The sequence below is a fragment of the Nelumbo lutea genome, chromosome 8 (genome assembly GCF_056320005.1).
Source record: "Nelumbo lutea isolate HS-2025 chromosome 8, American lotus-T2T, whole genome shotgun sequence".
In the NCBI taxonomy this organism is placed as follows: Eukaryota; Viridiplantae; Streptophyta; class Magnoliopsida; order Proteales; family Nelumbonaceae; genus Nelumbo; species Nelumbo lutea.
Window position 1 is genome coordinate 35,560,811 of NC_142691.1, and position 72,089 is coordinate 35,632,899.

Consider the following 72,089-nt stretch of genomic DNA (forward strand, 5'->3'; position numbering starts at 1 on the left):
TTTCTATTCTCATTCATCTTCGGCGAGCGTAGCATTGATCTTATTCCATTTTATATTTCTCATCGCCATTTTCCTATTCATTATCATCTTTGAACTCCCCACCATTGACAATCTCCCTCGTCTTGGGTATCTTTCGCCGGTGGAACTGAGTTCACAATAGCAACAGCAGCTCACAACACTGAAATTGATTGAAGTTCTCTGTTCCATTGATCGAATGCAGGCTGAAACCCACCCAGGTCTCGGGAACACCTATTTGGTTTGCTCAGACAAAGGACTGATGTTCTCTGTGTTTCGTTTAGCTATGACCTTTCATTTGAAGATATTGCTGATAGTGTAGCTTTGAATTCATCGAATAATCATTTTCTCGATCATTGAAAACTGAATCATGTTTGAATATTAAAGTTGGTAAGTCATGTATGCTATTGTCCATCTCCCTTTCAATTATTTCGTTCCAATAGCTTGATGTGTTTGCTTCATTCGAAGGTCAATCTGAAGATGAAATTTTCTATGCATTGTTACTCGGTGTTTAGTTTAAGTGTTTGATTTTGTTATATTTCGATCTCCAGTTGAATGAATGTATTGAAATTGAATTGCCGGCTTGAGTTAGCTTTTCGATACTATGATTTTCTAGTTATCTTTGTCACCCGAATTCTCGTAACAAAAAATAAGAAATCAAAATAGAAAGAAAAGAGCAAAATAAAAAGCGAGGAGTGGGAAAGCCAATAAAGAATCATAACAAAGACACGTTGGGAAGTAGAGATGAAATGAGATGGCCAGTTCAGTAGACCCGATCATGTTTAACTGATAAAAAAGTGATAATAAAAAGGGGAAGAGCAGAATAACGAAGTAAAAAAAAAAAAAAGAGAGAGATATAGCTAATAAGAGAAAGGTAAAAAATGAAAAACAATAAGAAAATTTTTAAAAAAAAAAAAAAAAAGATATAGAAATTAAGAATAAACTAAACAATAGGAAATAAATAAGTGAATAATAGCAATGATGGGAGGAGGTAAGAATATATATAAACATAATAAAAATGAATAAATAAATATCAATTCCAATAAAATTTATAATTGATGGTGTTCCATAAGGCAATGCCAATAAATAGGTGATAAAATCAATCCAAAAATAATAATAATAAAACAATAAAAATAGATGAGTAAAAATAAAAATAGACCTAACTTGTTTTTTATTTGTGTTGCTTATGAACATGTTCATAGTCAATTGAAGAATGTCGTTGTTTGATGCTTATCATTGTTTGGACCCCATGTGGGTCCCATCGATTGGACCCAAGAGAGGGGTGCCTAACCCCTTCCCTCTCCCATCTGAGTCTTACCTAGAATGGGTCAGTCAATGTCTCGGGCTTTGGAGTCACTATTAAAACAAAAATATCTTTGAAAACCATTATCGAAGGTCCCATCACCTCCATTTCCATAACTGATGGGTGGTGACTCCAAATCCAGCCCAAGTGATCAGTTTTCCGATGCTCACAGTGGCAGATCTGCTACCGTTGAAGTTTGTGACTTCCATAGGTAGGCCCTTGATTGTGTCCTCCTTCACATTCATCATCATGGATTATGGACTGATATTAGGTTTACGGAGCTACCCTAATCGATTAGCAATCGTCTCATCTTGTATCTTCCCATCTTGGCCGTTACGTACAATGGTCGATTATGGTATGGGTTGGTGGCGAACATATCCTCCATTGTGAATTTGACATTTAGTTTGTCTATGCGACTTGGTTATAGCGGCATTCTTAACACTTCTACCAATGCTCACATGGTGATCCATCAAAATATGCTACTAGTCCCTTGCTTGCTAAAGAATTGTTGTTGATCATCACTTTGCTTGAAGCGCTGAGCAACATGTCTATACTAGTACCATTGCAAGTTGTCATGCCTACCACATTGGTGCCTCCTCCTTGTGGATCAGTCAAGAGGGTATTCGTGTCGAACTGGGCGGGCTTCCTTCTGATGTTGTCATCCAATTTGACATTTTAGGATAACAGGCTCGCTGAGTAAAATAGTCCATTAGATTGTGGTGCAGGCATTGGTGGTAGTTGCACCATCTCGGCCCGTGTTTGTCCTATTTGGGGTTGACCCCAATAGCTATCGGCAGCAGGCTGATGACATGGTCTTCTACTAGCTTATTCATGATCATAATAGTGTCACTCTTACTACATGTGAACACTGGTAGGGTGGTGGTAATGAGGTGTCATTTTGCCGACCCTAGTTGCCACCACGATAATTTGGTCCCTGGTCAGATCCCCTCGTGTTGTGAGGTCTGCATTCGACAGCATACGCTTCTGGCCTAGCATATGTTAGCCCTAGTGTAGTAGTAAATTATGTCTTAGGGGCAATGATAGTTCATGCCATTCTCTCGATACACTTCCAGAGTTGGCTAAAAGTCTCAACTTTGACATTCTCGATGATGATCCTATAGGCTGGATGCATCCCATGTATACATTGCTCCACAAAGCTCTTCTCTATCACATGTTCTTTGAAGACTGGGTGGATAAGCTTTTGGAAGCACATGACATAGGCCAGGAGGGTGAACCATTTGGACAGGAATTTCTTGGTGAGTTCTCCCCAAGAGTCCAAGCTTCCGGTCATTAGGTTAACAAACCAGGAGTAGGTTGGGCTGGTGAATGACTTCGAGTATTCCCAAACTTTCAGATCACCATCCAGGGTGAACATGCCTAAGGAATCCTCAAACTTGTTGGCATGCTCTTCCAGACTTCCTTTCTAACAGTCATACAAGGGCCATTGTTGCAGTGATGTGTAGTCGACGAGGTATGGTCAGTACAAGATGCAGTTGGAATAAGGTTTTTGGAGCATGTGTTGACTGGGCTTTGTTCTACCTTTCTTCTATGAGGCCTTGTATGTATTCCCTAATTTCCATTCGGCTAATGGGTGCTTCAGCTATTGTGTTGCTTTGCTCCCTCGGGTGAGTTTGTTTTGATGTGACAAAGCATTAGGTTCTCTGAGCGGTGTTGGGCACAAGCATGTGGTCGAATCCTAGCGGGTATTACTTAGTTACCCTGATAATCGAGGCCCGGGTGGTTAGTCAGTGCTGGTACGGAAGGGCCTATAGGAGTAAATGGAGAGTTCTCGGGTGCGGCAGTAATTTGTAGGAGTAACTAAAGAGTGCCCCCCATCTCAGCCTTCATCAGTTCTAGTCATTTGAAGTAGGTTTCAAAGCCATAAACCTTGTGAGACAAGATTTTGATGTCAACTTGATTGTTGGTTTCTTAGGAAACATGGTCTTCGAGTTCCACGTTGGTCTTCTCAGGGTTGTTGTTCTATTCTTTGGGAATGGGTGATAGGTTAATCCTACAAGTAGGCATCTCTCGTGGTGAGGTAGTACAGGGTGGTCTTCTTGAAAGGCAAACATGGAGTGAGGTTGTTATTGGGGTTGTAGGTCGAGGTAGTGGGTATCCTTGGTTATTCGAGAGTCTTAGGAATGTCGGGTGACAATGAGGATGATAGTCATGTTGGAAGGGTTAGAATCCATTTCATGGATGGCTGAACCGTGCCGGATGGCTATGTGAAATTTTAAAATTTTTCTAACCCTTTTGGGAACCAATTTCCCATTTTCATGCTAAAGACAAAAGGCCTTTAGAGATACCATCTTATGATATTCCCTATCTCATAGCACTTATATTGTTCATGAGGGAACAAGCATACAATCCATAGGTCAATTTTTGGTCTTACCTAGTGACTCCCACTGATTTTCATAAAGTCATATTCAATGGGCACTAAATGGGATATCAATCAATGGTCTATGAACATCATGGCAATGATTTGTATTCAGCCATGATGGGCGTGCAGAGCCAAATAAGTCTTTTCATGAGCCAAGCACTTACGGCCCATGTACGAGTCACATTCACATAGCACATCAAATACATAATTAATCAAAAGTAAATTAAATCTTGTAAAACCCAAATCCGTTTAGATTAACACATGATCAGCCCATTAATGGATGAAGATATCTAATAATATGTATCTTGGTATATGAACCCAATTGCAAAAAGTAGTTTGGCCCATATAGTTGTTGTCCACATTAAAAGGGGCTAATCATGCTTTAATTTAATTCTAATTAGATTTTACAAGCATGGGCCAAATTGGTGCATGCAATGGCCCATCAAATCCCTGGCCTAGATCCAAATTATCACTTAATCAATGATCTAAGAGGTTGTTATCAGTCCCCGACCAACCATAGGCTTGGCCCATGTAAGTTGGACCAAAACTCAGTCTAATCATCCTAGGGTTTGGTGCCTAAAACATGCATCAATCCACATGGATTATGATATGAAAATTCTTAGTTATGGTTCACAATCAAATCAGCAAATAAATGGCAATATAATCAAATTAAATAACTAGGGTTGATAGTGTGATGGTCTAAATTTAATTCGAACAAAAGCCAAAAGCCATCAAACTACTATCTCCACACCCATCTCCTTCTCCATCTTTCTCCATGATCTCCGAAGAGTTCTCTAATGTAAATAAACTAGAAAAACCCTAATTTCTAATGCTTACATCGGAAAAAAAAACTAATACATTCTTTCTATAAAAATAAAAAGAATTAATAACAGACCAAATAATCAAATAATCGCATGGGGCACATAAATCTTGCCACCATTAGAGAATTCAATCTCCATCACACTTTCAGCCCAAGAATTCAAGAATTCTGCATAGAACAATTATAAATAATATCAAGAAAAATAAATATTATATTTTCAAATAATAGGCTCCAAATCTGAGAACTGAATTCTTAGTTTTTCATCTTGACTAGGCCAAATCGGCTAGACTAGTTCTTTCCACTTTGATCTTTCTTTCAAATCTGATTCGGTTCAGTTCAAGAACTGAACCTAGTGTAAGTACATGTAGTTTACCATCACCGAGATGACGACAAGGACATCAAAGGAAAATCACATGGACAAATCTCAACCGGGACACCTCTATAATGGCACGGAGAAACTTTATCAAAATGATTGAAGGATCACATAATTGCAATAAGCACAAAGAACCATCTAGGACTTGCAATGGGCATGAAATGTCTTCTAACACCTACAATGAGCACAGAAGACCACCCAAAAACTGTGATGAGCATTGAACATCACTTAAGACTTGTGATGGGCATAAAGTGATATCGTTAGTCTGAGACAAACACTCACTTCTAGCACCTTGTGATGGACATGAAATTGCAGCCCATGCTATAACGAACGGATGATAGACCTCAAGTCTGGGGACACCCGCCTACAGGAGATTAGTATTCCTTCTAGTCATAGCCAACTGTGACAAGGTGCCTTGAAGGCGATTAAGAAAACACCCAAGCATGCTAGTTAGATCTAGGTCTTTCCCTTGACACATGCCCACAAGGAAACTCATAAGGGGACGTAGCCTACACACGCTACGCAAGAATCCTTAGGAGAAAAGAAACTTTGTCCTTAAAGAATCTCGCTAGGCATGTGGTGAAATCCCAATGATGCTCCCTTAATAGCTGACATAAAGATAAAGATCCCCTTTCCTAATCGGAAAGGTTTCCTTTTATATCCTTCTCCTTATAGCCTTGGGGTCCTATTTATAAAAAGGAGAATAACTCTTCCCTACATAAGACACGACCATATAATCCTAATCCTAGAGTTTCTTAGTGCCTCTTTCTGTCTCTCTCGCTCTCTCTCTCTCTCTCTCTCCCTTCTCTGCTATTCCCCCACCGTCCTCCACAACCACCATTCTCTCCATTCTTCTCTCTTCATAGGCATCTTCTCCGAACCTTTGGATCTTTGACCAACCTCCAACCAATGTCCATGGTACCTATAATAGAATTTCTGTTCAAATCTCCAATTGCTGGTAGAGATGGCATTTTTTTTTAAGGGGGTGGGGGAGGAAGCAACATTTAGCAGTGCCCGTGGAAACCTCCACATCTCTAGCTGTAGGTCACTCCGATTACCATGTATTGAATCAAGATCAATCATGAAATTGGGGATTCTATAGCGCGAGCTTACAAAATAGAGGCAGTAGGAGATGTTCAATAAGACGTTGGCCGTCACCAATTCTCTCTAAGCCAGAGCTATCACAGAATCACTAAACTCTCGTTGTTTCACATCAAATCATCGCCAGATCATGCAAATTTGCCTAATTACTTCATCTTGTGATTTCTCTGGTCATATTAATTCAATGATGGTTTGTTGTCTTGCACTCCCAATTCAGTATCATTATAAATTTACTTTTTGGAAACCTAGGTGAGTCTTTTTATTTCCTTCTCTACTCAGCACGATCTATTGTTACCTAGCCATTGGCCCACTTTATCATGTAGACTGGTCAATAATCTTCCATTGATCATAGCACTACCTTTGATATGTAGTACAAGGGAATACAAAGAGAAAAATGATAAGTTTTGGATAATCAATCATTATCTTATATTGTAATTATCATCTTGGAACCCGCTAAAACAATATACCAAAAATAATATATGGCGTATAACTAACATTTGTATAAACAATTGTACACTTTCAATTTTATTTTAACGTTACATAAAATTTTCTTCACACCTTACTGGAAAGATGTGATATTGGGTATCTTGATCAAGTTCTATGTAATTAGAAGTCTCATCATGTAATAGATGGGCTATCTATGGTGCTTCAAGTTACAAGCGAACAACCATTTGATTTCAGCTTTAGCATCCTTACCATCTCATTTTCCATTCTACTTCAGTGATCGTATTTTTTTTTCTTTTCTAAATTTTTTATTCAATGCATATGCTTTGAGCACAATGTCCTCATCTTTGTTTATTTTATCAATGAAATTATTATTTGGATTAATATTCATTATTTTCTTTTAATAAGTCTTGAATCATGTTTCACGGTGCCCAAAAAAATGTTTCTGAAATCATTTTCAGAAAATGCTATTTCAGCATAGCTTTCCCATTCAAGTAATTATTTTCAAAAACATACTTTCAATATTGTCTTCTAAAATATGTTATTGTCTAGTTTCAAAATTGTGTTTCTCAAAAACATGATTCCAAACATGGTTTTCTTTTGCAATGAAGATATGACTTTATGTAGATTTTATGAACTTTAAAATGAGTTTTAAGCAAATGTTTACACATACATCACATACCTTGCAAATTGCTAACATTTTTCTTGCAAATCACATAGAAATCTTGAGCAACAAGTGCTAACCACCAATGCATCCTATACATTACAGGTCTACTCTACTAGACACAGGCATCGCCTCTAGGCTCAACACCCGATTGTAATAAGTCTTGGCAACCCTAGATGCTCATCGCAATTCCCTAGTAACCCCTTAAGGCCCTAACAACCCCAAGCGCTTAATCACCCGCTTACAGGAGATTAGTATTCCTTCTAGTCATAGCCAACTGTGACAAGGTGCCTTGAAGGTGATTAAGCAAACACCCAAGCATGCTAGTTAGATCTAGGTCTTTCCCTTGACATATGCCCACAAGGAAACTCATAAGGGGACGTAGCCTACACATGTAACGCAAGAATCCTTAGGAGAAAGGAAACTTTGTCCTTAAAGAATCTCGCTAGGCATGTGGTGAAATCCCAATGATGCTCCCTTAATAGCTGACATAAAGATAAAGATCCCCTTTCCTAATCGGAAAGGTTTCCTTTTATATCCTTCTCCTTATAGCCTTGAGGTCCTCTTTATTAAAAGGGGAACAACTCTTCCCTACGGAAGACACGACCATATAATCCTAATCCTAGGGTTTCTTAGTGGCTCTTTCTGTCTCTCTCTCGCTCTCTCTCTCTCTCTCTCTCTCTCTCTCTCTCTCTCTCTCTCTCTCTCTCTCTCTCTCTCTCCCCCTTCTCTGCTATTCCCCCACCGTCCTCCACAACCACCCTTCTCTCCATTCTTCTCTCTTCACAGGCATCCTCTCCGAACCTTTAGATCTTTGACCAACCTCCAACCAAATGTCCATGGTACCTACAATAGAATTTTTGTTCAAATCTCCGATTGCTGGTAGAGATGGCATTTTTTTTGTGGGGGAGGAAGAAACATTTAGCAGTGCCCGTGGAAACCTCCACATCTCTAGCTGTAGGTCACTCCGATTACCAAGTATTGAATCAAGATCAATCATGAAATTGGGGATTCTATAGCGCGAGCTTACAAAATAGAGGCAGTAGGAGATGTTCAATAAGACGTTGGCCGTCACCAATTCTCTCTAAGCCAGAGCTATCACAGAATCACTAAACTCTCGTTGTTTCACATCAAATCATCGCCAGATCATGCAAATTTGCCTAATTACTTCATCTTGTGATTTCTCTGGTCATATTAATTCAATGATGGTTTGTTGCCTTGCACTCCCAATTCAATATCATTATAAATTTACTTCTTGGAAACCTAGGTGAGTCCTTTTATTTCCTTCTCTGCTCAGCATGATCTATTGTTACCTAGCCATTGGCCCACTTTATCATGTAGATTGGTCAATAATCTTCCATTGATCATAGCACTACCTTTGATATGTAGTACAAGGGTACACAAAGAGAAAAATGATAAGTTTTGGATAATCAATCATTATCTTATATTGTAATTATCATCTTGGAACCCGCTAAAACAGTATACCAAAAATAATATATGGTGTATAACTAACATTTGTATGAATAATTGTACACTTTCGATTTTATTTTAACGTTACAGAAAATTTGCTTCACACCTTACTGGAAAGATGTGATATTGGGTATCTTGATCGAGTTCTTTGTAATTAGAAGTCTCATCACGTAATAGATGGGCTATCTATGGTGCTTCAAGTTACAAGCGAACAACCATTTGATTTCAGCTTTAGCATCCTCACCATCCCATTTTCCATTTTACTTCAGTGATCATATTTTTTTTCTAAACTTTTTATTCGATGCATATACTTTGAGCACAATGTCCTCATCTTTGTTTATTTTAACAATGAAATTATTATTTGGATTAATATTCATTATTTTCTTTTAATAAGTCTTGAATCATGTTTCACGGTGTCCAAAAAAAATGTTTTTTAAATCATTTTCAGAAAATGCTATTTCAGCATAGCTTTCCCATTCAAATAGTTATTTTCAGAAACATACTTTCATTATTGTCTTCTAAAATATGTTATTGTCTAGTTTCAAAATTGTGTTTCTCAAAAACATGATTCCAAACATGGTTTTCTTTTGCAATGAAGATATGACTTTATGTAGATTTTATGAACTTTAAAATGAGTTTTAAGCAAATGTTTACACATTCATCACATACCTTGCAAAATGCTAACATGTTTCTTGCAACATCACATAGAAATCTTGAGCAACAAGTGCTAACCGCCAATGCATCCTATTCATTACAGGTCTAGTCTACTAGACACAGGCATCACCTCTGGGCTCAACAACCCGATTGTAATAAGTCTTGGCAACCCCAGATGCTCTTCGCAATTCCCTAGTAACCCCTTGAGGCCCTAGCAACCCCAAGCACTTAATCACAAGCCCCTAGAAACCTCATTCACTCAATGACAATTCCATTACAACCTTAGGAGGCCCTAGCAACCCCAAGAGCTCATCGCAAATTCCTGGTAACCTCAAGAGGCCTTAACTACCCTAAATGCTCAAATCACAATTCCCTAGAAACCCTAGGAGGCCCTAACAACCCCAAGAGCTCATCACAATTCCCCGACAACCCCAAGAGGCCCTAGCAACCCCAAGCGCTCAACCACAAGTCCTTGGTGACCGAAGAGGCCCTAGCAACCCCAAGCGCTCAATGACAATTCCTTGGCAACCCAAGGAGGCCTTGACAACCCCATGAGCTCATTGCAATTCCCCGACAACCCCAAGAGGCCTTGGCAGCTCCAAGAGCTCAATCACAATTCTCTGGCAACCCCAATAGTTCATCGCAATTCCTCGGAAACCCTTGGAGTCCCTGGCAACCCTAGGAGCTCATTGCAATTCCCCAGCAACCCCAAGCGCTCAATCACAAGTCCTTGGCAACCCCAAGCGCTCAGTGACAATTCCTTGGCAACCTAGATAGGCCCTGGCAATCCAAGGCACTCAATCACAAGTCCCTAGTAACCCTAGGTGCTCAATGACAATTCCCTAGCAACCCAGGAGCTCATCACAATTCCTCGGCAACCCTGAGAGGCCCTAGCAATCATAGGCACTCAATTATAGCTCCCTAGAAACCCTAGAAGGCCCTAGCAATAGGAATGGCAATGGGTATGGTACCTATGCAAATTGCCCTACCCATTCCCGAACCCGCTTATGTATCCCCGATTCCAAACCTATCCCAAACCCATCTAACTTTTCCTCTCAATTTCCCAAACCCGTTAAACCCCTTGACCAAACATTTTCTACTAAAAAAAGGTTTCTTAATGATTATAGTGTGACTTGAACCCAAATCAATTAATGATAGTGCCAAATCCCTTAGCACTACTTTAAGCCACTAAGCCATCTTGCATTTTGTGTTATTTAATGAAATAAAATAGATTTTATTAATTTTTGTGTTCATCAAAACAATCAATACATATATATGGTTAACAATTCCAACTAAAAATTAAAAGAAATAATATTTAAAATTATTATTTTATAACTAAATGAAATAAACAATCTATTAAATCCAAATTTACATCAAATGATGATTTTAATCCCAATAAATTTATACAAATAAAATATTAATAATATAATCATTATCTAAATACTTAAAATTTATAAATCCGTGAATGATATATAATATAATAGGTTCATATATATGCATCCCAGGTATCGGGTATTAAATACCCAAAAGTCAAAACCCAAACCCCATAGGATTTAAATCTAAAATCCCAAACCCTATAGGGTTTTGATAAATAGGTCCTATTAGGGTCGAGATGGGTCGGATACCCAAAATTCTCGCAAAATTGCCATCCCTACCTGGCAACCCTAGGAGCTCATCATAAAATCCTAGCAACCCCAGGAGGCCCTATAAATTCCAGGTGCTCAATGACAATTCCTCAGAAATCCAGGAGGCCCTAGCAACCCTAGGCACTCAATGACAATTTCTTAGCAACCCCAGGAGCTCATCGTAGTTCCCTATCAACCCCGAGAGATCCTAGTAATCCCAGGCGCTCAATCCCAATTCCCTGGAAACCCTAGGAGATCGTCATAAAACCTAGAAACCCCAGGAGGCCCTGTCAAGCCCAGACACTTAATGACAACTCACCGACTACCCCAAGGGCTCATCGCAATTTCCCAGCAACCTTGGGAGGCCTTGGCAACGCCAGGTACTCAATGACAATTCCCTAGCAACCCCAAGAGCTCATCGCAATTCTTCGACAACCCTGGGAGGCCCTAGCAACTCTAAGTGCTCAATTGTAATTCCCTAGCAACCCTAGAAGGCCTTGGCAAACCCAGGAGCTAATCATAAGACCCTAGCAACCCCAAACGCTCATATCATAAAACCCTAGGAAGCCTTAGAAACCCTAGGCGTTCATATCATAAAACCCTTACAACCCCATGAGGCTCTACCAACCTGAGGCACTCAAATCACAGAACCCTGGCAACCCCAAGCATTCACATCATAAGACCCTGGCATCCCCAGGCCGTCATCTTGTAGAACTTAGCAATCCATGTGGGTATCTTACAGATGATCCTTGGCAGCCCTAGGCAACAATCTCAAAGAGCCCTAGCAACCTAAGCAAGTACCTCACCGAGCCTTGGCAACCCTAGGTGACTAACCTCCACAAATCCCATTGAACCCAAGAAGACATCACAAAAACCCTAGCAGCATTGCACATTACTAGTGAAGCCCTAGGTAACCAATAGAACAAGCCAATAATTTGCTTTATCTTTGTCTATATCGGAAACATATACAAATAGAAAGTTTACTATAATCAAATAGTTGCGCAATAACTCGACACTAGTGAGCTCCAACACCATCCATCTCACGCCAAGACTAGTAGAGAAAGCACTCTTTCAATTGATTGTTAATCTTTTAGCACACTGACCAAACTAGATGACTACATATCCCACGCTCGGTTCATGCTTAAATCACAAGAATAACGTGTTCCTTCCAAAAATTTTACACACCAAGTGGGGGCTTCCTATCACCTTTGTACCATATTTTTCCCCTACCTAATACTTCACTCACAAAAATGCAAAGTCCTAATACTTTAAAGCTATCTTCAGAACTTTTCCAATTTTAGAAAGCCACCAACAACACATGAATCACATTAACCACACAACATATGCTTATTGATAGCATTGTGCAACCACTCAGGTGTTCCAGAAACTTTAAGCACATATCCATGCGCTCGAGGCTCTATATACACCTCTTGGAAAAACATGCTAAACCCAACCCCAGAAGTGGGGGCTACAAACTAGATTCGACCTCCCCTCTCTCAAATGTTTCTTAATAAAATACCTTCTATAAAAAAAAAAAGAAGTGGCCAAAATTTCAACCTAGCCTCTTACCTCTCTCGATTGTTTCTTAACAAAATGCCTTCCATCAAGAAACAAGGGGGTTGAAATTTCAATCTAATCTCCTACTCTCTTGAATATTTCTTGATAGAATTTCATCTATCAAGAAGCATGGGAGCTAAGCACTAAGAACAACAAATTGCTCTTAGTCCATTCATTAAGAACTAAAAGTAGAAAATCACAGAATCACCAAATCCATCCATCACAGCTCAAAGTGCACTTAGAAGAAAAGATAACCAATGCTTAAACTTGTGGGAGTGTTTCTCGATAGAAGACATTCTATCAAGACACGGAGGGGCTGAAAATTAAACCTACCACATGCACCACTTGTTTCTTGATACAATGCTTTCTATCAAGAAATAGGGGGTTAATACAATAAAGGAAACATTGAATTGCACCAACCTCGTTTGATACACCATTAAGCAAAGGCACTGGTGGCAATATTCTTTCCTCAGAGCCACTATCCACAATCCTTCATTTCCCAAGCTCCATGAAATAGATCAGCCCCCAACACCAACCTCGAAGCCCAAAAGCTAATGCAACGAACTCAGTGCCCAAGCCAACGGGTCATAAAATGAACTCGCTACCCAACCAATCGCTTTGATCCATGCTCTCATTGCCACACAATATCCAATTCTGATCAATAGACATCAACCACTCCATCACCTTGATGAGATGCGGTAATCAGCAACCCCCCTCCCTCTTCCTACCACAACTCTAAAAATCGATGGAAACTAACTTCCCCATCTCCAAAGTACCCAATTACAAAGACACATGTCCATGCAAGCAAAAGGCAAACCACGAAGAATGCTTATTGACAAGAATACTCTCGTTAATAAGCAGGGGGGCTAATTGAAAATACATGTAGTTTACTATCATCAGGACGAAAACGATGACGTTAAAGGAAAACCACACAGAGAAATATCAACCGAGACACCTCTGTAATGGCACAAAGACACTTTATCAAAATGATGGAAGGCTCACACACTTGCAATGAGCATAGAGAGCCATCCAAAATTTATGATGGGCATGAAATGTCTTTTGAGACCTACGATAAGCACAAAAGACCACCCAAAAGTGGCATTGCCAGTCTGAGACATACCCAATACACTACTAGCACCTTGTGGTGAACACGAAATGGCAGCCCATGTTGTAATGAATGGAGGATAGACCTCGAGGCCGACGACACCCGCCTACGGGAGATTGGGATTCCTTCTGGTCATAGCCAGGTGTGATAAGGTGCCTCAAAGGCAATTGAGCAAACACCTGAGCACGTTAGTCAGATCTAGGTCTTGCCCTTGACACGTGTCCATAAGAAAACCCGTAAGGGGACGTAGCCTACACGTGCCACACAAGAATCTTTAGGATAAAAAAAACTTTATCCTTAAAGGATCTCGCTGAACACGTGGCAAAATCCTAATGGTGTCCCTTAATAGTCGACATAAATATTAAGATCCCCTTTCCTAATAGAAAAGGGGACCAACTCTTCCCCATGGGAAACACTACTATATAATCCTAACCCTAGGCTTTCTTAGAGGCTTTATCTATCTCTCACTCTCTCTCTCTTTCTCTCTTCTCTACTCTTCTCTCATCGTCCTCCACAACCATCATCCTCTCCCTTCTTCTCTCATGGCCATCCTCTCCAGACCTTTAGTTGCTTAGCCAGCCTCCGACCAATTTCCACCATACCTACACCTAGAGCTCTGATACCACTATTGGAAGTGTTATAATCCATCTCATGGATGGCCAAACCATGCTGAATGGCTGGGCGAAATTTCAAAATTTTTCTAATCCTTCTATGAACCGATTTCTTGATGAATTTGAAAATTGAATTTCTAGATCGATCTTGCACTGAACCAAACCAGATTTGAAACCAAATTGAAAGGAGATTATACCTAATATGGAGACCACAAATCGTAACTCCCAAGATGAAATTTCATGCCCAATATTAGTTCCAAAATCGGCCTCCAACTAAAGATGTCACAGTGTACATGAGAAATTGATTCAGCAACTCTGATTTCAACGAATCTACTATCAAACTGGCTTGGGTCGAGTGGGATGAATGAGCCTGAATTTCTTCAATGTTTTTTCTTGCAAAAACATAGAAGAAAAGTAATATAAATCAGTTCTTAAAAAGCCCAAGTCATGATGGGTTTCTTGAGAGATAAGAGAGAAGAAGAGAGTGCAAGAATTTGGAGAAAGAAGTCCAAGACTGGTTTGCCCACTTCTCTATTTATCTCTATATGGAGAAAACTCCTAATCTGATTAGGAGATGATCCAAATCTGATTTGGATCAAAACTTTTCTTTTCTTAATTGATATAAACATAATCCTCTTAAGAGGATAAGTGCTCCATACCTAGTTTTGACCCAAATCAAGTTGTCATGTGACAACTTAACCAATCATATTATTAATGAGCCTTAGGCCCATTTATCTTATAGGCTCACACCCCTAAGTGTTGCATGGACACTTTGAGCTTGATGTTGTATGGTGTAGGACCGCACAAAAGTCTCATACAAGTCCATGAGGGTTCAGCCCTACTTTTGGAAGAGATTGGGCCGAATTCACTACTTAAGGCAATGAACCCCTAAACCAATCAGCATGGACTTGGTTTGGGCCCAACATTTACACTTAAAAGATCCTTGGATTCTGCCACCCTATGAAGACCCAAGGAGAATGGACTTATGTGAGATAAAACCTATCAGGTAATCAACTTTGTAATGGTCTCTTACACTTAACATCTTGGCCCATAATGATCAAAACACTATCCTACAGGGAATGACCTCACCCTTGGCTACAAGGTGTAGTGTCACACTCTCTACTCAGATGGATCCCGGGATTAAAACCTTAAAACCTTTTGCAAACCTTTTTCATAAAATAGTATAATATAATATATAAATACATTTTACAAAACTAGATTTTAAACACAAATGAAGTCCATTATCGGTAGTTTAGGTTTCCATCAGAGAGAGTGTAAACCCTAATATTCACTCTGTCTAGCAAAGGGGCTGAAACTATCATTATGATCACCCACTCAGGTGAATTCTTAGATTACCCCAACATACCTAGGTATTTGAGACCCTTGATGGATCTCCTTGGTTGGCATATCAAAGATAGCCCAGTCCAATACCTAGTGCCATACCATAATTAAGTTAAGGGCTATGTGTAACTTTCCAGTTTTGCCCATCTAACTTCAAGGTCCAAGGCATAACTGGAAATCATTATGGGTTCAGTGCTTCTGATAAACACCCACTGGTTGTTCTTGGGGTCTAACCCTAGCAGCTAAGACAAATTGTTCCAACTGCTTGGCAATACACCAATGTCAGCCTTGTCAGGATAAACTCCCCAAGTCTATACAATGGTTGAGAACATTGTAAACTAACACGAGTCTCTTAAGTGTCCAATTTAAGGGGTAATACATAGAAAACACACCAATATGAACATGAAACAACAATGTACTATATTCATTTACAATCAAATGTTTATGTATATCAATCTGATTGGAGCTAAGGGCATACTCTGTCTAACAAGTTATGCCCCAGGGTTGTACCTCCCCTTCCTTTCTATAGGGGGGATCCCAAGGCTATTAAGAAAAGGATCCATAAGGGAGACTTTTCCTATTAGGAAAGGGAATCTTTATCTTTATGCTGATGACCATAAGACTGCCATTGGGATTTTGCCACGTGTCCAGCAAGATCCTATATAATAAAGTTCCCCTCCTTTTGAGGATTCTCATATGACACATTCCCTTAGGGGTTTTCTTGCGGCCATGTGTCAGAAACAGGATCTTGGTTTAGTTAGCTTGTTCGAGTTTGTTACAGACACGCGATGTCATCCTTCATTCGTTACTACTCTATATTATTTTTCGTCGCTCATCACAGGTTTCTAATGTTTTCTCTATGCTTATTGCAGATCCCAAAAAGGTGTTTTATGTCCATCACATGCCTCGGGTGACTTCTCTTTCTCATCGTAGGTATAAGTACATATAGTTCCTTAACAACCAATCATACTAGAGGTGTCAAAATAAGACTACATGTGCATACATAATGCCCTAGAAGCCATTTAAAAACCTGCGATAAGTCCAAAGAGAGCTCAAAGATCATCCCATACTTGCGACGAGTCCAAATGGCCATCTCAATCTTGTGATGAGCTCAACAAGCTATCTCAAGCCTGTAATGAGCCCAAAAGCCACCCTAAATCTAAGGCTCGAGGAAGTTGTGACGTAGCACCTCGAGGGTGATTGAGCACACAATCAAATACGCCAGTTAAACCCAAATCCCGCATTTACCACGTGGGCACAAGGAAACCCATGACAAGATGTAGCCTATATGTACTAGGCAAGAATACTCAAGGAAAAGGGAACTTTGTCTTTAGAGGATCTCATCGGACACGTGGCGAAACCCCAATGGCGTTCCCTTGATAACTGACATAAAGACAAGGATTCCCTTTCTTAATAGAAATCAAACCCTTTTTTGGGATCCTTTTCTTTAAAGTCTTGGGATCTCCCTTATAAAAAAAGGTTGCAAAGTACAACTAGGGGTGTTCTCTTCAATCACCCTCACTACCCAACTTTGCTAAGATTCACTAGGAGCATGAGCCTATCCATTATTTCCCTTATAGACTTAGGCCCTAATCCTTCTTCATCCTTCAAGGAGACCACCCTATCTAGCCTCACCTAACCTTACCACCACACTTACAGCAGGTGCTTGAGATTTTTGTTGTTTTTTTTTATTTTTTGGTGGACTGTTTTTGTGCCAATAGGGTGTCCCAGCCTAGATTTCTTCACATGGTTTTCCTTTGACGTCCTCACCGTAATCGCGATGATGATGACCACATGCACTTACAGTTAGTAATATATTTATAGAATTTATATTCATTTTCCTAGTGTATCTATGTATTTTCATGTTTTCGTCTATATCTAAGTGTTTCCAAAGTGTATCCATCCGTATATAATTTGTCCAATACCGATACTTTAATCCTTACTAGTAATATTTACCATGTGTTACATCAATCAAATAAGCAAGTCAAAAGAGAAACAAGCTTCACCAAGAAAGATGTGTGGCACATCTACTTCCTTTTTTTTTTTTTTTGAATACTTGCTTTTTCTATGGACACATTTTCATAATCCTCAACATAGATTTCTTATACAAAGTTTAATGCTATCAATGAAAGATTGATCTCTTTTTGTTAAAAACCACATTATAATCATTTTGTTTTTTTTTTAGTCAATAAACTAAATTAAATTTCATCATTTATTAACTTTTCACCTTTTTTATTAATTTTCAATCAAGCCAAAAGTTTCACTGACCCGTCATTTCATATTCAGGCTTTTCGAAAACAAGTCTCACTGACCCGTGTAGGTCGTCTTCTTCACCCGAACTATCAGACGGGTCATGTGCTGACCCGATTAGTTTTTTGAGTGTTTTTACGTTTTTTTTGTTAACACTTGTTTTTTCACAATAAAGAAGACGTTTGGCCTCCTACCCGCTGTTTGCAATGGTTTGGAAGAGCTGAAACGTCCATGACCTCTGAAATGTCTTTCTCTCTCTCCGTCTGTCTGACCTTACTTCATCTTTGTCTTCCAAACCCATTTAATTTGTTTTCTTGATCACCTTCTCTCTAGACTACTCTAGACAAGATGATGCGTCCCCCTGAGCAAGAGCTTGGAATCAGTACTAATGGGTCTAACAATAATGTCCCCATTGTGAACCGCAGCTCGAACAATATCATGGGCATGCCACGCTCTGTGCTGCCTGCTTTGTCCAGTAACATCAGCCTGTCTTTGGAGGATCAGATGCATGAGCAGCTGCAGGCAGCCATGGGCAGCCAGTGCTCACTACTACGTGGGTCATTGCGCCCTATCACACTTAAGATAATCAGATGAAGCTTATGCTCTTCATGCTCTCAAGTTAAATATGGATCATTGAATTTTAATTTCGTCGTACATGCATTTGTTCTTTGCAATTTGAAGATGTGAGTTAGCATAAAGCTGAAGAAGTCCGGTGGATGTTGGTTTCTGCACCGGAACCCAGGCCTGCTGAACGCACCATACTCAACGACGTTACTGGGGTTGTCCAACCGAGCGACCTCCTAGAAATGCTCAGCCCATCTGGCAACGGGAAAACGACGCTCTTGACGGCCCTGGCAAGCAGACTCCCAAGGAAGTTCTCTGGCAGCATCACCTACAATGGGTAGACCTTCCCCGGCTCCATAAAGCGCAAGATCGGGTTTGTGTCACAAGATGACGTACTATATCCCCACCTCACCGTGTTGGAGACGCTAACCTACGCCGGGGAAGTTCTCCAGCAGCATCACCTACAAGTGGGTCAGTATCAAGCAAGAGATGCTGGTGAACCCGAGTCTGTTGTTGCTAGATGAACCCACGTCGGGGCTCAACTCCACCACCACTCAGCGTATCGTGGCAACATTGCAGGGGCTCGCAAGAAGCGGAAGAACGGTGGTGATGATGATACATCAGCCATCAACCCGACTGTACCGGATGTTTGATAATCTAGTAGTGTTATTGGATAGGTGCCCGATATACAACGATAGCACGCCTCGGGCACTCGAATATTTCGGTACTATCGATTACATGCCAGGGGTTAATCTCGTCAATCCAGCTGATTTTCTGCTAGATCTACTCGGGGGTTAATTTCAGTCTGGGAAGGTGACGAAATTAACCCCCGTTTAACGTTAACGTTTTCCGTCTGGGAAGGTGACGAAAGGGAGGTTTTTGTCGAGTTTTTCAAAAATTCAGGGGAGGTATTTATTAAAATGAAACTAGAGGGGAGGTTTTTATGATTGTCAAAACTTTAGGGGAGGTTTTTATATTTTATCCTAATTTTTAACCATTGTTTAATTTTTAATGATTTTATTGTTATCTAATAATTTTGTTGATTTTTTAATTATATTTTTATCAAATATTAATTTTTACGCATTTATTAATTTAAAATCATTTTTTATTTTTTATGTTTTATTATTTTTTAATCATGTTATTGGTTTTTAATCATTTCATTAATACATCGTTTTGTTAATTTTTAATCACTTTTTAAAGATATACTTAGCAATTAAATTGTTTTATTATTTTTAATCAATTTATTAAAATTTTAATTAGTTTAATTCATTGTAAATAAAAATTATTAAATTTTTTATATTTATTAAAAATTATTAAATTCTTAATCATTTATTAATTGTTGATCATTTATTAAATAGTTAAACATTCTCCCCTCAAGGCCATATTTACTCAACTAAATGTTTCCTGAGTAACACTTGCCCCAATAAGTTCACTGGATCATGTTCTTTTCATTCCCAAATAATTAATATAATAACCTTTTACCTATAAAAGGCTAATGGTAAAATGGTCAGACTCGTACCCACCATCCCCTATCGGTGTATCGGGTGTCTCAATAATTGTTTTTTGAATTTTTTTTTTTTTTTCAAAACTGGTTCAAGGGAACTAGTTTAGGACCTCACCATCCCCTGGACCGATCAGACCCGATACACCCACTATAGGGACATATCGGAAGGGTCCCAAAACGATATGTATAGGTTGATACGGACCGATACGTAACAATACTTTGAACCTTGAGTTGATCAACGGGAAAAAAAATACCCATTGACCAACTTTCCCCTCTTATTCTCCGTTAAACGAATGTACCAAACGAATGGGGCCCAAGTGTAAAATAGTCAACTGTCATTTCATAGAACTGAATATTCAAATTTTTGAACATTTTCAGCAATCAAATGTCAAAAAATAGGCAGAAAGTAACAAATTCTCAGAGTAATTTATTAATACTGTTCTGCTTTTCAAATGCCATCAATGTCACCAAACAAGAGCTGTGTGAAGGTGGTAATCGATCACAAAGTCTCCACTACAACCAGCTCCAGACCTTACTACCTGAGAAATTCCTTCAAATTTATGGCTACGTACCAGAAAGCAAATTGTCACGTAACATCAAATATACGTTTTTACTTTTCTACTGTACTGATGGTAGTTATATCAGTAGAACCAAACACCACCCAACATTTTTTTATCTGCAGCACCCAGCAATATCATTAAACAAAGCATTAGTTAACCTCTACTTTAATTTGTAAATGAGACATAGCCTGCCACCATAGCATTTAGCATTGAATTACCAAGATGCATTATAATTGTTGTCTATCAAAAATAAGAAGATCCATTATAACTGCAAAATAAGCACTTTGAAAACCTGCTAGGAGTCGTCAAGCAATTTTAGTGTATATTATTTTACATAAAAGTTACAACAGATGGCATAATCTTAAAAAAGATAGAAGATTTTTTTAACCAAGATATATAAGTTTATTGTGCCCATTGCCATGCATGCCTTGCTTCATATTCTCATTAAAACGTGAATTACATTTAAGAACCATCAGAACACATCTGGTGGCTACATCTCTAATCTAGAAACTAGTCAAATACTTCATCATACAGAAATACATCCCAGTAAAGATGCGTGTTTGAACTACAAATCAGCCTCCTAACATTTGTTAAGGGTCCATAGGAAGCCCAGGACTTGAACCCAAAACCAAGAAAGCAAATTTTGGAGAGGGAGAGAGAAAGAAAGAGAGATGGATAGATAGATCATCTTAATGAATGAAACACAATTAATAAGGATCGTAGAGAAGAAACAAACTTACTGTACAGGCAAGAACTGTACAAGCAGAGATTCCCAGCTGCCCGATAACAATTCCATAGGAAGCCCAGGACTTGAACCCAAAACCAAGAAAGCAAATTTTGGAGAGAGGGAGAGAAAGAAAGAGAGATGGATAGATAGATCATCTTAATAAATGAAACACAATTAATAAGGATCGTAGAGAAGAAACAAACTTACTGTACAGGCAAGAACTGTACAAGCAGAGATTCCCACCTGCCCGATAACAATTCCAACTCAATCAGAGCCCCAGCAATGACAGAAAGACCCATCTACAACCTACCAAGCTTGGGTCAGAAAAGGGGTCCAATAGGAAGTCAGACTGTTGAGGCATAACATTTAAAGACCACAACAATCCCCACCAACATATCCACTAATCGTCCAACTCAACAAGTTGTGCTCGCCTCTCTGCTGCTTGCTTCCTGATAAAAATGCCCCACCTTAAAGCTGCTTTGAGTTTGAGCCATCCTACAACAGCCTTTCCCGATGGACGCGAACGATCCTCATCAAAACTAAAGTTTGGTGATGGGGATGGCATGTACGAGTATGAGTAGCCACCATCATCAGGTACACTTACAGCAGCATGGCCACCCATGCTAAAGATACGAAGTAGGTGCTGCATGTCTTCGTTCTCAAGCATCTCATGACTTCTCATGCGTATCTCTTCCTCTGAGAAGAAGCCTTCAACTCCCCCATTTTCTCGGTTATGGGACCAATCATCATAAGTTGCATTTGATGCCTGAATAGATGGACCTACATTCTCGAACCCTGTTGTTGAAGATTGAGGTGGCCCCAAGGCCAACCCGACAATGTTATCATTTCTTAGAATTTGTGCTTGATGTGAAGTGCTGATCATCTGGCTTTGAGTCGCAAACGAATTGCCATCAAACTGAATATGAGCACTGGAGTTTACTTGTGACTGGGTTGGATATCCAGTGACCAGATTATCATTATATCCTGAAACTCAAAACAGCATATGCAAGTCAAAGTAATGTGCAACTTACCACATCTTACAAGGTTATTCTTTTTTAAAGCTTTCTGGAAGGGGAGGGGAAGGGCTTCCCGCCCAATCAAAGAATTTAGACAGCATAGGGCCTGGGCCTTCAGGCTGAGATCAAATTTTAACAAATGCTCAACCAAGCCCATACCCTAATATTTTAACTAGGATTTTACAATATTTGATTGGAAAGTGGAAAAAAAGTTCCTTTTGTAGTAGAAAAATATTCAAAAAATACTATTATATATCTGTTGGTTGACAATAATCTATTTATGCTTTTATTTTATGTGAACCAATGTGTCGTGGCATGTTATGACTTATGAGGGCCCCACCCACCCACACAGAGAGTACGAACCATTCACGTTACAAAAATTGCTTACCACCAACATTCAGGCCTGAATCCATCGAAGACTGCTCTGAAGGAACAGGAAGGCGAGGTACAGAAACTTGTTGATCAAATGAATTAGCATAATCTGTTGGAGCCATTGGAAGCTCATTTCTAGAACTTGACCTCGTGTTCTGCTTATAGCTCAAAAGTGCCTTCCCATCATACTCTATGACTTGCCCCCAATTGTCATATGCCTTCTTCACCAAGGAATCAACAAAAACCTGAAATGATCCATCATGATCTATTCATCAAAAAAAATTATATTCAAAAAAAAAAAATGAGCCATCATGATCACAATTCTAATTCGACTCAGAATGAATTGCTCGTGTAGTAGTCCGGACAAAAGAGGAACAGAAATATTCTTTGCTTGAATTAGGTGGTTTAGACTTAGAGAAGCCTGAAATGTATAGCAGTCCAGCAGATTGCTCTCGGATTGAATTTAAAAGACCAAATCAACAACCTAGCATTTCATGAAACCCTGTCGCGTATGCAGAAATCGTACCCGGGAATATATGATACTAACCTTCTGACTTTCAGAAAGAGAATCAACTGAATAATATTGTCCACCTGCAATAAGGCCACTCAACTCATAGATATTGTTAAAAACAACACCAACATTCCTTGTGTCATCAGGATAGTAAACATAGAGCTTCCCACTCAAAACACAAGTCTTTGCATGCTCTACAAGAACCTCCCACATCTTATTTGACATGCCACTTCCAAGAATCTACAACCACAAAATAGAAAAATCAGAGAAAAAACTCAAAGATATGGATTAAATAATCCAACAATAGAGTGTGACATTCTTACATTTCGCAGTCCTTGTTGGTCTCTAACCACAAATCTAAGAAAATCTTCAACCGTGAATATACCAGCCTTATTCAACCTCTTGTGGAATGATCCATCCTTGCCAATCTTCTCCAGTCTCCACACTTCATCATTTAATGCAGGTGGATAGTGCTTCTTGTATACTGGAATGAAAAGAAAATGCATATTAGCATTACACGAAAGTGTTGTAACAAAGAAATTCAATGATAACAGAGAGTTTATCATACGTTCTCCTCTATGATCCTTAACAGTAAAAGCATCTGTTTTTGCTTCACGAATACGAATACCCTCACAGAAGCCTGATGCAACCTTTAATCCAAGCCTGAATTTCCTGCTCCTTATCCAACTTGAGTTGTCTGTAAATGTCATCTCTCCTAGAGTTCCTACACCTTCCTTCAGTGTTACTTGCAAATCTCCAGTAAGAAGAGGCCTCTTTCCTTCACGCTCTTTCACCACATGGCTTTCAAAGTCTTCCTGAGTCCAGCCGTCATCATCCTCATTGTTAAAGTCACCTTCAAGCACAACAACATCCAATTTTACTGAGGCCTCTGGCCCTGTTGTGACAACATGACCTGTGTTTGCATCTAGCAAGACAACATGGACTGCAGTGCCCTGCTCCCCCTCTACTTTACCCCCAGTAAAAAGGGGGAGAGACAGCCTTGACCTGAAGTGCAGCTGCAAGTTCCTCCCATCAGGTCCTTCTATTTGTTTTGGAGAAGACCTGCATTTTCTTAAATCATAAAGAGTTAGAAACAAAATATATCAAATAATGATCATCAACAGAAGAACATTTAACAGAGTGATAGCCATGACATAGAACAAAATGAGAATAATGTAACCATATAGCTAACTACAAGTAGAGATTAAATACATAAATTCTATGTTTTTCAAATCTCGTAACACAATACTCTTGAACCATAAAGAAAAATAACCAACAATTTGTTAACTGGCTAGTGTAGGATTAATACCAATAGTATTTGACCTTAAAGTCCTTAACAAAACCAGATAAAAATTCTGCTACTCAAATACACCATAAACAAGGAATTGAAGATGAGAATCTGAAACACAAAAATCATAAGGTAAAACACTTGACATGAAGCCAAGGGATCAACATGAAAAACATTGACTTTATGTCAGTATTACTTTACTCTTTTATATGCCCGCTCACTAATATTTGATGAACTCTAAAAGGATTTGAAATACTAGACAATTTAGGAATTAGGAGATTTAAATGCTGTTGAGGTTTATTTATCCCACATAAAGCATCCCTTGGATAAAAATGAAGTATCAGTTGGTGCAATTTCAGTCCAGAATACCATAAATTTGATGAGACATCAACTTCTCCCAGCTACAGAAATTATATTAATTTAGCCTTTCTTCAATAAACTAACTAATTCAATTACCAGTTTAGCACTTCATCTCCAACATGACCACCCATACGGTAGAGTCACCATCTAATAGAAATGAAGCAGGAAGCATTTCTGTAATCTTGCCAAAAATCCTCTCAGCCAATGCCCCTAAGCATCAAATGGCAGTCAAATGTCCTATTTAATCTGTTAGAACCTTCAAGCTGGTATTGCATGTAGCCTTCATTCATACTCATACTGACAACCTGAGAGTATGTTATGATTAACCTTTCTTCTTTTTTTTTTCTGATAAAAGGCAAAGTATTGTCATTTCGGCTCAGTTTGAAAGGAGTACAAATACAAATATGTACAGTACAAATACATACAAAATACAAAGTTCGGAGTTCTACATATTTGTATTTGTACTCCTTCCAAATGGAGCCTTCATTAATATCAAAATAAAATCCTTGTACAACTAGAGGCTGTCAATGGGAAAATTACAAAAATTTCCCCATTCCTTAATAACACTACCATCCCTCTGAATGGTTGATAAAAAGGCTTTCATGTGCAAAAAATGTACTACAGTTTCTTCCTTTAAGGTGCTTATGTATACTCAACCAAGAAAATAACTTTCCAACTATTTTTGGACAACTGCACCAACTGAATACTGCTGATCGTGAAAAACCCTCTCATCTCTTTCCTGCCAAATAACCCAAAAATGGCTGCCGTAATTATACTCCAAGCAACTTTCCCTTTTCAAATCATCCCTCCAAGTACCGCCCCTTTAGAAACTCCTCCACAGTTGCTGGGCAGCAGCTTCTTATACTAAAAATACCCATAATTCTAGTCTGGACCAATGAAAAGAAGCTGCAATGTAGTGGCAAATGGCCTGCCTTTCTTCTAGTTTTTTTTTTATTTTTTCTAATTTTAAAATTGAACAAACTAACTCAAGTGGCCAATCACCTTTAAGACTTTTATATCCCCTCATTAACTCACCATAAACTCTCTCTCCTCATTAATTATGTAATTAACTTTCCTTCAATAACTCATGCCACTATTTCTCTCTCCTATCCATTACTCCACTAATTCATCAGCTTCAGATATATTTACATTAAACTATAATTATTAATAAAAATTGATTATATTGAAATGGAGATGTTAAATGATATAAAATTAGGCTAAATAATCTACTTCCATTTAAAAGATGGTTAATTTGTTAATAAACCAATTAATTTGCATTCTAGAATAAATATTATTTACTTCACTCAACAAATAAAACCAATGTTTTAAAAACTGACTTGGAAGCTAAACAGTTTTTGCCTCCAGGTCACAGTTCAATGATTCATCTGTATATGTATAATACTATACAATATAATTATATTATAGTGTGTATGTATATTGTTTTAGATATAATTTGTACTTTTATTTTAGTTTTTAATTTTCATAAATAAAAGAGCTGAAATTAAAAATTGAGGCCAAAAATTCAGTTTTTTTTTGTATAGTGGTGTTGCAAAGATCACACAGGTTACCCAATCAGACAACCAAGCACAAAGTTATGTCTTCCAAAAGTTTTCAATAATTTGTGATCCAATGATTGGGTCAAAAGGGTCAAGGGTTCAACTACCCACCCAGCACAGGTCACACAAGTTTTGGTCAAGTCAATGGTTTTTGACAAAATAGTGGGTTTTAGGAAACCCAAAATTAGAAATAGGGCCAAGTGACAGTTTGAACAGTTCAACCATTCGAGTCAATGACAGGTTGAAAAATGAAAACATTGAATAAAACATCATAAAAATTATAATCCGTTTATATTCATTTAACCATAGAAAAAATAAATTAGTAAATTACTTAAATAAAATAAAAATAATTATTAATTATTATTATTGATAAAAAATATTTTTATTAATATAATAAAAATAAATTAATTAATAAAAAAGTACTAAAATAATTTTAAAAGTAATATCCATTTAAAATTAATATAAGACTAATACAAAATTATCTACCAATTATTAGTTTTATATTATTTCTTACTAATTTAAACCCAACTTAAATTCCACTAAAACTAAAAACTTAATATAGTTAATTAAATTTAATAAAAACAAAAATTAATAAAAATATTTGACAGAAAATTGTCCACACTTTTCCTTGGGTATGATTCCTGTTAAAACTAAGTAGTTGAATCACTAAGACACAACAGAGTCCTATCAGCCAGGATGTAAAACAGAAACAATTAGCAAAAAAAAGCACCTGGACCGAATGAGTAGTAAAACTAGTAAAGACATGGTTAAAATGAAGTCATAAAAAGGAACCTACAAGGATCTCCATACTCCAGTAGGTGATAAAATGAGAGAAAGTAGGGCAGGCCTGAAAGGCCTTGGGTGGAAGTAATAATAAATGATTTAAGCGCCCACAGCTTAATGATGATAAGCCACTGAACAGAATGGAATGGCAAAACAGGATTCATGTAGCCAACCCCATATGAGTAGCACCTGAACCAAATTTACCATTACAATGATTAAACTGATATCTGCATGACAGTTAGTACTGACAAACTAATAACTTATTATTAAAAGAAAATGGATTAGGAGTTTAAGAGTTTGTAAAATAGAAATAAACAAAATGCTATGATAATATTCAAACTTCATAAATGGGAGTTTTAACAGTGTAGCACAATACTGATAAGGCTGTTAACAGTTATAACACCATAATCAAATAATATAATAGGCATCAAAAGAAACATAGAAACAACATATTTTACCCCATAATTTTTTTCCATTTTGTTTTGCTTCTCTTCTTTTTTGTTTCTTTCTGTGTAAGGGATGTGGGAGGCAGCAAATTAAAATGTTCCAAAAACTACAAATAAGAAGCAACGACAAAACCAAGATCTTTTAAGAGAATTATGACCATGCATCTATCAAGGTTACTACCTATCAGAGAAATCTCATACCTTCCGTTAAGTCTTGCTGGGCCTAACCTTGCCAAAGCACGCTCCACTTCTTCACTAACCTGTTAGCATTTAGTTCAAGTGAAAATCAATAAAGAACAAAAATCAAAGCACCATTGAAGAAATCAACAAAAAGGAACATGTGCACTCTCAAGAAATTAAAAAAAAAAAGTAAAAAGAACACTTTTTAACATCTATGGCCAACTATACACTTAACGAATTATGAATGAACATGAGAACTAATCTGCTGACATAAATAGCAAGCATTAATATGTTAAACACAACAAAAGCAATGATTTTAAGATTTATCAATAAAAATGTGGTAACATGTCATTATGTCAATGAATCCCTGAATGATGTTCAATTCCATATTGATCACAAAAAGAATATGTATTTCACTCAAATCAAAATAACAATGAAAAGTGTAAAGGGTTCATTAATCATATAACCTGTATATAAACAAGTTAGCATTTTATAGACTTGAATGAATATAATCTATTTCAAAGAGCATGCACACTGATGTGGGGCCAGAGGCTGACAAAAAGGGAAGCCAAATGCATTCTTCTCTCTAGGTTGGTATGGGCCTTCAAATTGCTATTATGATGGGCTATGGGCTGGTTTCATCAATTCATGTTAATCCAACTTGATACCATAAGCTAGAGTCAAAAGATCTGCTCTTGTTGTTCTCCACATCACCCCATCCCTCTTCTTTGGTTGTTGGCAGAAGCTAGAGTCAAAAGAGTTCACCACACTCAATTGAGGATTCAACCTGCAACCAAAGAAAGAGAAGAACCAAATCCAAATATAGGAAACAAAAGGACAGGAGGAGATTAATAGATGAGCCATTGTCTCACTACTCCTTAAACAAAGGTTACAAGCATGTGGGGAGATGCACCAATTTGGCCTTTTTCTTTAAAGAACACCATAGTATTGATTTTTTGGAGAACCATTTCCTAAAAGAAGGCACTAACCTTTAGGACCGTCAATAGACTCCAAAAATCTGAGATCTAATCCAACATTCGATCCGATTATCCTAGATTTGGTTTGTTTACATAACCGGCTCAAATTCAAATTTTGCAATCTACATGCGATTAATAATCGGATTGGATGCGGATTTGACTCCATCTTATCCAATTAAAATCCAACTGATAGTTTTCAAGGCACCAAGGCGAGGCTAGGTGACAAGGGAGCACCTTGTCTTGTATACCAAGAGTTGGGTTTGTCTTGTAAAGAGGAAGAGTGTTTAGTCCACTATAACTGTCCAGATTTCCCCCTCTACCAGATGTTCTAAGTCAATGGGGACGATGTTGGACCAATCTTATCGTCTCCAATCAAGCCTCCCCCACTCCCGCACGTGATTCTTAAGTTATCATGTGGGATAGGTCTAGAGATTGAGCCACCCCCACTCCCCCTCCCCCTCTCCCATCGGGTTGTAAAGAATCTCACATGTGATTCTTTCAACTTTTATCTAAGTAGAAAGGACACTCTTATCTAGGATTTATCGTAACTGGGGGTATTTCTATAATTGCAACATCTTTATGCTTAATAATACTTGGCTGACTGCATTGGGAGGGTTTTGAGCTTTCTATTCTCTCTTAATCAGGTTAGGTGGTTTTTTCTCTTCCTCTCCCATGCTTTCTTTCTTTCTTTCTTTCTTGGTCTCTTGTTCCCAGTTCCATTACAGCTTATTACATACATGATATCACACGTACATGGCCCTAAACATTTCATTGACACAGCGCCTATTTGTGTCAAGTGGGGCCATCTAAAAAAGGTATATTTAAGTAGTTTTGAAAATCAGAGTATATTTAAGTAGTTTAGTCAAACCACAGGGTATATTAACCTAATAAAAATAAGGGTAAATTTCTTAAACTACCCTTATGGTTTAGCTAATTGACTAAGTGTACCCTTACTGTTTGAAAATTGACTAACACTACCCTTACTATTTCTGACAATTGACTAACTCTACCCATGTTGTTAACGTCCGTTAACAGAAATGCGAAAAAGACTATTTTACCCTTTATTCTTCTTCAAATTTTCAAAATAAAACAGAGAAAAGGGGAAAGAAACACTGAACTCAATGATTTCAGCACTTACATCCCTATCATTTTTGCACCTAAAAACCCCTTTCATAACATCAGATTCTGCCTGCCAGAGAATCTATAGTTTGCCGTCGTTGGGAGACTCCTATTCTCCTTTTTCAAGTATTCCATTTCAAGATCAGGTAAGTCCAACCGTCATTAATTTTCCCCTGCTATTTCTTTTTTTTTTTACGTTTTTTATTTTTTCTTCCAATCATTTTCGTATGAGGTAGCTGGTATTGAGTAGTCACCAGAAGCGGTGACGAAGCTTTCACCGAGCTATTTTTGGTCATATTCTTAGTCACCCCGGATCACCAAATTGTATTGTGATTTGATTAAAATCTTGTTTTTTCGGTGATTTCTTTAGCGTTTTTGACAACAAAATCATCGCCGCTGCTCCATTCTCAGAACGAAGGGCTGTTTGGCCTGGAGAATCGCCGGGGGGGGTTCCACCACTGCTGTTTTTCATTCGAAGTAGGGGATGAATGAGAGAAAATGACTGCAGCCACTATTATTTTGCCCGAAGACTACTCGGCTAGGCGACGAGCCCTTCATACTCTCTCCCTCTCGGCATAGCCGTCACAAGTGACGACAACCACCGATGAAGGGCTCCCTCCCTCTCTCTCTCCTTCTCTTTTCATCCCTTCGTTCTCTCTCCCCCCATTCACCCTCGTCCCCATTTCATCACCGTCACTGCAACAAGTTGCAGCAACAACGGACCCCTCCACGCACTCGGATACAGACAAGTGCTCTGTTCGCTACCCGACAACAGCCCCTCTGCGCAATGGTTTCATACTCAAATCAAATGGGTTTGGTCCTGCAGCACTATTAGACAGTGCATGCCCTTAGCTCCAATCATCGTGATGTACATTATGACATTTATTGTAAATGAATAAAGTATATATTTGATTCATGTTATTGTGGTGTGTTTCTGTGTAATGCCCTTAAACTGGACACATATGAGACTCATGTTAGTTTAGAACCTTCACAACCGTTGGAAAGATTTGGGGAGATTTATCCTACCAAGGCTAACACCGGTATACTGTAGTGTGGGTTTTCTTGAAACTCTAAACCAAACTAAAATTCCAATATTGCCCTAGACCTTGGAGATAGATGGGCAAAATTGGAATATTACACCTAACCCCTAGACTCGATTATGATACTGCACTAGGTGTCGGACTGGGCTGTCTTTGATGTGCCAATCAGTGAGATCCTTAGAGGGGGTCAAAACCTGGGTATGTTGGGACAGTCCGAGAATTCATCTGGGTGGGTGATCATAGTGACAGGATCAGCCCTTTTGTCGGACAAAGTGAATGATCGGGGATGCACTCTCTGATGGAAACTTAAATTGCTAGCAATTGATTTCAACCGTTGAAATTTGTTTTTGCAAAATATAATTATATGGTTTCAAAATGTTTGCAAAAGGTTTTAATTTCCGGGGTCCATTTGAGTAGAGAGTGCAGCACTGCACCTTGCAACCGAGGGAGAGGTCTTCTCTTATCGGGCAGTGTTTCATCATTATGGGCTGAGAGGTTAAGTGTAAGACCATTGAGGGTTATACCTGATGGGCTAATCTTGCATCTACCCACAGTCCTTGGGCCTTCATAAGATGGCTGGACCCAAAGACAATTTAGTGTAAATGTTGGGGGCATTAAGAGCCCATAGTGATGGACTCAGGGGTTCACTGTATTCAACAGTGAATTCGGCCAGGCCTTGTAACAGAGGCTAGGCTGAACCCATGCTGATGTATAGATCAATGATAGGGTCCCACGCCATACAAAGAGAGCCAAGCTAACCAGCATTAAAGAGGAAGTGAGCCTGAAAGCTTGATGGGCCTAAAAGCCCATTTCGGACTAGGTTAATTAGATTAATTAAATAGGGGTGGATCTGGGATTTGGATCAACAGATAAGGATAAGAGGGTTACTCTTATCCACTTAAAGAGTCCATATCCAAATAAAGATTTGGATCAAGGAACCCCTAGTTTGATTAAGAAGGCTGATCTTTATCTACAGATATGATAAGGGATTATCTTTATCACTTAAAGAGTCCAGATCCAAACAAAAATTTGGATCAGGAAACTCCTTATGAGATTAGGAAGTTGTCTCTTTAAGGCTATAAATAAGAGAGTAGGGCGGACCTGAAAAACACACTCACTCAATACAGAGAGAAGACAACTCAGTTAAACTAATCTTGCCTTCAGTTCTTTTTCTTCCTGCTATTGCCGCCCTACCCTATTCAATCTCCAGTTATTGGATTTGACCAACATTTGATCTTGATATTGTTTCTTACCAGAAAAAACAATTTAGAAGTTGTGCTCACTATCCCATTCGATTCTTGCTGAAGAATCCCAAGTTCTTGGCGAAGAACAACCTGTTGATCCTACCTCATCCTAAGTTGTGCCAACTTCAATGGAGGGAGGATTTGGTACACTCTTTAGGTGTGAACACCTACGTTGGGAGGAGCATTCTTGCGTGGATTCCGTATCAGGTATATCCCTCCCTAATTTTGGTTTCAGATTTGGTCCGATTTGGTTATAAGAACGAACCTTGAAAATGCAGTTTTCTAAATTGGGAACAAGATTCCCAGATGGGGGTAAAGAAATTTTTGAAATTTCGCCCAACCTTCCTACAGGGTTCGGCCATCCATATAATGGATCTCCCATCCCTTCAGTGGTATCAGAGTCAGGTTCAAGTCTTGAACTAAATTAGAACAGATCTGAATCTACGCAAATGGGCAGAAGGCGTTCTACCTTATTTGCGCAGTTAGCGTTTTTTTCTGGGAGTTGGTTCCCAGATTATGGGCAGATGATCTGGAAAATAAATCTTTATTATTCTGTCATATTTATAGAATTATTCTATGAGTGTTTCTTGAATATTTGGGTTGCACATGTGATGGAGATCGAATCTTTATGATGCCAAGAATGGCACACCCTGTGATTTCTTTTCTATTCAATTTGGTCTGTAAATAATTTTTTTTAGACAAATTGTATAGGAATTCGATGTGATGTAATAATAGAAAAATTAGGTTTTTCTATTTTATTTCCATCTGGAGATTGCTGGAATGCGCAACAGAGAAGAAGATTTCGCATAAACAAGTTCTACGATCTGCAATTTTGCAGATATCAATTCTGCAATCTGTGATTAACTATTCTTTGCTAGCTTGTAGGATATCCAAGAAAATCACAGTGCAGCCCTCTGATTTTAGTTTCTTGATAATTTGATTATCTTGAATTAATTTATTTTTCAGATCGTTATTCTTGAATTAAATCTTGAACTGGACACCAAAACTTGGATCGATTTACACCATATTTGGTCCAAACTGGTTTAACCGAATTGCTAGTTTGATGGGGTTGGTTTTTCCGACCCAAATTCGATTTAGGCCAAAGGGTTGATGGCCCACTTCAAGTTTTAATTCGGCCCACCTTGGTAAAACCTAGTCTTAATATGATAAAACTAAATCAGCCATGATTTAGCTACATGGGTCGAACTGCCTTTTGCAGTACAGCCCATGTACCTAGATAATGTTATATGATAACATTATGGGCTCTATTGGGCTGATACTAAATTAATCTAATTAATTAAGGGTTTTATAGATATTTTTTTGAATAGATCAATTTGTTCCATGCATGTAATGTATGGATTGTGATGTGCTACGTATATGGACCATAAGTACTTGGCCCATGATTAATTCGATAGTGGCTCTTTCACACACTATGGCTCAATGCACATCATTGCCATGGTGTCCATAAGATCATTGGGTGATCTCTCCATTTGGTAAGCCCCACATCAGCTTCATCCCCAAGAGAAACCGTGCGGAACCCTAGTCGTTTAGGGCTCATTTAAATCTAGCTTTGAGAAAGTCAGTGGGAGTCACTTTGGTTTGACCTAAATAAAACTAGGGCGTAATATTTCGTTCCATCCACTGAAATATGAGTGCATGTGATAGCGAGATTCATATGATGAACTCTCTAAAGGCCTTTCATCATTAGCATGAAGGTGGGGTTATGCAGCTGAAATAGTTGGTTCCATGTACTCTGTGGTTTCCCACATTTCCAAAGACATATTTCGCAATCTCCGTCATTGAGATAGGAGGGAAATCTCAGAGATGAACAAATGGAAATGGAACATAAATTAAAAGCCATATCTATGTAGATAACATAAATCAAATCGGGTTGTGGACTAATATTTGCTTTGCCTTTTATCAGTAATGGCAAACGGATAATTCGCCAAACTGTTGGACGATAATAAGCTTAAGGGCCCAAATTACGCTGACTGGTATCGTAACCTTATGCTGGTCCTAACGTCCAAGAAATTGGACAAGGTTGCTAAGAACCCATTTCCGGATCGTCCGGGTGATAGGGCTTCTGAGGCTCGCAAGAGGGAATATCAAAAATGGGAAGAGAAAAACTCTCTTGCCCGGTGCTATATATCATAGCCTCCTTAGACAATCAGACATAGCAACAATCCAATCAGATTGAAGTGTCCAAAGATATCTTGGATAGTCTAAGGACAATGTATTTAGAGCAGAATCGTTCTACTCATCAGAAGGTCCTAAAGCAATTTATGACCGCACAAGTGTACAAGAACCAACTAGTTCATGACCATTGTCTTAAGATGATGGGATATATCAATGAGTGGAAGCTCTTGAATCTGGGCTAGATCATATCACCAAAGTTGATGCCATCCTGAACTCTTTGCCTCCTTCCTTCAATCAGTTTATAATGAATTACAATATGAACAAGATAAATGTTAGCCTTCAGGAACTCAACAATATGTTGTAGGGGGCCGAAAAACTGATAAAGAATGATGAGCCCATTGCCATGCTTGTTGAAGGTGGCAAATCGGGCAAGAAGAAGAAGAAGACAGAGAAAAAACTCAGAAGAAAACTAGCAAGCCTAAAAAGCAGAGGATGGACAAGGCATTAGATACCTATCACTTCTGCAAACAGACCGGCCACTAGAAGAGGAACTGTCCTCAGTACCTGGAGACCAAGAAACAAGATAATTTCAAATCCTTTATCACAGAAACAAATATGTTGGTGACTGGTGTATTGACTCTGGGGCTTCTACTCATGTATGTAACACATTGCAGGGGTTTAGGACAAGCAGAAGACTGAGTGACGGTGAAGTGATTCTTTACTTGGGGACTTCTGCAAGCGTTGCAGCTACAGCCCTAGGAAATGTAGAATTGCATTTCAAAGAAGGAATAATTACATTAAAGGATTGTCTTTATGTACCCAATTTGAGAAGAAATTTGATTTTTGTTTCAAAACTGTGCGAATGGTTATTCTGTTCTCTTTAGTAATGTGATTACTATCAAAATGAATAACAAATTCCTCGCATATGGAAAACTTGAAAATGGTCTCTATGTTCTCCATCCTTCTCTGGAAACAAATATAACCGAAACTACATCGAATAATAACCCCAAGAAATACTACGTGCCTGTGGCATTACTGACTTGGCCACATTAACATAAATCGTATCACAAGGTTGGTAAAGGATGGTCTTTTGGATTTTCTAACTGTAGAAGATCTCCCAACCTGTGAACCTTGCCTTCAGGGTAAGATGACGAAACAGCAATTTAACGGTAAACTTGAAAGATCAACAAGCACGCTTGACCTTATACATACTGATGTATGTGGTCCCATGAATGTTATGACACGTAACCAACATGTTTATTTCATAACATTTACCGATGATCACTCTCGGTATGGTTACGTGTACCTAATGAGACACAAGTCTGAATCCTTTGAAAAGTTCAAAGAGTTCAGGCAAGAGGTCGAGAAACAATTGGGGAGACACATTAAGGCCCTTCGATCAGATCGAGGCAAATATCTCTTTGACGAATAAAGGGACTACTTAAAGCAAAATGGGATAGTATCACAACTAGCTCCTGCTACACCACAATTAAACGGTGTCATAGAGGAGGAACCAGACTTTATTGGATATGGTCCGATCACTTCTCGTACTCTCGGAATTACCCACATTCTTTTGGGGTTACACATTGGAGATTGCGATATACATGTTGAACCGAATTCCTACCAAATCCGTTCCAAAGACTCCCTATGAGCTTTGGACCAGTAAGAAACCAAGTGTGAGACACTTGAAGATTTGGGGTTGTTCGACACATGTTAAAAGAACAAGTGCTAACAAATTGGAATCTAAAACCAAGTTGCCTATTTATAGGTTACCCAAAAGGCTCTATAGGGTATTTATTCTATTACCCAAGAGAGCAGAAAGTGTTTTGTAGTCAAAATGCCCATTTCTTGGAGGAAGATTACATCCTAAATAATCACCGTCAGAAAGTTGTTCTTGATGAGGAGAGCTTAGGAGTAGTAGGAGATGTCCCACAAGCTCCAATCAATAACCAACCTACGAGATCTACCTGGGAATCCAGGCCTCTAATTCGTTATGGTTATGACCAAGAAAGTTATTAGTGGAAGCCACGACTGGTGAAGAGGATCCCGTGACTTATACGGAAACTATGTTGGACATAGATTCTTGAAGTGGGTAGATGACATGAGAGCTGAGATGAACTCAATGCAAACCAATGGAGTCTGGACTTTGGTAGATCTGCCCCCTAGGGTAAAAGCAATTGGTTGCAAATGGATCTATAAGAGGAAGAAAGGCCCCGATGGTAAAGTTAAGACCTACAAGGCTCATCTTGTGGCGAAAGGGTACACTCAGTAAAAGGAATCGATTATGAGGAAACATTTTCACCCGTGGCCATGCTTAAATCCATTAGGATCCTGCTAGCAATAGCAGCATACCATGACTACGAGATTTGGCAAATGGATGTCAAAACCATAACTGAATGGAGATCTTACTAAAGATATCTATATGCAACAACCGCAAGGTTTTATAGCTGTTGATCATGAAAACATGGTATGTAAACTTAATCAATCCATATATGCATTTAAGCAAGCTTCTAGGAACTGGAACATCCGGTTTGACTCTACTGTCAAATAGTTTGACTTTGAGCAGAATCCAAATGAGCCCTGTGTTTACAGGAAGACCAGTGGGGACAAGGTTACGTTCTTGGTTCTGTATGTAGACGACATTCTACTCATTAGGAATGATGTAGGAATGTTGACTACAGTGAAAGTATGGCTTTCGCAGCAATTCTCCATGAAAGATCTTGGAAAAGCCTCTTATATCTTGGACTTCGACTCTATAGAGATAGATCGAAGAGGATAATAGGATTATCCCAATCTACTAATATTGACAAAATGGTCAAGAGATACAGTATGGATCTCCATACTGTATGACTTTCCTTTCAGGCATGGAGTCACTCTCTCCAAGGGTATGTCTCCCAAGACACCTGAAGAGATTGAGGGCATGAGATTCCCTATGCCTCTGCCGTAGGGAGCATCATGTATGCCATGCTGTGCACTCGGCCAGACATTGCTCAAGCCGTGAGTGTGGTAAGTAGATATCAATCTAACCAGGACAAGAACATTGAACCGCTATGAAAAACATACTAAAATACCTTCGAATGACAAAAGAGTCTTGTCTGATATTCGATGGTAGTTCACTACAGATCCTTGGGTATACCGATGTCGATTTCCAATCAGACCCAGATGATAGAAAGTTTACATCTAGATACATCTTTACGGTTGGGTCTTGTGCAGTTAGCTGGAAAAGCAGCAAACAATGGTCCATTGCAGATTCCACAACCGAGGCCAAGTACATTGACGCAAGTGAAGCTGCCAAAGAAGTCGTATGGATGAAGAAGTTCATTCATGAATTAGGATTAGTTCCATCCAACACATCACGCATTCCACTGTTGTGTGACAACGCTGGAGCCATTGCTCAGGCTAAGGAGCCACAATCCCACTCGAAGTCAAAGCACATCGAGAGGAAGTACCATGTACTACGGGAGATAGTTGGAAGAGGGGATGTCTCAGAAGGTAGCATAAGCGGAAAATGTAACAAACCCATTGACTAAGCCATTAACACAGAAAGTGTTTGAGAAACGTGGAAAGTATGGAACTCCGGCTTATACCCGATTGGACCTAAGTGCAAGTAGGAGCTGTTAGACAGTGTTGCCCTTAACTCCAATCAGCGTGATGTACGTTATGACATTTATTGTAAATGAATAAAATACATATTTGATTCATGTTATTGTGGTGTGTTTCTGTGTAATACCCTTAAACTGGACACATATGAGACTCATGTTAGTTTAGAACCTTCACAACCGTTGGATAGACTCGTGTCAATTTAAACTGGTGTACTGCCAAGTTGGTTGGGGTGGCTTATCTCAACTGCCAGGGTGAGACCTGAGGTACATGCAGTGTGGGTTTTCTTGAAACCTGAACCGGACCAAACATCTAGTATTGCCCTGGACCCTAGAGATAGATGGGCAAAACTGGAGTGTTACACCTAACCCCTAGACTCAATTATGATACTGTACTAGGTGTCGGATTGGGCTATCCTTGATGTGCCAATCAGTGAGATCCTTAGAGGGGGTCAAAACCTGGGTATGTTGGGATAGTCCAAGAATTCATCTGAGTGGGTGATCATAGTGACAGGATCAGCCCCTTTGTCAGACAAAGTGAATAATCAGGATTGCACTCTCTGATGGAAACCTAAACTGTCGACAGTTGATTTCAACCGTTGAAATTTGTTTTTGCAAAATATAATTATATAGAGATATACATATATATATATATATATTATAGTTTCAAAATGTTTGCATAAGGTTTTAATTCCCAAGATCCATGTGAGTAGAGAGTGCAGCACTACACCTTGCAGCTGAGGGAAAGGTCCTCTCTTGTTGGGCAATGTTTGATCACTTTGGGCTGAGAAGTTAAGTGTAAGACCATTGAGGGTTATACCTGATGGGCTAATCTTGCATCTACCCACAGTCATTGGACCTTCATAAGATGGCTGGACCCAAGGACCATTTAGTGTAAATATTTGATCCATTAAGAGCCCATAGTGATGGACTCAGGGGTTCACTGTATTCATGAGTGAATTCGGCCATGCCTTGTAATAGAGGCTAGGTTGAACCCATGTGGCAGATGTGTAGATCAATGATAGGGTCCCATGCCATACAAAGAGAGCCAAGCTAACCAGCATTAAAGAGGAAGTGAGCCTGAAAGCTTAATGGGCCTAAAAGCCCATTTCGGACTAGGTTAATTAGATTAATTAAATAGGGGCGGATCTAGGATTTGGATCAACAGATAAGGATAAGAAGGTTACTCTTATCCACTTAAAGAGTCCAGATCCAAATAAAGATTTGGATCAAGGAACTCCTAATTTGATTAGGAAGGCTGATATTTATCTACAGATATGATAAGGGATTATCTTTATCACTTAAAGAGTCCAGATCCAAATAAAGATTTGGATCAGGAAACTCTTAATGAGAGCAGGGCGGACCTGAAAAACACACACTCAATACAGAGAGAAGACAACTCAGTTAAACTAATCTTGCCTTCAGTTCTTTTTCTTTCTCCTATTGCCACCCTACCCTATTCGATCTCTAGTTCTTGGATTTGATCAACATTTGATCTTGATATTGTTTCTTACCAGAAGAAACAATTTAGAAGCTGTGTTCACTATCCCACTCGATTCTTGCTGAAGAATCCCAAGTTCTTGGTGAAGAACTACCTGTTGATCCTGCCTCATCCTAAGCTGTGTCATATTCAGTGGAGGGAGGATTTAGTACACTCTTTGGGTGTGAACACCTACGTTGGAAGGAGCATTCTTGCGTGGATTCCGTATTAGGTATATCCTTCCCTAATTTTGGTTTCAGATTTGGTCCGATTTGGTTACAAGAACCAACCTTGAAAATGCAATTTTCTAAATTGGGAATAAGATTCCCAGATGGGAGTAAAGAAATTTTTGAAATTTCGCCCAACCTTCCTACAGGGTTCGGCCATCCATATGATGGATCCCCCATCCCTTCAGGCACTTCATTCACCAGCTTCATACTCGCCAACTATCTCTATTCCACTATCCTCTCCCACTCCTCCTTGGCTTGCTCCATCTCCTTCCACCTCAGCAACAAGCTATTATCCTCCACCCTCCTCTACGATCTCTTCCTGAACTTCTTCTCGATCCGCTCGCCACCCTGTTCTAGATCTACCGATCGATCTCTTCCTGAGCTTCTTCTCGATCCGCTCATCACCCTGTTCTAGATCTGCTAATGTAGAGTTGCAAGGAAAGAGAGGGAGGGACCTTGGACGGATGCAAATTCAACTTCAACTTCCGTCTTCAACGGCACCATTGGTGAGGGGGTGGTGTGGTGGGTACAGTTGCAGATTCAACTTCAACTTCCGTCTTCAATGGATGCCAAAGCTACGATTCAATCTCTCTCACTCAACTTCGTCACTCAACTACAGTTTTCTGGAAACTTCAACCTCAACTTCGTCTACGCTTTGTTCACTTGAAATAACCTGTGACGAGATTGGATCGTAACTCTCTCTTTTACTCAACGGATGCCAGAGCTACTTGATTTCAATGGCAATGGAATCCACAAGCGACGAAGTTGAAGTTGGAATCGGAGTTGGAGTTGAAGCTCTTCCATCATCTACCCGGCCGAGTCTACTGGACACAACCAGAGACTCGGAACGCCACGACCACAACCGCTGGAACAAACAACAGGTTTCTTCTCTTCTGTCATAGAAGAAGCTTCCTCAGTTCTGCTGTTAATGTATAGGAAATATCGTTGGTGGTCAGACAAGTTCATTTGATGATGATTAATAATTTGCAAGCCCCTGTGAAGGCTGGCAGCTGCACACAACGGCGAACCAACGGCACCCCTCTTCGAACACCGAAGAGTGAAGACGCAACTGCACACAGCGGTGAACCAGCGGCACCCCATTCTCGCTCCGACAGCAGCGATGAGCCCTTTTCCAACAAAAACAGAGGGGCAGAGGGGAGAGAGAGACGAGAGGTTGAGAATGGAGAGAGAGACCAGAGAGAGACAAAGGCAGAGGGGGAGGTATTAGAAGAGAGAGAGTGGGGACTCAAGGTACAAGGGCAATATTGGGTTTTGAAAAAAATTGTATAGGTCACGTGGGGTCACATGTGCATAGATTGTGACGGAGCATTAACGGATACTAACGACAGGGGTAGAGTTAGTCAATTGTTAGAAACAAATAAGGGCAGTGTTAGTCAATTTTCAAACAGTAAGGGTACACTTAATCAATTAGCTAAACCATAAGGGTAGTTTTAGAATTTTACCCTAAAAATAATCACTAGAGTTCACAATATCAACAGTACCCAAATCCCCTTTTCAACTTGGTAAGTTAACCAAGACATTTAATTGCTCCATCACATTCTTTCCCTATTGTTATGTATGCTGTCCCAACTTACATAGGATCAGATCAGACATTTCATCCATAATAGATGCACCTATTTATAGTGGCTGACTGGGAAAGGGAGTTATTCTATTTCTTCTCCCAACAGGTCACTCTAAAACCCTTCTCTTATTCCCTTGCTACAAAGACTTCAACAATACCATATTCTAACATACAGTGCTTAGAGTAGCATGAAAAAACTTTAAATCATATGATTTGGACCCTGGTAACGATAAAAGGAAAGCTTTAATTGAGCATTTAACATATTTACGCACACAATATAACCACAAGGACTACAAAACTTTTTCCCAAGCATATCAGTAGAACAGTTAGGCATCAAAAAAAAGTAGTGCTAGCACAAGGCCATTGATCTTACAACTCTACGAAGAATGGGCTCCAGTGATGAACAAAGTTTCTGCAAGCTGTCGACCTTGAGAGCTTCGACAATGACACTGCATGTCAATGTTATTTTTCAATAAAATGGATCTTTAGTATACAATCTCTGCGGATAAACCAAAATAAAGCTTCAAGCTAAACAGAAAAAAAAAAAAAAAAAAAAAAAAAAAAAAAGAGACCAAAGAAAAAGGGGGAAAGGAAAAGGGAATAAAGGTCCTGCTTAAGAGAAGCCAACAGTTTTAACTGTAAAGTATGCTAAAAAGATCAACAAGAAACACAAGTGAAAAAATTACCCAGCTGGAACTGTTGAGCAAGAAGCAGCTATGTAATTTGATTGGGCTAATTGAATACCTTTACTATCTCTCTTCTCAGTCAGACATTCCCATAAACCCAGAGTTAAGTTATCCTGCATTCTTGCTCAATATAAATATGCTTAAAAACTTTAAATGAACTAGAAGGGAGCATCTAGGGTCTTGAGATAAGAAATGCAGATGGGCTTTAGCCATGTAATCAGCCACCTGTCATGTTTCAGGAAATGGGACCCACTCATGAATGGGTTACAACTTGCAAGTTCCAACTTCCAACTAAAACAATGGTCATGCAAAAATCAAGAGGGCAATCAGGGATCTGATGCACAGATTAATCGTCCATATAGTTATCAGATGCACAGATTCCTCATGTGCTTGCTTAATCTTATTGGGTTTTGTAGCCTGTTGTACATGGATTGGTTGTAGCAACTGGAGTTGGAAAAATCAACTAAACCAGATGTAATTTTAAGCATCATTAGTGAAGCTGCCTTTTAAATACAAAATATTCCCCATAATCTAATTTAAGTGATTTAAGGGTTATAATCTTCTGTTCACCCTAATTTTTGCCATGGCTAATCTTTTGGTAATACTCATTTGATGGTGGGACCATGCTCAATAAATGAGACAGGATACAAGTCGTCGGGGTGGGCAAACCAAGACTTAACCAAACTTATTGAATCCTAACAATAAATAAACCTGAGGATTTCAGACATGACAAGAAACATATTGCACCAGATGCAGTTGAAGAGACTCCCATATGCAACTCAAACAACCAAAACCTTGCCGGTTTCTAAGAACCCTAAATTTGATTGACCATTTCACGTTTACAAAATAAAGAAATGAAAGAACCATTTCTTTAAGTTTGAATTCTACCACTCCTACGTTTGTAATTACAATTTTATTTTCAGAATAGGACAAAATATTAGCAACAGAGAATCTTTTCTTATTTTGGTAAGATAGCAACAGATAATCCAGTTCCACTAAAATCAGCAAATGGTTCCTTAAGTAGAGGTATTCTCTCAGTAACCGCAAGTTCTCATACTTTGGTTTTTTGAGCAAAACTATCTTTCCATAAGAAAACTGACAAACGTTCACCAAATACAGTTCCAATTGAGCCAAAATAGTTCATAGAAACCATAAACTAGAATCCTAAGCCAAACACAAAAATGAAGAAAACGAGTACCTAGCAAGAGCAGGTCGCTTCTTCTCCGGCTGCCCTTCTTCACCCTCACTAGGGTCTAAGCCGCGTTTCTCCCTGGTCATGGTGTTCGATCTCTCAAAATACCTAGTCTGCCTCTGCATTTAATTCGACTTCCCAGAAAAAACCCTTCAAAACAAAGCTATAACTTCACAGATCTGAAAAGAAAACCACACTTACACTCCAAAATCCACCCAAAATTAAATCCCCAACCACTCCGTACACCAATCTTCCTCCCCGATCTACAAGTAGTCACAGATTCGGTTCAGTTTACATGAATTTCACTTAGTAAAGCTAGAAATAATAACCCTAAATGAACGAAAAATAGAGAGTATAGTCCGTGGGACCTGAAAAGCTGAAACGATGGAGAATTTTCAGTGAGAGAGAGAGAATTCGAAGACACAATCGGGAACATGTGCGTGGGGCGTGTCTGCGATTGCGAATTTGCGATCTCTCTCTCTCTCGGAAATGGGAATTTGCTACTCACGAAAAAAAAAATAGTAGGAGTTTGGCTTGGCGGCTGAAGTAGCACTATATCATTTCTTTTTCTCTTGGTCGTCGCCCACGATCGTCGTGAGTTGACGGTAGATCCTCGCCGTCCGATTCGACAGATTTCACAGCTTTTTGGAGAAATTTGTGACGACACTGAACTATCCAATTACTACGCTCCAAAGTAGAGACGTCAAGAATTCGTACGGCGCTCCACACTCGCCCTATGGTCCATCCCAACTTTGTGTTGAAAACATCTTCATAATAAGATTTCTTAATGCACGCTGAGATGTTTGTGGGGCGCCAATTTAAACTCGACTGTCAACGCCCGAACCAACATTGGATTTTTTTTACGTTAAAACTTAAAACCGGCATGGCGGCATCCCGTCTCCCGCGATGCGTAGTGATCGGATAGGATGCGGATTTGACTCTATCCAATTCGATAATATTCAAGCCCGATTATATGTCATATAATAATACATATTTAAAATTAAAATTATTTAATTTTTTATTTTGGTAAAAAAAAGTTGAAAGGGATTAAATTCAATTGTGAACCGATCTGATCCGAATTGAATAATTTGGATTTCACTCATTTCAAATTTTAGTAATAAGATTAAAAATGGTGTTTTTTGATTGATTCTCACACAAATTGAGACAAAAAGGCATAAAACTAAATGTCTAACGATGAACTAACTGCCATTTTTCGAATAAATAGACATAAAACCAAATACCATCTTAGTAATAAGATCAAATTCAGATATATTAATAATAAAAGTATAATCCGATTAAATCCAAATGTGACCCAAATCTCATAATTTGGATTTCATGTCAGATTGAGATTTCAAATTTTAATAATGTGAGTGTGGCAATGAGGCTATGTACGAAGTTTTCTTGAAGGACAAATGAAGACCGGGTGCAAGAAGTAGGCTAAAGGTTAGGGAAAATGAGAATGATAAGATGATGATTTCATTACGAGATAAACCCCTATTTACAGGGAGAGATCTCAAGGTTCCAAAAAGAAATAGTCAAAAAGCATTTGATTATCACTAGGAAAGGGAATATTGGATTCACTATTAATTGAAGCATTGTTAGGGTTTTTCCACGTGTCTTATGAGATATCTCGAGGACAAACTTTCCTCTCATCCAAGGATTTTTATAATCCATGTGTTCTACTTCCTCTCGTGACACTTTTAACCGACGTGGCATGAATGACATCATTATTTAGCTAACGAGTCCTTATTAGGCCCACAGAACGTCCCATCATGCATGTAAATTAAAGATGTACGTGTTTCTAACATTTATTCCTAGTTTGCAGTGATTTTATGCTTGTCACGGTTCTGCAATAGCTTTAAAACCCTAAAAATCAAAATGCAAAAACTAAAAACCCTAACTAATTTTGGCCATTAGGAATAATCGAACAAGTTTATTAGATATGAAAGTTTCTTTTTTTCAATTTTTTTATTTTCTAATTTTTATTTTAAAATAAATAAAATTTTTGGAAATAGTTTGAAAGCAACCTAAGAATGTTAATTGAGTCAAACATCTTAATGGTTAAATCGTTCAAGTTAGTAGTTCTTTGGTCATTCAACGTTTTCTTTTTTTTGTAAAATAGCAATTTAGGGCCAAAATGGAATTGGTGACCTGATTGGTTCCCAATCCAAATGGTTTGATCGTCCATTCTAGTCTATTTTTTAAAAAAAAGTAACTAAATTACTCATTTTTTTAATTTAAACTTTATTTAATTGTAAGGTTTAAATTGTAAATTGAAATACTACTTTTCACCTCGTTCAATTCCATCTATTTAAGTATTACATTTTTTTTAATAAATGAACAACAGGAAAAAAAAGACACCAAAAAGATAAAAAATTACAAAAAGAAGAGTTTAGCCAAGTAAGGTAGGCCTATCAATGATACTTGAAACTTCACAATTTGATCCGATTATCACATATTTGAATGAGGTGTTTATGTAATCAGATTTGAATTTTGCAATTTACATCTGATTAATAATAAAAAAATAATAAATAATAAAAAAAACTAAAAAGTACATAAAGTTTATAGAAAATTTTGGATATATTATTATTATAATTATCATCATTTAGAATACCCACGGGCAAACCCTTTATTTTTTTATTTGAGAATGGATATAAAAGTCATTTTATTATAGCTTTAATACTAGTTTTAATGGCTATTAAAATGCCTATAATTTTATATTTAATTCATTTCTAATTGTAAGTGTTGAAAATGTAACTTTAATTACTACTTAAGGTATTAAATCCAATTTTCTCTTATTAATTCATTTATTTTTAAGTTATTTTTCACTAATAAATGCTACTAATTAAATCTATGTCAATATTTTTAACAATGTAAACCCATATATTTTAAAACTAACTCAAAAACAAAGCCAATTTTTATCCACTGGTGGCTAAGCAATTCAACAAATTGAACCATATTAACCAACTGAGTCATAGTTAAGTAATTTTTTTAAAATATAAATAAATATAAAAGATTACAAAAAAGTAGACACATTTATGATATTTTTATAAATTAAGTTAAAAAATAAGTATAATAAACAATAATTATTTTTATTAATAATGAAAATGAAATACATAATTTAGAACTAACCAAAAATGTATAAAAATTAATAATAAATAGTTCAACTTTTGATTTAAATGTGTTAACCTTTAATGACATAAATAAATAATAAAAATTAATAAAATAAAAAATATAAAAATACATAAATTTTGTAAAAAAAACCACGCACATGTATAATATCATATATTTATCATATTAAATAAAAAGTATGTGTGATATATTAGAATTATTCTTACATAGAAAAATAGAAAAAAATTATAGAAAAAATTGAACACACCTAGAATTCTATATTTACACTAATGTTAAAAATATGAATAAATTTGTGGAACTTTCTTTTAACTAAAATACTCAATTTTGAATTTAGCCCCTATTTAATTGTAAGGTTTAAATTGTAAATTGAACTACTACTTTTCACAATGTTTTCAAACCGTTGTTGACCCGGGCGGTCGGACTGTTCGAACCAAAAACTGTTCAGGCGACTGGTTTTGTTTTACCCAAACCCGGTATTTGGTCAAAAACCGTTGAATTAGTCAATAAATTGTTAACCCAGACGATTTGTCCATTGAACCGTTCAACCTAGAGGATGGTTTGCAGTTTATTAACTTGTCAAAACAAAATGAAAAGAGAATAAGATCTCTCAGATTTGAGATCTACTGAGATGAGAGAGATCTCACATTTAGAGATTTGGGAGAGAAATATAATCTCTAGACGACAGATTTGTGAGAGAGAGTGTGAGATTTGAGACTGAGAAATCTCAGATCTACTTTCATTGCCAGTTTTTCACCATCGTTGCCTCTATTGCCGTTGTTACTGCCATCATCATCACTATGTTGCTGTAAGTCACCGCCGTCGTCGCCGCTACAACCTGCAAGTCCTCTTCCTTCTTCTTCTTCTTCTTCTTCTTCTTCTTCTTCTTCTAAACTCTTTCAGCCAACTTTTCAAATACCTCTCATTCAATCTTTATTTTCTCTTATATTTATATGCATCTTACCCTAATATTCCAATCTAATGGGTAAGATGGCACATCACTGTTAACCTATTCAAACCGTTCGAACCGTTTGACCCAAACAGTCAAATTGCTAACCTGAAAACTGGTGGCCAAAACGATTCCATTTTTGGGTCGGTTTTTAAAACCTTGACTTTTCACCTCATTCAATTTCCTTTATTTAAATCTTATAATTTTTTTTTATAAATGAACAAATAAAAAAGATACACCAAAAGAAAAAACACTACAAAAAGAAGAGTCTAACAAAGTAACTGATAGGCCCGTCAATGATACTTGAAACTTCACAACTCGATCCAATTATCACATATTTGGATGAGGTGTTTATGTAATTAGATTTGGATTTTGCAATCTGAATTTGATTAATAATAAAAATATAAAAATGAAAAATAAAAAATCATAAATTTTATAGAAAATTTTGAATATATTATTACTATCATTATCATCATTTAGAATTACCACGTGCAAAGCATGTGCAAGCTTACTACTAATACTATAGGACTAGAACGTCTCATCCTTTTTGTACTTTTGATGAGGTGTTCTATCTTATCTTGCAATCTCTCTCCTAAATGAAAACAAGTTAAGATTACTTCACATGTCCATTTCTTATAAGTGAACCTCTAAGACCCCCTTTCCTAACCTAAGAAAGACTAACTATAGCCATTGAACTTCCAATACCAAATTTTAGCCATTAAGATTTAATGCTATATAAAAGCAAGCTTCTCTACAAATAGAGGTCCTAACCAAACCTAAGAGACACCACAAGAATCTACACAAGAGAGCTTTCTAAGAATGTTGAGATGAAGAAGAGCCTTCCAGTGAGTATTAGGTGCAAGCTTGAAGTTCATATTGAGCAATAGATAAATGATGTGCATCTAGCAAAATTTATCATCATCTAGGCTACATTCCGTTATCACCCACATAGCGTTCAGAGGAAGAAGATTTTATCGGTTGCTATCATGTTAGTTCTACTGTTCTCTTGAATTTTTATCATTTTATTTCCTTCTTTAGTGCAATTCTCATTTCTTATATCATCCATTTCCTTCCTAGAGAAGTTTGTTTGCATATCTATAGATTTGCATCACTTGGTAAAATGGAAGTATGGGTCATCATTTTGTTTATTTTTTCCTTTTTTTTTGGTTCATAGCTTAGATTTTATGCACTTTTTCCTCGTAATTAATTTTAGCTACACAACAAGGGTAGTCCATCCCCCTCCCTTAACCCCCAACCCTAGTGATAGTGGGATTTGATCGTAGGTCTCCATTCCGACAAGTCAAAGATCTTACCAACTGAGCCACCATCAGTTGGTATTATCAATAAGTAATTCACCTATCATTCATGTCATCAGATCAATGTCACTAGTAATTAACCCATCGAAGGGTTTCTCTACGGGAGGGTTTCTCTCTCACATTTATGGATGTGAGCTTTTCTCTCTCACACTCTACGTGAAGGTTTCTCTCTCACATCTATGGATGTGAGTTTTCCTTTATTTATCTTCATATTGGTGTTTGTTAGAGAGGTTATTCAGACAGATTTGAGAGACAACGGTTTTGATCCAAGCCTATAGAGCAGACTTGGGATCTTTGGTTCTATTCATTCTAATCTTCGTTTTCCCTCTACTCTTTTTCTTATTTCTGTTGGGCCATGGTCAAATTTGTGTGTGGTGTACCTTTGGGGTCTATCATGGGTATCCATTTGTTTTGTAATGATGTTATCATTCATGGCAAGCCATTTTTCAGCGATCTTTGAGTTCTCTTCGGCGATGTTCATGCTCCAATTGTTTTGGTTTCTGTAACGACATGGACGAGTGGTTTTTTTTGCACATTTTACATCCTACAGTTACAAGTTACAAATTTTTTTTGTGCACATTTGGCTTTCTATGGGTTCTATTCCTTGAATATTTGGACGGTGGAGCGTTAGGGAGAGTTTTGTAACAGGAGGCGATCTTGGGCCTCTCCCACTTTCATGTTTTCAATATTGTCATGGATTGGGTGCCATGGTACTTGTTTTCTCTATACCCCTTAAGGGTTTTGCGTAGTTGATCCGGACCCATTTGTTAGGAGACACACTTGCTAGCTTCATCTCTGTTGGAGGCATTTAGCTGACTTTTTTTGTGTTTCTTAAATTTGCATCAATTGTAGAGATTTCTCAACTTGTTTTTCTCCCGGTGCTCGTGGTTACCTATGTTTTGTCTTAGCATGCTTAACATGCTTTTTTGGTTGTATTTTTTTATTGCTTTTATTTTTTCTACATGATAGCATGAGCATTTATGAATTTATTTTCCTTTAGGCATAAAAAAAACCATCGGAGATGCGGATTCGAGTCCTATTGTTACTACTTTTTTTTAAGTTATCATTGTGTTGCGTTAAATAGCAAAAAAAAAAACCATCGTTAGTTTCTTGTGCACAATCGATCGGTGATTCATCAACCCAATAGCAGATTAATGAATAAGGTCAATTTTCCTTTTCTTAGGCAATTTTATTTATTTTATTTATCCACCAGTTTAGTAATAAGTTTTTTTAGATTTTTTAAATATTTGTCAAATTCGTTAATACACTAACACTTAATTTCCTTAGTCAAACTTGTTTCTTTGGTTATCTTAGCATAGTTTGTTTGTTTCTCTTAATTTAATTCACTTGCCCGATTATTTCAAGTCCATTTTTTTTCTCTGGCTTCAGTTTATTTGTTCACCTCATATCACGCATTTGTTTTTTTATTAGGGCTTGCTAATTTCCTTAGTTAAACTTGTTTCTTTGGTTATCTTAGCATAGTTTGTTTGTTTCTCTTAATTTAATTCACTTGCCCGATTATTTCAAGTCCATTTTTTTCTCTGGCTTCAGTTTATTTGTTCACCTCATATCACGCATTTGTTTTTTTATTAGGGCTTCCTTAGTTTTCCATTATAACGTCCTCCGTTTATTTGTTCACCTCATGTTTCAAGTCCATTATTAGGGCTTATTTATTTTTTAACTTTTAGGTTACAAAATTATTAAATTGTCCTTACAAATTTGGTAAAGTAAAGGCCGATTTAACTAGGCACGTGTAGACTGTAGAGTGTCTAACACCTTCCTACATCATTGGACCAACAATACAATCTCTCTTCATTGGGTTAAAGAGTCGTCAAGTATAATGGTTTTTCTTGAAAACCCGGGTTTCCCTAAATTCTCAATTATAAAAATTTAGGTGATGACTCCATTAAAAATGAACTAACCTGATTAAACCCCTTCTGGGACCTCAGCTTCTCACACACCTATGAAATAGTGTTCATTGTCTTCTTCGGTAATTCGTCACAATTTTTGAGATTGTTCTTGTGCCCTCATCCATATCACATCTCTATAGGAATGTTGTAAAATGATAAAGAAAGTAGAATGGAACTTATCGGTAATTGCTTTCCAAACTGGAACTTGCAAGAGTGCGCTGGTGCAAAATTTTGAGACTGGGAATTGTAGAGAGAATGAGGGCTAAGTCGTGCCACTTTTGTCACTCTCCTTAAAACCACATTTTCCCCATATAGTGCAACTAGGTGAATGCAAATTGGTCGCCAAGATAAAACAACCTACAGGCTACTAGTAGGCATGTACTCACTTACTAGACTTCCGCGAACCACAGAAAGATGATGCTCAGATTTACAGAAAAGACTGAGAGGAAGACTTGTCAAACATTGATGATGAATAATTGGGTTGACCAACATCCTTTTTATAGATTGGTCTCAGACCCGAATGGACACAGAGGTGTCCTTTCAGATAGGAGCCTCTTCAGAACAGTGCACTTGTTCGAAGAGGCACAGGAAGGAAGAGACATGAAGTTCAAAGTTAAAAAACACATTTGAAATTCGAAGAAACACAAAAACGTGCCCTGACCTGACCCGAACCGGCTCGGCTTGACTTAGCGTGCTCGTGTTAAAAGCACCCCCAACCCCTCCTTACATGCATGGAATATCTATAGTGCTCTCCTCTTATGGGTTCCTACCCATATAGAAAGCAAAACTATAGATATACTCTAATTCCACTCATTTCCCAAGCAATGTGGGACAAGGAATATTCCCATGCACTCAAGAGTGGGAAGAGGAAAAGACAAAAAACAAGAAAGGAATGAGAGAGATTCTTGAAATTTTGAATCTCCCTCCAACAATCCCCCACAATCTTCAAAATTACAAGAAGATCAAACAATCTGAGTATCGTAGTGAAAAAAGTATTCATGGTGATGTCTTTTAGACTTCAATCAACACTTAAGTATAACAGGCTATGTCACAGAGTATGGGTGGAGTCAGATTCCTTCAAACTTTCCTTTTTGTCATAACTAGCTAACCGGCCAACCAACTCAACTTACTAGTTCTTTAGTGGTTCTTTTGTTTTGGAACATTTCGGTCTTGTTCCCCTCCTGGAATCATGAGTGTTTTAAAAAATCAACCCTAGATCTCTCTTAGAAGCGGTCACACTTCACACTCACTTAGGTCAGTTATTAGCATGCACCGAACACACTATTCTTAACTAGGGGTGGCAATTTTACCCACAAAATTGGGTCCCCGATCTGACCTGCCCCGAAAGGGGTGGATTTTCCCTGGCCACAAATGCATATGGGTCGGGTTCGGGGAATTTTTTTGCCCCAGACTGGGGACGGGGCAGAGATGGGGTTTTCCTATAAATCCCCGAACCCACCCGACCCTGGTTGTAATTTACAACTATACCCTTATATATAATGTATTAAACGTATTAGGGTAAGAGTAATATGTTCAGTTTCATTGTTCAACTTCAACCTTCACTCATAGAAGGCAAAACCGCAGTTCACAGTCGCACATAGCCACATACAAAGACCCAGAGACCTTCAACCTTCACACAACCGCTGACTGTCGGGCGTCGCTGCCACTGTAGAAAGGAGCTACACTGCTCTGTAAATATATTTTTTTTTTCTTTAAGGTTATAAAATATATTAACTACTATAAATCTTGATATTTTAACTACTTATAAAATATATTTTTCTTCTTTAAGGTTAGTCTTGAATCTTGATGTTTGGACAAGGAGATAATTCGAACTCTCTACCAGTATCGGCTAGCCAAAGTGTTGTCCCGTCTCCTACTTCAACCCCAAATGAAAATGATACAACTACAATAACTCCTCCATATTCAAGCTTTGAGAATGATGTTGGCAAAAGAAATTCAAGTACCACAACTATAAATGCACCATCTAAAAAGAGTCATTTCTATTGTATAGGAACATTTTAAAAAAGTAATTATTGATGCACGAGTCAAGGTAGTTTGTAACTACTATAATAAGAAGCTTGGTGGGGAATAAAAAAATAGAACTAAACATTTGCACAAGCATTTGCATAGGTGCCCAAGGCGTAATCAACATGATATAAGGCAACAATGTTTGGGGGCAAGTCAAAATAATGATGAAAAGTTTAAAGTCACATACAACACCTTTGATCCAGAAAACTCAATGAGAGAATTTGCTAATATGATCATTCTACATGAGTATCCTCTATCTATGGTCAATCACATCGGATTTAGGAGGTACTCATATAGTCTACAATCTACATTTACAGTGGTTTCGAGAAATACAATTAAAAAATATATTCTGAAGATTTTTGAGTAAGAAAAGAAAAAGATAATTAAGTTGTTGGAGATGAATGAGAGCAGGGTAGCCACCACAACTGACATGTGGACTGCTAATAATTAGAAGAAAGTGTTCATGGCCATCACAACACATTTCATTGATGTTGATTGGGTTTTATAAAGTCGAATTATAAGGTATGCCTTTTTAGTATAATAGTTCATTAATAGTATTTAGTATTATTAAGTAAGTTTTGTCATTTTTTATATTTACTTTTGTTGCTTAGTTTTTTTTTTCTATTTTATTTATTTTTATAGGTTTGTTTGTGTGCCTTGTCCACATACAAAAGATGTTTTTGTAAATATGTTAGTGGAATGTTTTTTAAATTGGAATATTGATAGAAAGTTATCTACAAATTCCGTTGATAATTGCACTACAAATGATGCCATTTTCAATGATATTATAGATAAGCTTTCTAAGAATTCACTTATGTTGGATGAAAGATTCTTGTACATGCGTTGTTGTGCATATATACTTAACTTGATTGTACAAGATGGATTAGTTGTGATTAGAGATGCCATTGAAAAAATTTGTGACAGTATTGTGTATTGGAAAGCAAACCCCGAAAGAGAAAAAAAGTTTGAGGAGATATCCCAGCAGTTGCAAATTCAAAGTAGTAAGAAGTTGTCTTTTCTTGATTGTAAAAGCAAATGGAATTCAACATATGAGATGCTTCATACTACTTTGATTTATAAGGATGTTTTTTATCGTTTAAGGCAACGTAAATCACAATATAAATGTTTGCCAACTGAGGAAGAATGGGAGTTGGCAAAGGAAATTTGTGGGAGGTTAAAGTTGTTTTATAATGTGATTGAGTTATTCTCAGGAACTAAGTTTCCCACAACAAATTTATATGTTCTCAAAGTTTGTGAGATCAGAATAGCATTATCTCAATGGTTTAGATGTTTATGTAAGGTTGTAAGGAAGATGACATTGAAAATGGTAGAGAAATTTAATAAGTATTGGTGTGTGATTAATGACATTTTGGGTGTGACAGTAGTATTGGATCCAAGATATAAGATGAAGTTGATGGAGTATTATTTTCCTATGATATATGTGGATGGTGCATTGGATGAGATTGAGAGGATTCGTCAATTGTATTATGACTTGCTTCATGAGTATCAATCCAAATTCAAGTATAAAGAAGTTGGACATGGTAGTGAAACTTTAGTTAATCCGATTTACAAATCTGAAAATATTGATATGAAAGAACAAGATTCGTGTTCCAATTATGACTTGTTTATTAATAGGAGTTCAAGTAATTTGATTGTAAAGTTAGAGTTGGACCATTATTTGGAAGAAAACGTACTGCCTAGAACTCAGAACTTTGATATTTTAGTTTGGTGGAAGTCAAATAGACTCAAGTATCCTACCTTACAAACAATTGCTAGGGATGTTCTAGCTATTCCTATTTCCACAGTTGCTTCAGAGTCTACCTTTGCACTAGGGGAAAGCTAGTAAGTCTACATCGTAGTAGACTTCATGCCAACACATTGAAGGCATTGATGCATTCTCAAAATTGGTTGGCGCATGGAATTCAAGGTAATGTTATTTAAGTTGAATATTTATATATTGAAAAAAATGAATGTTCATCATTTCACATTTATAATTAACTTTCTTCTTTTATGTTGATGCTCTTGTTGGTGAGAATCTTTGCACTTATAACACCATCAATAGTGATGGTTTAGATATAGATGCCGAGGTATTTAAATAGTGATGATTCTGATATAGTTTTAACTTGAACTCCATATACTAACTCTTGTTTTTTATTTTTGTTTTAGGAAAGTGGGGTTGTGGATTGAAGTAGAAAGTTGATTGAGTGAGATGGAGCTGCATTTGTGTACTTTGGATCAGGTAACACATTTTCCAATTTGTTGGAAACCTAGGTCATGGTGACAAGCATGCCCACCTTTTGATTCTCTAGGTTCTGTGTTTCTAATGCTGGGTATATATGGTTGTGGGGAACCACTGATGTTACAGAGGTCCTTGCATTGCTAGCTTTTGATAAGTCCAAGTAGGATGAAGGGATTAAGGCAAGATTGTGGGTACATTTCTTGTCACATATTCAAGCTTAAATTTTTAACTGCTTAAAAATATGGAAATGTGAGGTTAGATTTTAGGACCTTTAGATGCATGAGACATAAGCTTCATGGTTTTCTCTTACTTTATTTTTATTTTTCTTAAGAGGAGAAAAACAAAAGGAGTATAACTGAAAAAAATTATTACTTGAACAAGCCTCAGAAGATTTAGTGGAAGTCATCTCATTCTTAAAAACCCTTTTAAAAAAACAAAAAGGCTTTAAATGTAAAATAATTCTTCAAAAGGTTTAGAATATGCTGAAATGTAGACATTAGCATGCATGTACACACAAAGCATCTCATGATGTAAAGGATGTGCTTTCTATTTTCACATGTGAACCTCAAAGTGTAACATTTTAGGTGTTTTTATTCGGCCTTGTTTCAAGGTGAACCTCAATGTAAATGCCCTATCAGCTTTTTAAAACACTACCAATAGCAGTGTTTTGAATGAAAAGAAACGGGAACTATATGCAATAGCAGGTGACTTAGTTCCGTTGCGGGTTATTCCTTCAGACAAGAAGTGCAAGCAAGAGCAGTTCTTGGAATCAGATGACAGGTCTGTTGTTATAGAGATCCAGAACAAGTCTAAAACTTCCAAGGCCTTTGATGTTGATGAACATGCTTCTGAGCAACAGGAACATACAGGAAACTTTATAGAGATCCAGAACAACTTTACATACCAATGGTTAGAGATGTAAAGTCACCAAAGGTCATGGGTGAACAGGGACATGGGCCTAGGTCATACACTAGTGGATCTAAATTTGTTGTTGCTTGTGATACATGTGGTAGCAGAAACCATGCAACTATAGGTTGTCCCTTGAGTCCTTGATTGCTTCAGCACCTGGTATCCATGCTGACAAGTTGGCATTTTTTACTTGACCCTATGGAACACCAGCTAGCTAGAAACTCTCTCAAGGTCTTGAGAGGTACCCAAACCAAACTTAGGTTGCATTTGGAATTCCTTATTTTAAGGACTTAGCTCCTTTTTGCTGTTAAAATGCCCATTAGAAAACTGAGTTTTTAAGTGCAAAAAGGAGAGAATCCTTAAAATAAAGAATGCCAAATGCACCCTTAAAGCTCTCAAGAAATGCAACTAGATCTCATACACTGTAAGGCAATGGATAAATAAATACCCAAATTATCTGGAACCTGGCAACCTGCCCAAAAAATTGACATATCAATGACCAAAGAAAATTCCTTATCTTTTATTTTCTAAAATAATGATTTGGCCATTGAATTTGATGACCAAAAATTAAGGAGGGAATTCTTTCTTTTTCTGTTTCTCTTAGGCTACAGACTGACATGTTATTTTCAGGTACAATTTTTTCTTATTCAAAAATGTAGAAATCTTAGCATAATTATGACATGGAGTCAATTAGACCTATAGTAAAGTTGTTTCTCTATGTATCTTTCTCTATATGATTAAGTCAAATGTAATTTTTAGCAACAGAAAAAATAGAAGTGGTGAAGAAGATAGTTTTTAATTGGATTACCATCTATAGAACTTGGTTTGTTAATATTAACACCACATAGAGTTTTGAGGTGCCTTAGAATAGCCTCTATCACGAGTGGGGCTCCCATGGTACTACCATCCAAAATAAGCACAATACTATACTGGAGTACATTATTTATGAAACAATAATAGGCGAATAAATAATGATTTTTTTCTTTGTTTTGCCAAAACAAATGAGCCATTTGAGCATGTTCGTTCAATTAGTGCTGCCCCTATGTGGGGTGGGGTCCTGTTAAGGTAACTAGCCTAGACCTACCGGTTTATACCACCAGATCTAAGAGAGTCCTGTTGATCAAAAGGAAGCAAGCAGAGTTGTCCTGGATGACCAACTTTTAGTGTAATTTCTGTATGGCCAAATGTGTCCTTGTTTTATCTGGGTAACATAGTCCAAAATTCCTATTCTTCTACGCATGTAATTTTCTTCAATCACTAGACTGTCAACTAGTTGCCCTCGGGGTTCAGGTTAGTTCTTGTACAGTCACTGATCAAAAACCATTTTGGCCTTCTCACCAATTGTTCAGAAACTTGGGGTTTGGACAGTTTGCTTTTTATTTATTAATGACAAAAGTACCTGAAAGGGTTAAAACAGTTTTTTTTTTTTAACTTTGTAATGGTTTATTTTTATTTTCAATTTTGATATTGTTTTACTTTCCCTCTACTTTTCCATTTTTAATTTATTTATGCTGTTGCTTTATGACATGAGTCAAATTGTTTAAGGTTGAAAAGTTATCCATAATTGCTAGTGCCACCAAGTAGATGAATTGGTTGGTTTCCAATTCATTTAAGGGGGTAGCACCTGTAAGTTGACTGGCAACCGTTTCTTCTTGTGAACTTACTTCCCTACTGTACTACTTGCATTTCATTTCCAAGAAACCATATGGAGGATTAGCTGGGCTTCTCCTTAAGTCATGACCTTATAGAATGCATAAATTGGTTGCATTTTACCCATTATTGCCCACTAATTAATTGAATCCAATTTTCTGGTCAATTATTCAAAAAACCAAATGGTTGGATTGCTCCATTTTCTCCTATGTCTCTTTTCTTTTTCTGTGTTACTGTTTACAAGACAATGTGTTCATTTTTTTTCTTGGTTAAATAACAGAAAAATATCATAATTTTTTATTGCTGATGTGGCATTTTTCTGTGTTTTCCACATTTGGCAGAGCTCCATCTTTTGGTGTTTCAAGAAATGCTCTTGGATATGAAATTCAAAGTGACTGTTCTCTCTACTGATTTCGGAGGAATTGGGCACTCCAAAGTGACTGGCATGCATTTGGTTTTTCCTGCAGTTTTGTTTTCTGGAGAATGTTTGCCATCTCTCTAGATCTGCTGGTTACCTATGAGCAAGATTCGCTTTTTTTCTGCAGAATTTTTTATTTGCTGATTATGATTTAGTGCAATGTTATATAATTGCTACAATTCCAAACACCATCCGAGTATATCAAGGGCTTTGCAATTTAATTGTAATTAAGAGATTTTCTGGTTGGATGAACCTGGTATTATTGTACGGCTTTATAGACATTGTCCTCTATATTCTGGTTTTCTGCAAAATTGGCCTTTGGTGGACATGAGTCGTCCCGAAAATGTTGGATAGAAGCAGATTATAAGAGAAATCCATGAGCTCATGAGTTGGTTAATACCAATTTTGAACAATAGTATATACAATAATGTGATCATCTTTAATTTGATTCTTTAATGCTATTCAATACCCAATTGTATCTAAACTGGATTCGAATCTGAATATAAATAAATCAAATTTGGAAGTTGGAATTGGATATAGTCATTGGGGCGGGGAAATGTTGGGGATTACCCGTCCCCAGATCATTGGTTGCGGGGTGGGTACATGTCAGAGATTACCCATCCCCGACGGGGCCGAGGATGGGGGTTGAATCTTCACTTCAATACCGAGGACAGGGCAGGGACGGGTGCAAGGATTTTAGCTATGGGGTGGGGACAGGTGCTGGGATTTTAGCTATGGGGCGGGCACGGGGAGTGCGTGCCCCGCCCCATACCCACCCCGTTGCCATCCCTATTCTTAACTGATTAAGAGCCTCATGCTCAACCTCCTCAAACTATAGTGAGCACTATCTTACCTCGACATCTGAAATTGAACATAAATGTTAGTGCTTTCCCAAGTCATCTAGCGACTCGTTTTTACTCATTCAACCTAATTTCAGGGATCTCCTTTCACATAGGTTGGGTGTCCATCACTAATGACTTCGTAATGGGCTTTAGCCCCATTCCTACTGATGCTTCATAAACCATCTCAGAAGTTTGTGGTTTGGTTAACAAATCTACAAATTTCTTTTTAGACCTTACAAAATCCAAAGCAATTGTACTTTCACTGAGGTATCGTCTTACCAGGTTATGCCTTAAGCATATGTGCTTTCTTTTACCATTGTGCATCTGGTTATTGGCTTTGGCTATTGCTACTTGGTTATCACAATAGAGAGATATGGACGGAACTGGCCATGGCCAAAGTGGTATATCTGCAAGTAAGTTCCTTAGCCACTATGCCTTAGACTCTACCAATTCTAGAGCAATAAACTCGACCTCCATTGTTGAACTTGTATTGCATGACTGCTTTACTGATTTCCACGATACTACTTCTCCACTTAGAGTAAACACATATCCACTGGTGGAAGTACTATCCTTCGAATCTAAAATCTAATTCGCATCAGTAAAGCCTTCTAAAACAGGAGGAAAAACAGAATAGTGTAAACCAAAATTTATGGTTCCTTTTAAATATTTTAATAATCTTATTAGAGCTTCCCAATGTTCATTTTCTAAGATTATGAGTATGGTGACTTAATTTTCCCACAACTTTAACTATATCTGATCTTGTACAGTTCATTAAGTAAGGTACAAGTCCAATTATACTTGCATACTCCTTTTATGAAACTGATTCTCCTACATGTTTCCTTAAGTGAATAATACGTCAAGAGGTGCTTTAACCAGTTTACAATTATAGTGTCCAAATTTTCTAAGAATAATTTCTACATAGTGTAATTGGGAGAGAATAAAGTTTCCTTGTTGTTTATGGATTTTAATTCATAAGATTACATCAGCCCCACCCAAGTCCTTGGTATCAAATTTGGACATTAGAATTTTTTTTGTTTCTTTTACTACCTCTAGACTAGTTCCCATTGTTAGCATATCATCAACATATAGATAGATCATGACTCCCTTATAATTTTCAAATTTGCTATAAACACATCTATCAGAATCATTTCTGCTATATCCATTAGTTACTAACACAATATCAAAATTTTCATACTACTATTTGGGAGCTTGTTTTAAGCCATATAGAGAATTAATTTACATACTTTAATTTGTTGTCCTGGCATTATGAAGCCTTCAGGTTACTTAATGTATATTTCTTCCTCTAATTCCCTATTTAAAAAAAATTATTTTTACATCCATTTGATGAACTACCAGTCTGTAAATGGATGCTATAGCAAACAAAACTCTAATTGTTATTGACCTTGCAACTGGGGAGTTAGGTGTCAAAAAAGTCTACATCTTTCTTTTGTCTGAATCCTTTAGCAACTAACCTGGCCTTGAATTTATCTATTGTATCATTTGGTTTTAGTTTTTTTCTTAAAAATCCAATTGCAATCTAGTGCCTTAGTTCCAGGTGGAGATCTACAAGTTCCCAAGTGTGATTAGTGACTAAAGAATCTATTTCACTTCTTATGGGTTTTTTCTAAAATACTGCATTAGGTGAAGTTACGGCTTCCTGATAGGTTACTGGGTCCTTGTCCACCAAAAATGTGAATATTTTGTCACCAAGTTTGTTTCTCTTCTTTGTCTTTTACTTCTTCTTAAGTATGGTCCTTGCCTAAGTGAAGTTTTGACTTCTTGAGCACTCAATTGTTCTTGGTTTCTGGTTTGGTTTTGGGGAGGTTCCCTACTTATTATTTCTTTTCTCCAAGGAAAGATGTGCTCAAAGAACTCTACATCTCGAGACTCTATTATTGTATTGTTTTCAACAACATTATCAATTGTTTTAATTAAAAGGAATTGATAAGCTACACTGTTTTGTGCATATCCAATGAACACACAATCACAGGTTTTTGGTCATAATTTCTTTCTTTTAGGTTCAGGTATTCCAACTTTTGCTAGGCAATCCCAAACTTTTAGATTGTTCAAGCAAGCTAGGTTTTTTATTATGCCAAAGTTCAAAATGTATTTGCCCTTTCTTCTTGGGAGGTATTCTATTATATAGGTGACAAGCCGTTAGGATTGCTTTCCCTCACAAATTCAAAGGTGCACCTGAACTAATCAACAATGTATTCATTATTTCTTTTAGTTTTCTGTTAAGTCTTTCTGCAACTCCATTAGATTTAGGTTGTTAGGGAGTTGTAGTTTCATGTATGATTTTGTTTTCTTCAAAGAAATTTCTAATGATTTGTCCATCATATTCAGTCTCTTTATCTATTCTAGGTTTTTTTTTTTATTTATTTTTTCTTTCCTAACTGATTTTGTACTTTAGTTTTGTAGTTTATGAAAGCTTGAACAACCTCATCTTTTGATCAAAGTAAAACTACTTTTGCATATCTAAAGAATTCATCTGTAAATGTTATATAATATCTTTTTCCTCCTCTAATTTCATGACATTTTAAGGTCTCCTAGGTCACTATGTATAAGTTGTAACAATCTAGTTTCTCTTTGTACACTTTTATGAGGTTTCTTAGTGAATTTTGCTTCTACACATACTTGCCATTTTTCATTTGAAAAGGTAATAAGAACATTCAAAACACCTAACTTACATAACCGTTTTAAATAAGGAGCACTATGGTGTCCTAGTTTAGAATGCAAAATGTCAAAAGATTCAACAATATAAGCAGACGAAGAAGCAGTTTTATTCATAACAATACTAGAAATATTTAGTACAAACAATCCACCAGCATTGTATCATTTTCTAATAATAACATTATTTTTAGTTAACACGGCCTTGTCTGCTTCAAATGTGAGATTCAATCCTTCTTTGTTGAAGAGTGCTCCTAATACCAAGTTTCGTTGGATCTCTGGCACATACAGTACGCATTAGAAATTTTCCTGAAGTCAATTTTAGGAGAACCTTTCCTTTACTGATGACATTTGAAGTTTGTGAGTTCCCCCATGAAGACTTGCTCTCCTTCAAACTGAGTTGTATACTCATAGAATGAGCTATAGTCCCCACATATGTGCTTGGTAGCCCCAGTGTCCAGTACCCACTCCTTTGACTTATCAACTAAGTTTGCCTTAGTTACCATGGTTAAGATAACATCCTCAGACAAATTAACTTTCGGTTTCCTAGAGTCCTTCTTCTTTCGGTACTAGCAGTCCTTCTTGAAATGTTTGGGTTTGCCACATGCATAGCAATTTCCTTTCTTTTGTTGCTTCTTGGATTTCTGATCATTTTTCACATTTAGATTCTTTTTGAATTTTGTAGTCTTTTCCTCCACCAGATTAGTTTTGGAAAACCAGTCATCATCTTTCTTTCTGTTCTTTTCTTCTATCTTAATTTGGACCACTACTTGGTCCAAAGTAGTGTCATTCTGCTTATGCTTTATACTAGTCTTGTAAACATTCCATGTATGTGGCAGTTTCTCTATAAGAGAACTGACAATGAATTCATCTGGCAGTATCATGCCTTCTTTCGCTAGTTCCCCCACAAGAACATGGAACTCATCTATTTGGACAAACACGTCCATGTCTTCTTTCATGGTGAAGTGCAAGAAGTTGGCGATTACATTTTTCTTATTTTCGGTATTTCCAGAGCATACTTATTGTCTAAAGCACTCTAAATTTCATAGGCAAAGTTATAGGAATAAACATTATACAGTTCATTGGACAGACAATTGAGGATATGGTTGGTGTAGAGACGGTTGGTTGTAGTCTAGTGTTTTGCAACAACAGAACGGGTTATTTCCTCCATGTTTGATGGGTTCGGTTCAGTCAAATCAAAGGCTACCCCTAACTGTTCTAAGGAAAAAAGCAGGTGTTGTCTCCAATGCTTGTAGTTCATTCCATTGAAGGGTTTAATCTTAGAGAAGACGGGAACTGTTGATAGTATATGGACCCTCATGAAAGGGTTAGCAGTGATAGGTTCCATAAATGCGAACTTGTAGGAGTGCGCTATTGCAGAATTTCGAGATTGGGAATTGCAGAGAGAAGGAGGGCTGAGTTGTACCACTTGGTCACTCTCCTTAAAACTGCATTTGCCCCTACAATGCAGTTGGGTGAATGTAAATCGGTCACCAAGATAAAATAACCCACATACCAATGGTAAGCATGCAGTCGGCTTGACGCGTGCGTGTGAAAAGCACCCCTAACCCCCCCTCACATGCATGGAATATCTATTGTGCTCTCCTCTTATGGGTCCCTACCCATAGAGAAAGCAAAACTATAGATATACTCTAATTCCATTCATTTCCCAAGCAATGTGAGACAAGGAGTCTTCCCATGCACTCAAGAGTGGGAAGAGAAAAGACAAAAAACAAGAAAGGGAAGAGAGAGATTCTTGAAATTTTGAATCTCCCTCCAACAAATCCTTGGCCACCTTCACCCTCAATTTCCCCTGTTCGTTGTGGGTCATCACGACTGTCAATGGAGAACTCTGCCACCTCAGTTTTTCATTGATATATTCTATGTTCATTTCAATCCCATTTTGTCACCTTCAACTCTTCTCCATATTACCTTCCACCCATTCATTCCCTTCTCTACTCTTCACCGTCAACTTGGTCCCAAATCAATTCATTGTCCCCTTGTTCTCACTGTCCCCATTGGAATTGGAATACCAGGTTCCAGTTGAGCCTCCAACACTTGTAAGAATCAAAGTTTGCCTTGGACCATCTAAAGATGGAGTCAAGCTTGAGAAGGTTGATTCAACAGTGAGGCTTGCAACCACAGTTCGTCCAGGTCAAAACTATAACCAGGGACAGGTGCATACTCTACTATCTTTAGTTAGTTTTCTTCTTCTCTTCTACTTATAACATGCTAATCAAATCAGCAAGAACTCGAATGATTATCAATTGTAGATAGTGGTATGATTGAGTTAGCTCTTACAATTTTCAAGTCTCTATGTGTTCAAGTTCAGTAGAACGAGAATCAAATTAACCTTTCCCTGAGTTTAAAATTTTCTTTTCTTTTTCTTTGAAACTAAGTCAGATCCCTGTTAGCTTATAGTCATTTCTTTACGTTATTTATATGCCAATGCCCCTCAGTTTTAGATTGAAACATTCATTTCTTTACGTTATTTACAGGCCAATGCCCCTCAGTTTTATTGATATTCCTTTGCTTGTTCTATTCATTTGGTTCTATATTTTTGTGGTTTGATTTGGATAGCTGATAATGTGAAGTTAATCATATATTTGGATGGCCACATGGAAAACTTTTTGAAATCTAATGCTAACTGTTAAATCTGGAGTTGCCAAATATGTCTTAGGCCATGAGATCTTAGATCTATTTTGAGAGCCTGTGATTGCTAATGATTGAATCATCCTATTTTGAAAGCATGTGATTGCTAATTACCCTATGCTTCTTTGTTTGAGAAAGGGTATAAAATCCATTTTATTATAGGTTTAATGCTAGTTTTAGTGGCTAATAAAATGTCCATAATTGTATATTTAGTTCATCCCTAATGGTAAGGTTGAAAATATAACTTCAAGTATTACTTCCTACCTCATTAAATCCCCTCTCATTAAGTCTTATACTTAAATTATTAACTCTCATTTTGTCTTATTAAATTAGATTTATGTCAATATTTTTAACAATATAAACCCATATATTTTAAAACTGACTCAAAAACAAAACCATTTTTAATCCAAGTGGTGGCCAAGCAATTCAACCATTTGAATCAAATTGATCAACCTACGAAGTCAAGGTTAGGTAATAAAATTTTTAAAATAGAAATAAATATAGAAACATAAAAAAATGTAGAAAAAATTAGACACATTTATGATATTTTTATTAGTAAAATAAAAAAATAAGTGTAATAAACAAGAGTTATTTTTATTGGTAATGAAAATAAAATACATAATTTAGAAATGACCAAAATAAAATTATTTTACTATTTGGGAAAGATCAAGAGTTCAAATTTTGGGTCAAACATGTTAACCTTTAATGTCATAAATAAATAATAAAAGTTAATAAAACATAAAAAATACAAAAATAAAAAAATATACAAAAAAAATGCAAAAAACATTTAGGCACATGTATATTATCATATATTTATTACATTAAACAAAAAGTAAGTGTGACATATCTGAATTATTTTTACACACAAAAATATAAAAAAATTATAGAAAAAATTGAATACATCTATATTTCTATATTTACACTATTATTAAAAATATGAATAAGATTGTGAAACTTTTTAGATCTTTTGACTAAAATACTCATTTTTGAATTTAGTCCCTATATAACTATGAGGTTTAAGTTGTAAATTGAACTATTACTTTCACCCCATTCAATTCCCTCTATTTACATCTTACATTTTTTTGACAAATGAACAAAAAAAAAAAAAAAGAAAGAAAGATACATCAAAAAGATAAAATATTACAAAAAAAAGGAGAAAAAATCTAGCTAAGCAAGTAAGCCTGTCAATGATACTTTAACTTCACAACTCAATCTGATTATCACATATTTGGATGAGGTGTTATGTAATCATATTTGGATTTACAATGCGCATCCAATTAATAATAAAAAACAAAAAACAAAAAATACATAAAATTTATAGAAAATTTTGGATACATTATTACTATCATTATCATCGTTAAGAATTACCACATGTATAGTACATGCACCCATATATTTTAAAATTGACATAAAAACAAAATAATTTTTATTCAAAGTGGTGGCTAAGCAATTCAACCATCCGAATCAAATTGATCAATATACAAAGTCATAGTTAGGTAATAAAATTTTAAAATAGAAATAAATATAGAAACTTACAAAAGATATAGAAAAACTTAGATACATTTAAGGTATTTTTATTAATCAAATTAAAAAACAAGTTTAATAAACAAGAATTACTTTTATTGGTAGTGAAAATGAAATACATAATTTAGAACTAACCAAAAATGAAATTATTTTACTGTTTGCAAAAGATCAATTATTTGAATTTTGGGTCAAACATGTTAACCTTTAATGTCACAAATAAATAATAAAAGTTAATAAAATATAAAAATATAAAAATGAAAAAAAAAACATAAATTTTGTAAAAAAAACATTCAAGCACATGTATAATATCGTGTACTTATCATATTAAACAAAAAGTAAATGTTACATTTTAAAATTATTTTTACAGGCAAAAATACAAAAAAAAAATAATAGAAAAATTTGAGCACATGTATAATTCTTTATTTACACTACTATTAAAAATATGAATAAGATTTTAGAACTTTCTTTTTATTAAAATACTCATTTTTTTAATTTAGTCCCAATTTAATTATAAGGTTTAAATTATAAATTAAACTAATACTGTTCACTCCATTCAATTCCATCTATTTAAATTTTACATTTTTTAATAACTGAACAAAAAAAGATAAACCAAAAAGATTAAATATTACATAAAGAAGAATCTTGCCAAGTAGGCCTATCAATGATATTTGAAACTTCATAACTCGATCCGATTATCAAATATTTGGATGAGGTGCTTAAGTAATCAGATTTGGATTTGCAATCCATATTTAATTAATATATATATCCAAAGGCTATGACATACAGTGAATTCGGCTAGACATTGTAACAAAGGCTGGGCTGAACCCATGTGGCTGATGTGTAGATCAATGTTAGGGTCCCACGCCATACAAAGAAAGCCTAGTTGGCAGCATATTAAAGAGTAAGTGAGCACATAAACTTAATGGGCCTAAGGCCCAATTTGAACTGGGGTTAATTTAGTTAATTAAAAGGGGGCGAATTCAGTTTTAAACTGATTAGTATTAGCTGAAGGATAACAGAAGTCTTATCCATTTAAGAGTCCAAATCCAAATATCCGATTTGGATTAGGAAACTCTCTCCTAATTAGATTAGGAGGCTGATCCAGAGAAGGCTAAAATAGGGTGCGAATTCTTCAGATTTAACACACAACAACAAATTGCAGAATTCTTCCCTAGTTCTTGCCGCTCTATCCAGTTCCATCTCCACTTGTGGATCTGATCAAGAAGAGTTCTTGATATTGTTTCTTGGCAGAAGAATCAATCTAAAGTCGTGCTCACCATCCCCTGCTTAATTCTTGTTGAAGAATTCAGGTTCTAGCTGAAGAACCATCCTGCTAATCCTGCTTCACTACACACTGTGTCATCTTCAGTGGAAGTGGGCTTTGGTCTTTTCTTTGGGCATGAACACATGCGTTGGGAGTTATTGTTACTTCGTATCAGGTATATCCCTCACTATCTTTTGGTTTCAGATATGGTCCGGTTTTGGATTCAAGAACGAACCTTGAAAATGTAGTTTTGTAATTAGGGAATACGATTCTCGAATGGGAGAGATAGAAATTTTTGAAATTTCGCCCAACCTTCCTGCAGGGTTCGGCCATCAATATGATGGATCTCTCATCCCTTCAGTGGTATCAGAGCCACATTCAATTCTTGGACCAAAAATAAACCAGATCTGATATGCACAAATCGACAAAAATTGTTCTACTCGATTTCGTAGTTTGCAGTTTCGCTGGGAAATTGAATCCCAGTTTTGGGTGAATGATCTGAAAATTAAATTTTTGTTAATCTGCAATATATTTATATTTGTTCTATTTATATTCCTTGGATTTTGGGTTGTTCGTATGGCGGAGATCGAAATCTTTTATTGGCGCAATGAATTTGCGCAACTGCTGTATTCTATTCATTGTTGGTATGTAAATAATTTTTTATTTTTTTAGATGGAATTTATAGGATTCGATTCTGATGTAAATTAAAAGAGAAATTATGTTTTTTTTTTCTATTTTATTTCATTGGAAGAAGAAGCTGGTTCGCGTGGTGGAGAAGACATTTGCGTAGATGAGAAATCTGAAATATGCGATTTGCAGAAATCAAATATGCAAGCTACGACTAACCTTTTTCTTGCAGGTTTGGATCCACATGAACAACCCACTGTTATGTTTATTTATTGATTATTGATTGTCATTTATCAACCATGATTAATTTTCAGATCGTCTTCTTGAATTGAATCTTGAATTAAACACCAAACCCTAGACCCATTCGACCCAGATTGGACCAAATCGGTGGTTTAATATGGGCTATTCACAGCCCCGAAATTTCATATATGGGCCGAGGGTTTGATGGCTAATTGCAAGATGCAATTCGGCCCACCTTTGTAACACCCTATTTTAATTTGTTAAAACTGCTTTAGCCCAATTCAGCATAAATGGTATATGGGCTTAATTGTTTTTTGTAGTTCAGCCCATATACCTAGATAATATTATGGACTTTAAATGGGCTGAAAAGGATTTAAATTTTAATTATGGGTTTTACAGTTATTTATGAGGTTTTTGCATGAAATTTTATAATGGTTTAATTAAATTTTTGCCGTATTTTAGCTTGATTGCAAGAAAGATTTCAGGGGGAGCCAAATCAACAAAAAGAAGGCAAAAGCAAGAAAAGAAAACCCAAAAATTTATCAAGTTCAGCCCGGCCCAGCCATGAGAGCAAGAGAATTTCATTCGGCCCAAGAAGAGCAAGTGAAACTCTTTGGAAAATCCAAGGGAAGAAGCCTAGCTATGAGGAGAATTCGGCCCAGCAAGGAAGGCCCATTTTTAGCCCAAATAACAGCCTAGAGTGTAGCCCACATGAGCTCAAAAGCAAGCTAAGTTGTAGCCCAAATAGCAGCCCAAAGGGAGCTAGGGGCGGCAACTTCTAGGAGTGTCTTGAAGAGAAGGAGGGAGCACTCTAGAAGGTTCATGAGGGGTGTAATACACCCCATTCTAGAGGCTTCAAGAAGGGGCAAGAGCCCCCTTGAAAAACTATATAAGGAGGCCTCTAGGAGGGGAGAAAGTTGTTCAATTGCTTGAGAGAAAGGCTCTCCCACTCTTAGAGGTTCAGCCACCTTGAGAGAAGAGAAGAGAAGAAGGCTAGGCGCAAGGAAGAAGAAGAAGAAGGGCTGAAGGAAGTTCAAGACAAGCAAGCTAGAAGAAGAATGTGAGTTCGAATTGAGGGATTGTGATTCAAAGATTTTTTGTAATAAATCATTTGTAGTTTCATTCTCTTTTGATTTGAATTCAGTTTCTTAGTTATATGTTCTTTCTTCTTTCTCCTTGTTTCCATTCGTCCTTGATGTATTTCAGCTTGTAAAATTTCAGTTCAGCAATCTAATTCTTTTTGATTCATTCAAATGATCATGCATTGTACTTGAAGTTTCTTGAATAAGGGTGTGATTGCAGATCAATTCGGCCAACTAACCTTCAAAACTCAGATCTGAATTCTCAGATCTGAGATTGCAAGATCTAAATTGCTTGAAAGAGAATTCAGATCTGCAAATTTCAGATTGGGCGAATTAATCTACAGCTTGGAATTCCTAGAGTGCTTGAGAGAGACTCTAGGAATTCAGATCTACTATTCAAGAACTGAATTGAGTGCAAGGTTAGAGATAACTTGCACAATTCAGTTGGTGATCAATTCAGATTTGAATTGATGCCTTAGAAGTGTTTGAAGAAATGCATGCATGGGGATTAGATTCTTGCTAGAGATAGAAGAACCGTCACTCATGCATAGGATGAACATGCGCTTGAGAGAGGCTGTTCATGACCTTGGGGTTTCATCAAACCAAGGCTCAATCATGATTCATTCGAATGATCCAAATTGATAGATTGCTGAATTCTGAGATTGACATTTACTGCTTACTCTTCTAACCTGAATTGAAGGCAATTGGACCAATGATTTAGATAGATTTTAATTTAGGATTTCTTAGCTTTCATTAGAGTTTTGATTTATTTGTTGATCAGATAAGAAATGTTCAATTTAGTATTGGTAATTGTTTCCTAAATCCTCGTGGGAACGATACTTCACTCACTACTTTATTACTTGAACGGCTAGTGCACTTGCTAGTGTCACAATGAGCCACACATCACCTAGATAATATTATGGACTTTAAATGGGCTGAAAAGGATTTAAATTTTAATTATGGGTTTTACAGTTATTTAATTGATTGGATCAATTGTGGCTTTTCATGCATGTGATGTATGTGGCATGATGTGCTACGTACATGGGCCATAAGTACTTGGCCCATGTTAATTCGATAGTGGCTCTTTCGAACACCATGGCTGAATCACATCATTGCCATGGTGTCCTTAAAGATCAATGGATGATCTCCCTTCTCAGTGGGGCTCACTTTAGTTTCTCCCTAAGAGGAACACCCTGGAACCCTAGCTGTTTTTGCCCACTTTGAATCTGACTTTAAGAAAGTCAGTGGGAGCCACTTTGGTTTGACCTAAATCAGATCTAGGGGGGTTATGCTTTTCATTCCCTCCAGTAAATAAAAGTGCATGTGATAGGGAATTTCATATGATGAAATCTCTAAAGGCCTTCCATTATTAGTATGAAGGTTGGCTGTATTGGTGGGTGGAGATGCACCATAAAATTGGGCTATCCATCTGCTAATGCAGTTGGCTGGATTGCTTCATAAGATGATAGGGATGTTGTAGACCGATGTGGGAGGGGCCTATCCTAAAATGGAAGACTCTCTCATGGTACCTTGGCATTCATGAACATGATGGGTGAGCACTTACTGGATAGAAAGGTTTAACCTCAAATGGTTATGAACCTTGTTTGACAAAGGCCCAAGGGAAAGCTCATATGATGAGTGGATGAGATCCTTCACAGAAGGTGGTGGAGTTTTGCAGCTAAAACAGTTGGCTCCATGCACCCCATGTGGTTTTCCACATTTCCAGAGACACAACTATCTTCGTTATTGAGATTGGAGGAAATCACAGAGATGCCCAAAATGGAAATGGATCATAGATTAAAAGTCCTTGCTATGTGATGACATGAATAAATTAGGTTGTGGACTTATAAATATGCTTTGTCTTTACCAGTAATGGAAAACAGAAACTTTGCCAAGTTGTTGGATGATAACAAACTCAAGGGCCCTAATTATGTTGACTGGTTCCGAAACCTTATGCTGGTTCAGATGTCTGAGAAATTGGACAAAATATCTAAGAACCTTGCTCCAGATCGTCCGAGTAATAGAGTTTCTAAGGCTCGAAGGAGAGAATATCAAGAATGGGAAGAGAAAAATTCTCTTGTCCGATGTTATATCATAGCCTCTTTAGACAATTCGATACAACGACAATTCGATAATATCGAAGTGTCCAAGGATATATTGGACAGTCTGAAGACTATGTATGAAGAGCAGAATCGTTCTACTCGATAGAATGTCTTAAAATTGTTTATGACCGCACAAATGACTAAGAACCAACAGGTTCATGACCATTGTCTAAAGATGATGGGTTATATCAATGGACTGGAGGCTCTCGGGTCAAGGCCAGATCATGACACCAAAATTGATATTGTTCTCAATTCCTTGCCTCCGTCCTTTAATCACTTTATCATGAACTACAACATGAATAAGTTAAATGTTAGCCTTCAGGAACTCAACAATATGTTGCAGAGGGCTGAAGAACTGATTAAGAAGGATAAGCTGATAGCCATGCTTGTTGAAGGTGGCAAATCGGGCAAGAAAAAGTGGAAGGCTAAAAGGAAGGCTCGGAAGAATGGTAGCAAAGCTAAAAAGTAGAAGAAAGACAAGGCATCGGATGCCTACCACTTCTACAAACAGATTGACCACTAGAAGAGGAATTGTCTTCAATACCTGGAGGCTAATAAACAAGGTATGTTCGATTCTTTCACCATAGAGACCAATCTATTGGTCACTTCTGCCACCTGGTGTATTGACTTCGGGGCTTCTACTCATGCATGTAACTCACTACAGGGGTTCAAGATAAATAGAAGACTAAGTGATGAAGATGTGACACTTTACTTGTTGCAAAAGGTTTTAATTCCCAGGATCCATGTAAGTAGAGAGTGCAACAATACACCTTGCAGCCAAGGGAATAATCCTCTCTTGTTGGGTAGTATTTGATCATCAAGGGCTGAGAGGTTAAGTGTAAGACCATTGAGGGTAATACCTAATGGGATAGTCTTGCATCTGCCCACAATTCTTGAGTTTTCATAAGATGGTTGTATCCAAGAACCATTTAATGTAAATGTTGGGCCCATTGAGAGCCCATGGAGATGGACTTAGGGGTTCACTGTGACATACAATGAATTCGGCTAGGCCTTGTAACAGAGGTTGGGCTGAACCTGTGTGGTTGATATATAGATCAATGTTAGGGTCCCATGCCATACAAAGCAAACCAAGTTGGTAGTAGATTAAAGAGTAAGTGAGCATATAAGCTTAATGGGCCTAAGGCACAATTCGAACTGGAGTTAACTTAGTTAATTAAATGGGGGCTAATTTAGATTTAAACTGATTAGGATTAGTTGAAGGATAAGAGAAATCTTATCCATTTAAGAGTCCAAATCCAAATATCAGGTTTGGATTAGGAATCTCTCTCCTAATTAGACTAGAAGGCTGATTCAGAGAAGGCTATAAATAGGGGGCGAATTCTTCAGATTTAACACACAACAGCAAACAACAAAATTCTTCCCTAGTTCTTGCTGTCTCTACCTAGTTTGATCTCCACTTGTGGATCTGATCAAGAAGAGTTCTTGATATTGTTTCTTGGTAGAAGAATCAATCTAAAGTCATGCTCACTAGCCCTTGCTCGATTCTTGCTGAAGAACCATCCTATTGTTCCTGTTTCACTATGCATTGTGTTATTTTAAGTGGAAATAGATTTTGGTCTTTTCTTTGAGTGTGAACACCTATGTTGGGAGTTATTGTTACTTCGTATCAGGTATATCCCTCACTATCTTTTGGTTTCAGATTTGGTCCGGTT

General features: G+C 37.2%; 1 protein-coding gene across 3 annotated transcripts; it reads right to left on the reverse strand.

Annotated features, from left to right (window-relative positions):
• Positions 1–20,646: 20,646 nt before the first annotated feature.
• LOC148843805 (calmodulin-binding protein 60 C-like) lies at positions 20,647–43,658 on the reverse strand. 3 transcript variants are annotated; one of them, XM_088958802.1, is made up of 9 exons: positions 43,374–43,658; positions 42,872–43,128; positions 41,361–41,436; positions 27,602–27,660; positions 23,536–24,029; positions 23,291–23,451; positions 23,004–23,207; positions 22,473–22,701; positions 20,647–22,052 (listed from the first exon to the last, which is right to left on the reverse strand). In XM_088958802.1, exons 2-9 carry the CDS (start codon positions 42,988–42,990, stop codon positions 21,469–21,471), a joined length of 1,926 nt encoding a protein of 641 aa, XP_088814928.1. In that variant the 5' UTR covers positions 42,991–43,128; positions 43,374–43,658; the 3' UTR covers positions 20,647–21,468. The 3 variants fall into 3 exon arrangements, with proteins under 3 accessions (XP_088814928.1, XP_088814926.1, XP_088814927.1); XM_088958800.1 differs by having other exon boundaries at positions 43,234–43,608; XM_088958801.1 differs by having other exon boundaries at positions 42,872–43,656.
• Between the last annotated feature and the right edge of the window lie 28,431 nt (positions 43,659–72,089).

What these genes read in the sequence shown, in the direction of transcription:
- LOC148843805 (XM_088958802.1), bottom strand. Translation starts at nt 42,990, where the DNA reads ATGCAGAGGCAGACTAGGTATTTTGAGAGATCGAACACCATGACCAGG. An exon ending in ACCAACAAGGACTGCGAAAT is followed by an intron (nt 23,208 to 23,290) that starts GTAAGAATGTCA and finishes TTGTGGTTGTAG; the next exon opens with ATTCTTGGAAGTGGCATGTC. An exon ending in TTCAGGCCTGAATGTTGGTG is followed by an intron (nt 22,053 to 22,472) that starts GTAAGCAATTTT and finishes TTTGAGTTTCAG; the next exon opens with GATATAATGATAATCTGGTC.